Source organism: Sturnira hondurensis, unplaced genomic scaffold, assembly GCF_014824575.4.
Source record: "Sturnira hondurensis isolate 20B ecotype Veracruz unplaced genomic scaffold, ASM1482457v3 Scaffold0022910, whole genome shotgun sequence".
In the NCBI taxonomy this organism is placed as follows: domain Eukaryota; kingdom Metazoa; phylum Chordata; class Mammalia; order Chiroptera; family Phyllostomidae; genus Sturnira; species Sturnira hondurensis.
Genome location: NW_028095541.1, coordinates 9150179 through 9222267, shown reverse-complemented (window position 1 = coordinate 9222267; position 72089 = coordinate 9150179). Strand labels below are relative to the sequence as shown.

The following is a 72089-nucleotide window of genomic DNA, read 5'->3' as shown; positions in this document are numbered from 1 at the left end:
CTTGCCTCCATTTTGTTTAGTTCTTTTTCTATTCTTTTCTGTTCTTTCATTTGGGTCATGTTTCTTTGTCTCCTGATTTTGGCAGCCTTTCTGTGTTTGTTTCTATGTATTAGGCGAGCTGATATGTCTCCCAGGCTTGGTAGAGTGGCCTTATATAGTAGGTATCCTGTAGGGTCTAGTGGCATAGCCTCCCTTTTCACATGAGCTGGGCGCTCCAGGTGCACCTCCCCCAATGTGGGCTGTGTACATCCTCCTGTTGTAGTTGAGCCATGATTATTGTTGGTACATTATTGGGAGGGACTTACTCCCAGGCCTATCTGCTGCAAGCACTGGCTGTGACCACTGTGGAAGATCAGCTGTACAAGGGCCCATCCCACAAAACAGGACTTACTTCAGCGGTGCTCTGGTGCCCACTGAGTCTGCCCCTTAAGTGTGTCACTTGTGGAGGCGGTTGAGTGGTGCTTTGAGATGGTCTGAAGCTGTGCACTGAATGTACTAGCTCTGGGGTTCCTAGGAGGTTCAAGCCAAGGTCAGCCTCTGCCTATTTTCTGCCCGAGGTTACCAGGCATGAACTACAGAGTGATCTTCAGATGACTTCTATTTGAGCTGGGTTTGGAGATGCCAAGGCAAGGCCAAGTTGTGAACCATGGCCATTTGCTTCTAGTGCCTGGCTAGGGGCCACTAAGCAAGAAGTATGAGGCATGCTGAGGCCGGATACTACCTGTCTGAGAGATTTTAGGAAAGTCTAAAGCATAAAGAAAGACAGGCCATTTGTATGGGGAAGTCACTGGAAAAGCTTGGTTAGGCCCTAAAGTTGGTGGTGTAGGTCTTAGGAAATCACCAGAGTAGGGTGAACAGTAACAGTCAGGTTGAAGAAGACTCAAATATCATGCCTGTCTGCTGGCTCTGTATAGGGAGGGCCCAGAAAAAAAAATGCCCTCTGCCAGCTCTTTTTTCTGGCAGCAAGTTGTCCTTTCAGCCTTCATCCTAAAACCAGACAGATCAATTCCTCCTAATAAGACCCTGATGCCTTTTGAGCTGCTGCCCCAGCACTGGAACTCAGATAGAGTGAGTATGAGTAAGTCCATGCAGGCCCTCTAAGAGGAACTTCCAAGAACTTCAGCAGCCTTTGTCTCACTCAGCCATAATTCTCAGTGGTTTTTATAGGCAGAATTTATGGGGACTTCTCTTCATGGGATTGGAGCCATGGGCTGGGTGGGGATGGGTCTAGTGTGGGGCTGGGATGCGTAATCCTCAAGGGGGACCTCCATAGCTAACATATTCCTCCCAATTATTATCCACCACACATGGGTGTGGGACCAGCCCATTCTGTGTCCCTCCTACCAGTCTCGACATAGCTTCTTCTTTGAATCTCTAGTTGTTGGGTTTCCATTCAGCTAGATTTCAAGTGGTTCTGAGTATTGTTTGTTCTGTAGTTTAGTATTGTTAGTATTGTTAGTTGCAAATTTAGTGTGTTTGTGGGAGGATGCAAGTACATTTACCTAGGTTTCCCTTTTGATCAGAAGCTTCTACAGTTGTTTTATGTCTCTCACTTAAAAATACCACTCTTATAGCAATAATTAAAGATGAAGTGATCTCCTGATAGATATAAGTTGCCCTTTCTAAGAGCACTGTATTTTGCAAATGCTATGTTTTTTATCCATTGTTTGTGTGAATTGCAAGAGTTTTGCAAAGAGTAATACATGAAGAATTTACTTGTAGACATAGAGCATGAAATACAATAAGCCAATGTGGGCCATCTTACTCCAACCTACGTGTAATCCACCTGGACTTTAGAAGAGGCATAACCGCTTCTCTCCTATGGTAGACAGCTCCAAGCAAAAATGTCCACATAATGGCCCTGGCTGGTGTAGCTCAGTGGAATTAGGATGGGCCTGTGGACCACACAATCGAGGCTCAATTTCCAGTCAGGGCACATGCCTGGGTTGCAGGCCAGTTCCCAGAAGAGGACTCACAAGAGGCAACCATACATTATTTCTCTCCTTCTCTCCTTCCCTTCTCCTCTAAAGATAAATAAATAAAATTTGTAAAAAAATGTCAACATATGAAACTGAAGCACTGGTATATGATACAGGAGAAAAGAGAAGTGAGTATAGAACTTCTATATGCACCTAACCCACACTGATGTCATATCCAATGTGTAAACCCACATTGGACCTTCCCTTCTGACATGGATTATAACTGAAGTACCCATGTGCTCACCAGTTCCACATTCAGTGATTTAGGTATATGTAGCCCAGTTATGAAAACAACATTTCCATCTCTGAAAAATGTTAATTAAACTTAGATAACAATTTTGAGGCATATGGCATTTTCTAAAAATTAAAAATTATCCTAAGCATTGGGAGAATCAAAATTAATATTTCCTTCAATAGGTGGGCACAGAAAAAAGAAAATGATTTATAATTATAATAAAATGCCACAAATACTACAATAGAGTCATGTGCAAGATGCTTTGGGAATATAAAAGAAAGGTCTTGGAGGAGACCAGAAAAGTTTTCATAGAAATGACTTCTGAGCTGAATAATAAAAAAGCATGAAGTGAAAAAGGAAGACATTGCATTTCACATAGAGAGACCAGCACAAGCTAAGTCTGTACATCTTATTACCATAGATGTCAGGGCTGCCAGGAATGTTTTCAAGACAATAGTCATTACAAATGGCAGAGGAAAACTGCCATTGGCTATGCTTGATCTGAATGACTTTGTTCGTTTTTAGTACTATATAATATACCATTGATGAAGATACCACAATTTCTACCCATTTGATTTTTCAAGGACATCTTTATTGTTTACACCTTGGGGCTATTATGAGTAATGTGCCTGTGCATATTCTTGTCTAAGTCACTTGGTGCACATGTGCAAGATATTTCTATGGGCATATCCTAGAATAAAAACTGCTGACTCAGGAGGCTTGCACCTTCATATTTGAGGGATAAAGATCAACCATTTCCAAAAGCAATCCCTCCAATGAACACTCCCACCATAGCTTCACATTTTCACCATAGAGTGTAGGATTGGTTGGTTTTAAATTATAGCCATACTGGTAATCTGTAGTGATAGTTCATTGTAGGTTTAATTAAAGTTCCCTGATTACTAATTAAAATGAATACTTTTCAGATATTATTTGTCCATTTCAATATCTTCTTTTGTTTAGTTTCTAATCAAGTCTCTTGCCCATTTTTTCCGTATACTGTTCTTTTCTTCCTTATTAATTTGTAGGATATATGAGGTATTCCCATTTAATACAAATAATAGAGGCATTTATTGAAGAAGATACAAAAATACAAGAAACATTTTTCATAAGACAATGACACCTCAATCCCCTTCAAAGTAGGCACCTTGGGACCTTTCACTTCTCCCCAAACCATTAGCTACCCTGTCATATTTTCCTGAATTTCATCAACAGTTTGAAATCTCTTCCCTTTCTACATTGATTTTAGTTCTGGGGAAAGCAAGAAGTCACAGGGCACCAAATCTGAGCTGTAGGAGGGCTGAGTCATCTGGATGATTTGATGCTTCACCAAAAAACTCTGCACAGGAAGTGATGCATAAGAGGGCACGTTGTCATGATGAAGCTGCCAATCACCAGTTGCCTGTAGCTGTAGCCTTCTGAATCATCTGAATACTTTCCTTGGAGGAGTGTTCAAGCAAATACAAAATTTGGTGTAGATCCATTGCTCAACTCACTCAGTCATTGTACTCAGTGAGTACACATGTTTACTTGATGGTGTCTCCCTCCAACCCCCCAAGCCAGAAGTCATCATTGTTCATGCATGCGCATTCCAGTGTACTCTCTTTAGCTACCAGGTTATATTAATGTTGTACAAACTGTTTTCGTTATATTAACAATGGCTGGACTTTTTCTGGACAGACTTATATATCAAAGTACTGACATTTTTGCATGTGTCATTTATTCTGAAAATTGCCTTTATATTTTCTTGATGGAGACTTTTTCTTCTTTTAAACACAAGTTCTTCATTTTAACAGTCTAATTTAGCTCTTTTCTGTGTGATTGATGCTTTTCGTTTTTGGACATTGTATTCTCCTTAAAGTCTCTATCCCATAGTCATAAAGATTTTCTTCTGTATTATTTTTCAGAAACTCTCCTGTTTTATCTGTCATATTTGGATCTATAATCCAATGGAATTGGCTATCCCTCGCCACTGCCACTTGGTCAGAAATCAGATGTTTGTATGTGTGTCTGCCTTTTTCTGAACTTTCTATTCTGTTCCCTTAGTCTTTTTTTCTTATCTTCACACCAACATACTGCCTGAATTATTGTTCCTTAAATAATAAATCTTGATACACAAATAGTTTCTTCCACATTGTTCTCATCTTCAAGACTGACCTGGCTCTTCTATGATCTGTCTTTTAGAAGCAATTTATCCATTTCTATACACACATGCATGCATAGCCCTAGATTTTTACTGTGCTTGCTTTCAACCTAGAAGTCATTTTGGAGGGAGAATTAACATCTTCAAAACATTGGCTCCATTTAATTAGGTCTTTAATGTCCCTTTAATAATTTTATATACCTTGCATAAATGTCTCACAGACTTTTACTAGATTTATTCCTAAATATATGACTCTATAGAAAAGTAATGTTTTAAGTTGATTGCAGAAAAAATTAGCTAAACTTACTAATATTAACAAGTTGTTATTTTGAATTTTATGTTAACAATCATATCATTCATAAACAATGGCAGTTTTATTTCTTCTCTTTCAATATTTATGCCATTAACTGACTTGCCTTGCCTTACAGCATTTCTAAGACCTCCAAGTAGAACGTTGAACAGATATGGTAGTGGTGGTATTGCTGTCCCATTCCCAGTCTCAAAGGGAAAAGCTTAAAAAATTCACCATGTAGTGCATTATATGGTGTGGGGTTTTATAGATATCCTTCATTACGTCAAGTAAATTACCTTCTATTTTTAGTTTGCATAGTTATATTAAAGGCAGGGTCTGGTAGTTCCATCTCTGGTGCCACTGTCATAAGCAAAGTTAAAGACAAGAGACAAAGTGGGAGAAAATATTGGTCAGTTACAGAATGGAGGACTAACTGCCATAGGAATGCAGGTATCACTGCCAGCTCCAATTTTCTCATGGACATTTCCAAACACTGTGTCCTAGGCTACTGCTATCAGGAGTGGAAGTTTCACCAGTCCAGGAGCATAAATGAGTGAGTTCTTCATAAAGTTAACTGTATTCCTTTCAGAGGTTTGTCCTTTCTTCTGTGGATATGCTCTCTCTAATTTTTAACAAGTAAATGCTATTTTTATAATAAGTCCTTATTATAACACATGATATTTTAAGATTTTTTATGTTGTTATTTGGCAATCTAAAAATATTAGTAATTTTTTATAGGTCCCTCTAAATCCTTTTATTGATTTGATTGGTTTAAGAAACCTCTGATCTAGGCCCTGGCTGGCTTAGCACAGTGGATTGAATGCGGGCCTGCAAACCACACAATTGCGGTTCGATTCCCAGTCAGGGCACATGCCTGGGTTGCAGGCCAGTTCCCAGCAGGGGACTCACAAGAGGCAATCATACATTGATATTTCTCTCCCTCTCTCCTTCCCTTCCCTTCTAAAGATAAAATAAATAAAATTAAAAAAAGAAACCTCTGATCTAATGTACATGGGTGATGACAAAGAAGAAGGAGTCAGTGCATTATGGAAATAAGGAGGAGGGGAACCTTTCAAAAATATGGAGAAAAGGAAGTAAACCAGAGCAGTGAGATATTATAAAGCCAAGGAAAACAGGAGATTTTGACCTGGTGACTGGGTGTGTCAAGAACTAAGAACTAAGAGCCACTCTACAATCTGAGCTTGACACAAGCAAAAGGAAGGATGTTTTAAGAGTCCATGTGAAAAGTTTTAAGGCCCCAGACTAAAATTCAAAAATGTTTAGGAGATGCAAGAAAGTGTTTTAAGATGGCGGCGAAGTAGGACAAAGGATTTCGCTCCCCCCCACCACACACATGCTGGAGAAAAACTAGGCTGATCTGCAGAGGAGCACAGTGGATAACCAACAGGGACCCGGCATATAGGAAGGTAGGACTCCAAAAAGTGTATCAGACACTGAATGACCAGAGGTTGAGGAGAGGAGACAACTGCAAGTCAACAAGGTACGAGGGAACAGCACAGAGGCTGCAGGCCCTCAGTTGGGCCGTGCCAGGGCCCTGGTCGGTCGCCTTGGTCTCTGGGAGCTGAGGGTGGGCAACAACGACCCTGGGAGAGAACCAGTCATCAGCACCCTCCCTACCCACCCGGGCGCAGATTGAAAAACACCAGAAGAGATCAGTTTGCCTGTAGTGGCAGAGAGAGGAGTGGGCATTAGGAAGCAAACCAGAGAGTTCTGATTACCCATGGAGTCAGGCTGTGGTTGCTGGCTTAGGAGAACTGAGAGTTGCCCTGTGCATTCTGCCATAGCACTGGGAAAAGTCCTTGCCCAAGCTGCGAGACCAGGAAAGCCTGGCTAGGAGTGCGCGCCCACATGCCAGGCCAGGACTGTGAATCCTGGGGAAAAAATCTGCTCTCAGTGGGGTGCTGGAGAGTGACACCAGTCTGGATCTTGGGAGGGCACTCGTGAGACCCAGTGATTTGACCGAGGAGTGAGGAAGGCCACAATAATAGCCCCTCAGGCTGCTGCAGCTAGTGAGATCAGAAGAAAAGGTTTGACTAGCTGGAAACCAACAAGAAGTGGTTTTTTTTTGTTTGTTTGTTTTGTTTTTTGTTTTTATTTTGTTTTGGGGGGTTTGTTTTTAAATAATCTTTTATTTCTTTAACTTTATTATTCTTTTATCTTTCAATACTTTTACCCTCTCTCTTCTGCTTTCTTGTTTTATTTCTCCTTCCTTTCTTTCCAAACCTATGGTTTTTTCCTCCCATCTGCTGCCCTTTTTTTCTCTTTTTCTTTCTTTTTGCCCCTCTCCCCCACAACTGAGACAAAAGACTTGGAAAGGTGAAAAGACCAGAGTTGGACTCAAAGAGGGGGCATCCCAACAGTAGAAACAGAAAGACAAAAGTTACTTTGCTATAACAGAAAAGCTACAAGTTACTGCATATTTGTATTTTTTCATTATTTTGTCATTATTCTTACATCTTTTATTTTGATGGCATCTCTGTATTCCCCTTCTTTCTGTATAGTCTTCTTTTCCTTGGCTGGATATATTGCATCTGTGACAGGTTTCCCTGTCCCCTTAATCATACTGTATTGCTAATTTACTGTCCTTCAATTCCCCTTGCCCAGCTAGCACACTATTGAAGGTCCAATACTCCCTAATCTTGGTATACCATAGATTCTGTCACATGATTGTTGCTCTAATATTATTGTAAATAATAGCTATTGCATACTATTGTAAACACTATACAACACCCCCCCCCATTCTTAGCCCACTACATTATTGCCTGAACTATAATTCTGTAGTGATTAACTCTATTCTCTCTCACACTACACCTATTTCCTATCCTTTATTCTCACCTTACCTCTGAATCTGACCTCCCTCAACCACACTCCTTTCTAGATCCAAATCACAAACCTTCCCTCCCCAACAAGAGCCTTATCTTCCTTCCATTTTTTCTAAAAAGGAGCTAGTGGGGTTGAAGATTATGGTTATCTCTGTACATAGCCAGGAGATCACCTATCACTTCTCTACCCAGCTGTTGCTACGAATATCACAGAATACTCTCCTGCTGTCATAAACCACCTTGCCTCCCCCTCCAACTGATCACACATAAAAAAGGAGTAGGTGGAAGCAGGGCACACTAGGATAACTGAAGGAGTTGGCAGCACTGAATTTCACAGGCATTCCACCACATACATTCATACCATAAACCCAAGGAGTCAGAACAGATCAATTTAAGAAGCTGAGGCTAACAAGAAGAGGCTCACAAACAATGGGAATACAAAAAAGCAACCCCCAAAATGAAAAGGAAAGGAGGAAGCTACAAAAATGTTAGATGAAACAGAGGTAAGTCAACTATCAGATACTGAATTCAAAGCACTGGTTATCAGGAAATTCAAAGAGCCTACAACAAGCTACCAGAAACTCCAGGGGAGCTACAATGAACTCACTGCAAACTACATCAACATGAAAAGGAAATAGAAACCATCAGCAAAGGCCAAGAGGAAATGAAGAATACAATTTCTGAACTGAAGAAAACAGTGGAAGGAATCAAAAGCAGCATTGATGAAGCAGAAGGTCACATCAGTGAATTAGAGGACAGAGTACAAAGAATCTCCCAGACAGAGCAAAAAAAGCAAAACAGGGTAAGGAAGAATGAGGAGGGATTAAGAGAAATGCAAGATAATATGAAATGTAATGATATCCGAATAATAGGAATACCAGAAAAAGAAGAGGAAGAACAAGGGATAGAAAACCTATTTAAAAATAATAAAGAAAAATTTCCCTAATTTGATGAAAGAAAAAGTCACACAAATCCAGGAATCACAGAGAGTCTCAATCAAGAGGAATCCAAAGATGCCCACTTCAAGACACATCATCAATAAAATGGCAAAATACCAAGATAAAGAGAGAATCTTAAAGGCAGCAAGGGAGAAAAAGGAAGTAACATACAAGGGAGCCCCAATAAGGTTAGCTACTGACTTCTCGATGGAAAAACTCCAAGCAAGAAGAGAATGACAAGAAATGTTCCAAGTAATGAGAAACAGAGACCTGCAACCAAGGCTACTTTACCCACCAAGTCTCTCAATCAAGATAGAAGGCCAAATAAAGAGGTTCCAAGACAAAAGAAGTCTAAAAGAATACACCTCCACCAAGCCAGCTCTGCAAGAGATGCTAAAAGAACTGCTCTAAGGAAAGGAAGAAAAACAGAGAGACAGAGGGGAACACAGGTACAAAAATGACAATGAATAAATACCTATCAATAATAACATTAAAAGTAAATGGATTAAATGCTCCAATCAAAAGATATAGAATAGCTGAATGGATAAGAAAGAAAGACCCACACATATGCTGTCTACAAGAAACCCACCTCAGGTCAAAAGACCTACAAAGACAAAAAGTGAAGGGCTGGAAACCAATTTTCCAAGCAAACGGACAAGAAAAAAAAAAGCCAGGGTAGCAATAATCACATCACACAAAATAGACTTCAAAAAAAAAGGGCCATAAAGAGAGACCCAGAAGGTCACTTCATAATACTCAAGGGAAGAATCCACCAAGAAGACATTAACATCATAAATATATATGCACCCAACATAGGTGCACCTAAATATATAAAGAAAATCCTAGAGGACCTCAAGAAAGATATTGACAGCAACACAATTATAGTAGGGGATTTTAATACCCCACTCTCAAAAATGGACAGATCTTCCAAACAAAATATCAACAAAGATATTGTGGCATTGAACAATGCCCTAGATGAAATGGACTTAACTGATATATATAGGGCCCTTCATCCCATAGACGCTAAAAACACATTCTTTTCAAATGCACACGGAATATTTTCAAAGAGAGACTACATGCTAGGGCACAAAACGAGCCTCAACAAATTCAAAAAAATTAAAATCATACCAAGTATTTTATCTGACCACAAAGGACTGAAACTGGAAATCAACCCCAAATGAAAAAAAAAACCCAAACACTCAAAATCATGGAGATTGAATGGCCTGCTATTAAACAATGACTGGGTCAAGAATGAAACTAGGAAAGAAATAAAAAAGTTTCTGGAAACAAATGAAATGAACTCACAACAACCCAACACTTATGGGACACAGAGAAGGCAGTCCTGAGAGGGAAGTTCATAGCAATACAGGCCTATCTAAAGTAGATAGAAACATTTCAAACAAACAAACTAACCCTACATCTGCAAGAACTCAAAAAACAACAACAAAGACAGCCCAGAGCAAGTAGAAGGAAGGCAATAACCAAGATCAGAGTAGAATTAAATGACATAGAGACTAAAAACACAATTCAAAGGATCAATGAATCCAGGAGTTGGTTTTTTGAAAAAATAAACAAAATAGACAAACCTTTAAGTAGGCTCATTGAGAAAAGAAGAGAGGACCCAAATAAACACAATCAGAAATGAAAGAGGAGAGATTATAATTGATAACACAGAAACAGAAGGCACTGTAAGAAATTACTATGCAGAACTGTATGCCAAGAAATTTGAAAACCTAGGTGAAATGGACAAATTTCTAGAAAAATGTAATCTCTGAAAACTCAATGAAGAAGAAGTAGAAAGCCTGAACAGACCAATAACAGCAGATGAACTTGAAGCAGTAATAAAAAATATCCCATCACACAAAAGCCCTGGATGAGATGGTTTCACAAGAGAATTCTACAAAACATTTAAGGAAGAGCTAACCCCTATTCTTCACAGACTATTTCAAAAAATCCAAAATGATGGAAAACTCCCGAACTCTTTTTACGAAGCCAGCATCATCCTAATTCCAAAACCAGATAGAGACACAACAAAGAAAGAAAACTTTAGGCCAATATCGCTGATGAACATAGATGCTAAAATCCTCAATAAAATATTGGCAAATCGCATCCAACAACACATTATAAAGATCATACACCACGACCAAGTGGGATTCATCCCAGGGATGCAAGGATGATTCAATATTCATAAATCAGGAAATGTAATACATTGAATAAACAAAACCAAAGACAAAAATCACATCATCATATCAATAGATGCAGAAAAAGCTTTTAATAAGGTGCAACACCCATTTATGATAAAAATACTCAGCAAAGTGGGAAAAGAGGGAGTATTCCTCAATATAATAAAGGCCATATATGAAAGACCTACAGCCAATATCATACTCAAAGGGGAAAAACTAAAAGCTTTTCCACTAAGATCAGGAACAAGACAAGGTTGTCCACTTTCACCACTTCTATTCAATATAGTATCGGAAGTTTTAGCTACAGCAATCAGACAAGAAAAGGAAATAAAAAGCATCCAAGTTGGAAAGGAGGAAACAAAACTGGCATTGTTTGCAGATGACATGAGAGTGTATATGAAAAATCCTGTAGACTCCACCCAAAAACTACTTGACCTAATAAATGAATTTCACAAAACAGCCAGATACAAAGTCAATATTCATAAATCAAAAGCATTTTTACATACTATCAATGAATCAGCAGAAGCAGAAATCGAGAAAAGAATCCATTTGATATAGCAAAAACAAAAATAAAATATCTGGGAATAAACCTAACCAAGGAAGTAAAAGACCTGTATGCTGAAAACTACACAACTCTGAAGAAAGAAATCAAAGAGGACACAAACAAATGGAAACAAATACCGTGTTCATGGATTGGCAGAATTAATATCATAAAAAATGTCCATACTACCCAAAGCAATTTACAGATTCAATGCAATACCTATTAAAGTACCGATGGCATATTTCATAAACATGGAACAAACACTCCAAAAATTTATATGGAACCATAAACAACTCCGAATAGCAGCCGCAATTTTGAGAAAGAAGGACAAAGTAGGAGGGATCACAATACCTGATATCAAACTGTATTACAAGGTCACTGTAATCAAAACATCCTGGTACTGGCATAAAAAGAGGCACATAGACCAATGGAACAGAACAGAAAGCCCAGAATTAATCCCAACACTCTGGAGTCAACTAATATTCGGCAAAGGGGGCAATGACATAAAATGGAGTAAAAATAGCCTTTTCAACAAATGGTGCTGGATGAACTGGACAGCTACATGCAAAAAAATGAAACTTGAGCACCAACTTGCACTGTACACCAAAATAAATTCAAGGTGGATAAAAGACTTTAATTTAAGCGGTGAAACCATTAAAGTCCTAGAGGAGAACATTGGCAGGAAAATCTCAGATATTTCATGCAGCAACATTTTTATTGATATGTCCCCCCTAGAGCAAGGAATATAAAGGAAAGAATAAACAAATGGGATCTCATCAAAATAAAATGCTTCTGCACAGCTAAAGAAAATAGCATTAAGATAAAAAGAGAACCAACTGTATGGGAAAACATATTTGCCAATGATACCTCAGACAAAGGTTTAATCTCCAAAATATACAAAGAACTTTCTCGACTCCACTCTAAGAAGACAAGACACCCAATTAAAAAATGGGCAAAGGACTTCTGGCTGGTGTAGCTCAGTGGATTGAGTGCGGGCCTGCAAACTACACGATCGCTGTTCGATTCCCAGTCAGGGCACGTGCCTGGGTTGCAGGCCAGTTCCCAGCAGGGTACTAATGAGAGTCAACCATGCATCAATATTTCTCCCCTTCTCTCCTTCCCTTCCCTCTAAGGATAAATAAATAAATAAAAGAAATAAAATAATAAAAATGGGCAAAGGACTTGAACAGACACTTCTCCAAGGAGGACATACAGAGGATCAAGAGACACATGAGGAGATGCTCAATATCGCTAGCTATCAGAGAGATGCAAACTCAAACCACAATGAGATACCATCTTACACCAGTCAGAATGGCCACCATAAACAAAGCAACAAACAACAAATCTTGGAGGGGTTGTGGGGAAAAGGGGACTCTAGTTTACTGTTGATGGGATTGCAGACTGGTACAACCACTATGGAAAACAGTATGGAATTTTCTAAGAAAATGAAAAATGGACCTGCCTCTAGACCCAGCAATCCCACTGCTGGGATTATATCCTAAGAAACCTGAAACACCAATCCAAAAGAACCTATGCACCCCAATGTTCATAGCAGCACATTTACAATAGCCAAGAGTTTGAAGCAATCTAGATGCCCATCAGTAAATGAATGGATAAAAAAACTATGGTACATATACACAATGGAATTCTATGCAGCAGAAAGAAAGAAGGAGCTTCTACCCTTTGCAACAGCATGGATGGAACTGGAAAGCATTATGCTGAGTGAAATAAGCCAGGCAGTGAAAGACAAATACCATATGATCTCACCTTTAATAGGAACTTAAACAACAAAACAAACAAGCAAGCAAAATATGACCAAAGACACTGAAATTCAGAACAGGCTGACAGGGACCAAAGGGGAGAGGGGAGAGAATTTCAGGGGAAAAAAGGGAGGGATTCACAGAAACTACTATATAGGACACATGGAGAACAACTAAGGGGGCTGGAAATGGGAGGGAGGTGGGGAGCATGGGGGGGTGGGCTGGGATGGGAGTGGGGGATGGAAAACTGTACTTGAACAAAAATTAAATTAAAAAGAAAACTAAGAACTAAGTAAAATGGAGACTACAAAATATGTATTGTGTTTAGTAACAAAGGGGATGTTAGTTACTCTGGTTGAAGTAAATTCAAGCTAAATACTATGAACTGAAGAAAGAAAGAGTGGTGAGAAAATGGAGACATTGACTTGTACAATTTTTTTCTGAGAAATTTATTAACGAAGGAAAAAATGTGTTTCAATTCTGGTGTGTATATAGGATTTGGGTTGACTGGTTGCTTGCTTGCTTGGTTTGTTTGTTTTGAAGATGAAAGATGATTGAATAAAATTAATGGTAATAGAAAACCCAGGGGGAAGACAGGGGTTTTGGAAATATAGGTGATAGAGGAAATGATTAATGAGAGGGGATCCCAAGAAGATGAAATTAAATAGAATTCTATAGGCTACAGATAGAAGGTTTTGCTGCATGCAGCAAGGGTTACCTTCATTCTCTGTGCATCATGAAATGAGGTCCAGGGCCTAGGCCTGGGACTGCACAGCTGCCACACAGCTCAGCATCAGTAGTCTCTGTGAGTGGTGCCCAGATTAATGAGAGGTAGATCCTTCCCATTCACTTTTATGCAAGTCATTTTGGAAGTCATTGGAACTAGAATTTGGAAAAACTGCCATCAGGTGGAAGAATAGCCAATGAAAGTCCCTTGAGACAGAGCAGTTAATTTCAGATTAGAATTAGGAGAGAGAGAATGGAAAAGAGAAATAGGAACCACCTTCTGTCCTTTCCCATGCAGGTTCCATCAGGCTTCACCTGTGTTATTCAGTGGTCACCATTCCCAAGTTCTTTATCCTTCATCCTAAGAGCATTCATTCTGTGAGCTCATTGTGCTCAGGCAGGTTTTAGGAGGAAGGGAGTATCTTAAACTCATGCAGAACAAGATAGTTATTTAAACATTAAACAACAAGATTTTAACCTTAAAGAGTGCATCTCTAAGGGTAAATTTAAGCAGTTTACTGGTAACAAAAGATATCTTCTTGAAAGAGAAGACTTTCTTGTGCCTATATATATACTTTAGAACCCATTAAACACAGTGACATTTAGTATGTGACCTAAGCAACAGCATCAAGCTGAGAAGGACATGGAGCTAAGTTCTATCCCTGGTGAGGGTGATATTAACAATTTGAAATTTTTTCCCCCAATTTAAATCAACATGTGTTGAGCCTATACCTTGTTCCAAAAAATTAGGCATTATTTTCCAAAATCTGTCTGTTCCAACATCAGGTGGTCATCTGAGGAGGAAGACGGGGCTCTAGTTTCTGCAGTAAATCCATGAGTAGAACTCCAAGAGACATTAATCAGCCTGAAGTAGTTGGTTTATTTTAGAAGAGCATGACAGAAAATGTTCTTAGAGAAATATGGTTGAAAAAGGAATCCTTGACCTTAGAAGGAGGTGGGGGAAATGTATGCATGAAACTGAATCTCAGTCCTGCAATCCTGTCAAGGGCAGGGAGAACCAAACATAAAAGCAGAAAAATATAAGATTTCTAAGTATTTAAAAAAACAGAGAAGCTAATTTCTCTCCATTCACCTTAATATAAAAGCTTTTAAGCTTTTGAGGAACACTTTACTAATTTACTTCAAACAAATAATAAATCATCTACCCCACAAAGGAGGACTTTCAGTGAAGCTCAGACTCTTCCCAGAAGTAGGAGAGCTTTGAGCAGGTGGACTTGGCAAATGAGCTGGATTCACCTTGGTATCATGTCCAAGGTACTGCTGCTCCTCTCAGAGATCCGAGCCAACGAGTTCCAGGTGGGAATGGACATGGTCTGCCCTGTTGGCATAGAACAGAGAAGGCACTCAGGTAATATTATCTGGATGTCAAATGAATATTTCTTTTGGTGCTGCAGTGGGTGGCTCTTCAGAGTAAAAGGCAGAGGCTCTATCTGTTTCCAGACTGGGTTGAACTCCATGGAGAGTCAAGCAATCTGGGATGAGGCCTCACTGACCAGAATCCTCTGTGCCCCTGCCACTGCCCAGGACCGTGGTGCTGTCATCTGTGGTATGACTGTGAAAGGAGTCTCAGCCAGAACACCAGGCTCAGGGCATGAAGGCTTTCTTTAGCTTCATGCAGCACTAGCACTGGCAGAGAATCAGAGAAAGCAAAGAGATTTGCATGGCTCCAGGGATTCTCAAATTCTGACCTAAAAGATAGTCCCCACATATTTCTCAATAACACAAGGAAGGTGCTGGTGAGCAGCAAGAAGTGTTCCTAGCAGTAGTCCAGTTGACTTCAAAAAGCTATCAGGGAGTCATTTAAAAATCCCTTCACACAGACATATCCAGAATATTGACCAGAAGAGAGAAGAAAGACTATTGCTAAGCAATTTTCTTTAACACGTTCCCACCTCCCCTCAGCTGTGTGTTTGGCAGGGATCTCTCAGAAATTCCTGCAAAAGCTATCAACCTAGCTTTTAATCCTCAAATTTCCATAAAACTCTCTTTCCATGTTCACAGATGGCAGGAAGCATGGACATCAAGATACGCTTTCTATAGGTGACTATTGATTCATTTTCAGTAAGGGCTAAATACATCAGGGGTTCTTAACTAACTTTTAAATTGAATAATGACAGAACAGAATTAACAGTGGAGTACACAGAAGACCAGACTATGCTTTGTTATCAGAATAAATACATAAACCTGAAACTTTGGGAAGTTTACCTCTTGTAAGGGGCTCTTTCTTTAATTCTTCTTTTATTCCTAATTAACAGATTAAGTTATACATTCATTGAAATCATTATAGACTACCAAGTAAGTACCAGACACTAAGATGAACAATAGGGATTTGGGATACAGAGGACAGGGAGTAAGGGATAGATAACATTTCTTTATTTTCCTATTACATAAAATTTATACCTTGAGAGGTCTTCAGTAAGACATTCTCAGGTGAGAGATGGGGAAGTGGGAGAAATACAATCCACCACTTCCATTTGCACATGTCAGTCCTTTGTGTCCCCTTACCTGATATATACTAGCTACATGTAACGCAATATTTTCCAGGGAGAAGAAAATAATCTCAATCCCTCCTGTTTGTGAGAGCCAATTGCTTGTCTCCTTCTAAGGGAGTGTGCATCTGTGAAGTAGGTACTGAGTTGGGCCAAGTCCTCAAAGAACTCGAGGTTATCTTCATGATAACCCCATAAGGGAACACAATCTATGGCCTTCAAAATATCTCACCCAGCCTCAGCTTTCTACTTCAAAACTGTCTTTAATTGAATATTTAATCACCTCTTCTAGATTATTCAGAAAATATTATTAATATTTTATAGGTTGTGAAGACATTTTCTTTGCTTATCTATCATTTACAACTCCCCAACTAGCTTTCAAAAAAGATTCGAGGTTGCTTAAGATATGAACCACATGTGTCATTTGCCTTTTAAAATAAAAAAATACAGACAAGTAGAGGAAGTTTTATGAGAGTTCCTATTTTTTCTTTTATAGTAGTCACATAAAGAATCATGCAGTGCTATGGCACAGTGAGCTTGTATTTGACACTAGAGCTTCCTTCCTAAAGTCCTGAGTGCTTACCCTGGGCCAAGCACCATCTAGTACTTTGCAGGCATCAGCTTGTCTCACTCTTGAAATACATCCATCATGGGGGGATATTATCATCAACTTTATTTTAAATCTCAAAAAAGCTCAAGTTTAAAGAGGCTAAGTAGCTTCTCAAAAGTCACACAGCTAGTGAGTGGCTGAGAGAATGCCCATCTAGCAGGTCAGATGGTCTCCAGAGCACTTTATTGCTGATGAGTATTGTTTTTTATTTTTTTTTAATTTTATTATTGTTCAAGTACAGTTTTCTGCTGTACCTTTCTCTGTACTTCCTCATACCTCCCCTGCCCACTCCAGCCATTCCTACCTCCATACCCTGATTCCCGCCCCCCCATGTTGGATTTGTCCATGTGTTTTTATAGTTGTTCCTGAAAATCCTTCACTTTTCCCCACCCCTCATTATCCCCTCCCATCTCTCCTCAGGTTACTCTCCTTTTGTTCTCAATTTCAATGTCTCTGGTTATATTTTGCTTGCTCGTTTGCTTTGTTGATTGAGTTCCACTTAAAGGTGAGATAACGTGGTATTTGTCTTTCACTGCCTGGCTTATTTCACTTAGGTAAATGCTCTGCAGTTCCACCCATGCTGTCACAAAGGGTAGGAGCTCCTGCTTTCGTTATGCTGCATAGAATTCCATTGTATAAATGTACCATAGTTTTTTCATCCATTCATTTACTGATGTGCACTTAGGGTGCTTCCAGCACTTACTTGGCTATTGTAAATTGTGCTGCTATGAACATTGGGGTACATAGGTTCTTTTGGATTGGTGTTTCAGGATTCTTAGGGTATAATCCCAGTAGTGGAATTGCCAGGTGAAAAGGCAGATCCAGTTTTAGATTTCTGAGGAAATTCCACACTGTTTTCCACAGTGCTTGTACCAGTCTGCAATCCCACCAACAGTGCACTAGGGTTCCCTTTTCTCACAACCTCCCCAGCACTTGTTGTTTGTTGCTGTGTTTATGATGGCCATTCTGACTTGTGTGAAGGGGTATCTCATTGCGGTTTTAATTTGCATCTCTCTGATGGCTATGAATACTGAGCATCTTTTCATATGTCTCTAGTCCCTCTGTCTGTCCTCCTTGGGGAAGTATCTGTTCAAGTACTTTCCCATTTTTTATTTGGGTTGTTTGTATTCCTGGAATGGAGTCGTGTGAGTTCTTTATATATTTTGGAGATTAAACCCTTGTCTGAGGTATCATTGACAAATATATTTTCCCACATAGTTTGTTCTATTTTCATTTTAATGCTGTTTTCTTTAACCATGCAGAAGATTTTTATTTTGATGAGATCTCATTTGTTTACTCTTTCCTTTATGTCCCTTGCTCTAGGGAACATATGAGTGAAAATGTTGCTGTGTGGAATATCTGAGATTTCCATGCTTATGCTCTGAAAAACTTTTATGGCGTCATAACTTATATTTAAGTCTTCTATCCACCTTAAGTTTATTTTTGTGTATGGGGTAAGTTGAAAATCAAGTATCATTATTTTTCTTATAACTATCCAGCTCTCACAACACCATTTGTTAAAGAAGTTATTTTTATGCCATTTTATGCTTCTGTACCCTTTCTCAAGTATTAATTTAACATAGGGACTTGGGTTTATTTCTGGGCTCTCTATTCTGTTCCATTGGTCCGTGTGTCTGTTCTTATGCCAGTAGCAGACTGTTTTGATTATGGTGGCCTTGTAATACAGTTTGATATCAGGTATTGTGATCCCCCTACTTTGTTCTTTTTTTTTCAAAATTACTACAGCTATTGGGGATCATTTGTGGTTCCATATAAATTTTTGAAGTGTTTGTTCAGGGTCATTTATGGTTCTATGTAAACTTTTGAAACGTTTGTTCTATATCTGTGAAATATGCCCTTGGTGCTTTAATAGGTATTGCACTGAATCTACAAATTGTTTTGGGTAGTATGGACATTTTGATGATGTTAATTCTTCCAATCCATGAACATGGTATATGCTTCCATTTGTTTGTGTCTTCCTTGATTTCTTTCTTCAGCATTGTGTAGTTTTCTGAGTACAGGTCTTTTACCTCTTTGGTTAAATTTATCCCTAGGTACTTTTTATTTCTTGTTGTTATATCAGGATTTTTTCCCCTGATTTCTGTTTCTGATATTTCATTGTTGGTATACAAAACAAACAATGGTTCTGAATATTGATTTCTGAATATTGACTTTGCATCCCACAGTTTTGCCAAATTCATTTGTTAGGCCAAGCAATTTCTTGGTGGAGTCTCTAGGATTTTCTATGTACACTATCATGTCATCTGCAAAAAATGGCAGTTTTGTTTCCTATTTTGCAATTTGGATGTCTTTTATTTCCTTTTCTGGTCTAATTACTGTGGTTATTCAATACTATGTTGAATACAAGTGGTAAAAGTGGACAACCTTGTCCTGTTCCTGATGTTAGTAGAAAAGATTTTAGTTTTTGCCCATTGAGTATGATGTTGGTTCACATACAGCCTTTATTAGGATGAGGAATGCTCCCTCTACTCCCACTATGCTGAGTGTTTTTAACATAAATAAGTGCGTTACCTTATCAAATGTTTTTCTTGCTTTGATTAATATAATTATGCTATTTTTGTCTTTGCTTTTGTTTATGTGATGTATTACATTTATTGATTTATGAATATTGAACCATCCTTGCATCCCTCCCTGAGATGAATCTCACTTGGCCATGGTGTATGATCTCTTTCATGTATTGCTGGATACAGTTTGCCAGTATTTTGTTGAGGATTTTAGTGTCTGTGTTCATCAGCAATGTTGGCTTAAAGTTTTCTTTCTTTGTTGTGTCTCTATCTGGTTTTGGAATTAGGATGATGCTGGCTTCATAAAAAGAGTTTGAGGGTCTTTCATTATCTTGGATGTTTTGGAGTAGTCTGTGAAGGATAGGGGTTAGCTCTTCCTTAAATGATTTCTGAAATTCTCCTGTGAAACCATCTGGTTCAGGGCTTCTGTGTGATGGGAGTTTTTTATTTTTTATTTTTTTGAAAATATTTATTTATTTATCTTTAGAGAGGAAGAGAAGGAGAGAGGGAGAGAAATATCAATGTATGGTTGCATCTCGTGCATCCCTTGCTGGGAACTGGCCTGCAACCCAGTCATGTGCCCTGACTGGGAATCGAACCGGGATCATGCGGTTCGCAGGCCCACGCTCAATCCACTGAGCTACACCAGCCAGGGCTTTTCTGTTTCTTCTTCATTAAGTTTGGAAGATCTATTTTTCTAGAAATTTGTCCATTTCACCTAGGTTTTCAAATTTCTTGGCATTTGGTTCTTCATAGTAATTTTTTACAATTCTTTGGATTTCTTTGGTGTCAGTTGTAATCTCTCCTCTTTCATTTCTGATTGTGTTTATTTGGGTCCTCTTTCTTCTTTTCTCAAGCCTGCTTAAAGGCTTGTCAATTTTGTTTAACTCTTCAGAGAACCAGCTCCTGGATTTATTGATCTTTAGAATTGTGTGTTTTGTCTCTATGTCATTTAATTCTGCTCTGATCTTGGTTATTTTCTCTTTTCTATTTGTTCTGGGCAGTTGTTGTTCCTCCAGTTCTTGTAGGTGTAGGGTTAGATTGTTTATTTGATATGTTTCTATCTTTTTTAGGTAGACCTGTATCACTGTGAAATTTCCTCTCAGGACTGCCATTGTTGTGTCCCATAATTGTTTGATTGTTGTGAGTTTCTTTTCATTTGTTTCTAGAAACTTTTTTTTCTTCCTTGACCTCATCCTTGATCCATTCATTAACAGCATGCTATTCAATATCCATGAGTTTGAGTCCTTTGAGTTTTTTCCTTGAGGTTGGTTTCTAGTTTTAGTCTCCTGTAGTCAGTGAAAATGCTTGATATGATTTCAATTTTCTTGAATTTGTTGGGGCTCGTTTTGTGTCCTGTCATATGGTATATCTTTGAAAATGTTCCATGTGCATTTGGAAAGGATCTATATTTTGCTTTTTTAGGACAAAAGGCTCTATACATATCAGTTAAGTCCTTTTGATCTAGGACATTGTTCAGTGCTGCAATATCTTTTTTCATATTTTATTTGGAAGATCAGTCCATTTTTTAGAGTGGGGTGTTGAAATCTCCTACTGTAATTGCGTTACTGTCAAAAGTTTTTCTTGAAATGCTCCAAGATTTTAAAAATATATTTGGGTGCTCCTATGTTGGGTGCATATATATTTACAATGTTTGTGTCTTCTTGGTAGATTCTTCCCTTGAGCAATATGAAGTGACCTTCTGGGTCTCTCTTTATGGCCCTTTTTTTGAAGTCTATTTTGTCTGATATGAGTACTGCTACCCGGCTTTTTTTTCCCTCTCCATTTGCTTGGAATATTTGTTTCCAGCCCTTCACTTTCAGTCTGTGTACATACTTTGTTTTGAGGTGGTTCTCTTGTAGGCAGCGTATGTGTGGGTCATGATTTGTTATCCATTCAGCCACTGTATGTCTTTTGGTTGGAGTATTTAAACCTTTACATTTAAGTTTATTATTGATATCTACTTATTCATTACCATTTTTTAATACCTGTACTCCTCTCTCACTCTTTTTTTTTTCTTCCTTTTCTTAAAGCAGGCCCTTTAGCATCTCTTGCAGAACTGGTTTGGAGGTATATTCTTTGAGGCTTCTTTTGTCTGGGAAACTCCTTATTTCACCTTCCATTTTAATTGAGAGCCTTGCTGGATAGTGTAGTCTTGGTTGCAGGCCTTTTCTTTTCACTACTTGTAATATTTCTTACCATTCCTTTCTGGCTTGTAGTGCTTCCATTGAGAAGTCAGCTGCTAGCCTTATCAGGGCTCCCTTGTATGCTACTTCCTGTTTCTCCCTTGCTGCCTTTAAGATTCTCTCTTTTCTTAGAGTTTTGCCATCTTAATTGTGATGTGTCTTGCAGTGGGCCTCTTTGGGTTCCTTTTGATTGGGACTCTCTGTGTTTCCTGGATTTGTGTGACTTTTTCTCTCATCAAATTAGGGAGGTTTTCCATCATTACTCTTTCAAACATGTTTTCTATCCCTTGCTCTTCTTCTTCTCCTTCTGGTATATCTATTACAAGGATATCATTATGTTTCATGTTGTCCTGCAGTTCTCTTAACACTTCTTTGTTCTTTCTGAGTCTTTTTTTCTTTTCTTGCTCTTTCTGGGTGTTTTTTCTACCTTATCCTCCAGCTCTCTGATTCGATCCTCTGCTTCATCTAACCTGTTTGTAATTTCTTCTAGTGTGTTTATTTCCAATATTTTATTGTCCATTTCTTACTGGTTTTCGTTTCTAGTTTCTATTTCCTTTTTCATACTGTTGTAGTTGCCACTCAGTACCTTGTAATCATCTATGAGTTCTTTGAGCATCTTTATAACCATTACTTTGAATTCTTTGAAATTAAACTATATCTGATAGTTTGATTATCTCCATTTTATTTAACTCTTTTTGTGGGAGTCTTGCACTCTTTTTGATTGCAGGTTCTTTTCTGTCTCCCTATTTTTGGTGACTCTTTCTGTTTGATTCTGCTCTTCCTGATGTTTTGTTTTGCTAGCTGTCCTTGTAGGGTGAACTTCTATGGTAGGAATTCTATGGGATTCAGTGGTGCGGTCTCTTTGGTCTCCTTGTCTGGATGCTCTAGGTTTGCCCTTTATTCTGTTTGTGTCGACTCTCTTGTTGTACTCAGGTTTTTACTTTTTGGTGGTTCATTCGTTGGTGCATTCTCTCCTCTAGTGGGTATACTGATGTTCACAGCTCCCACCTATTCTTGTATGTGATCAGTGGCAGGGGGTAGGCAAAATGGATTAAGACAGTGGGAGGGTATTCTATCGATTTTAAAGTACTAGCAAGTAGAGAAGAAATAGGAGATTTATTGGATAAGTATGGTGTTAACTGTGACATTTCACCCAACAAGCCACTTTTTATAAAAGGTGAAAGAGAGATAAGACTCTTGTTAGAGTGGAGGAAGATTGTGAGCTGAATATGGAAAACAGAGTGCTCATGCAAGTTTAGATGATGAGATATAGTGAGAGTAAAGAATAGAAAGTAGGTATAGCATGTGAGAGAATAGAGAACGACAACAATACTAAAGCTCAGGAATAAAGTTAAGCGGGCTAAGATCAGGGAGGTTTACTGTGTAGTATTTACAATTGTAAGAAACAAAAATTATTTACAATAGTACTAGAACAATAACAATATGACAAGAAATGTATGATTTGGATAACCAAAATAGAAAGTACATAATCAAAAGTAGTGTGTTATTGGAACATTAGTGAAGTGAAAGAAGGAAAAATACAATAAAGACAGAACAAGAAAAAGCAGTCAAATAATGCAATTAAACAGAGAAATAAAATGAAGAAAACTAAACATAAAGGAAAAAAATAAAAAATCTAATAAAATAAAAGCTGAAAAAATAATAATTCAAATAAACAATAAAATGCCAGTTCTATGGGATAGCAAAGGGACATTTATCTCTTTCCCAGTTTTGGAGGTTTGCCTTGTGCTCCCCCTTTGGATCAGTTTCTGGATCTTCTATAACTCCAGGTCTTATTTTCTCACTTGGGGGAAGAAAAAAAGAAAAAGAGAGAGAAAGGAAAGACAAAGAAATAAGCCTCCTGCTGACTTTAAACCAGCTGAGTGATTTCTGCTGGTCTTCCTAGATACCACAGGAAGAGAAGGGCTGGGCTTCACTTTTCTGCCTTCCTATGGTTTTGGGAGGATGGGGACCAGGTCTGGGCCACAATATTCACAGTTGCCCAGCCTCTAGCCCAGGTCCTCTGTGAGCTGTCAAGCCCCCACTATCCATCTGTGCCAGGCCTATGCCTTTAATTCACCAGTTGCACTGAGTTCCTTGTGGTGCTCCTTCTCCTTGCTCTTTTTGAGCCTGCTCTGGCCAAGTACACTGCAGGTCAAGCAGTACCAGTCAGCCTCTGGGCCCACCACACCACTCAGCCTCCAAGCAAGCAGCATGGGTCAAACTCAGGTGCACTGGTCAAATCAACTTCAGATGCAGGGAGCAATCAGAATCAGCTGCCTGGGAAGCTGCCTGAGCCAACCATGAGTGCACAGCTCAAATCACCCTCAGGGTGAGCCAGCCACTGCACAAGAGTTACTTATAAAGCAGCTGCCTGCCATTCTTAACAAGTGCACTACTTTTCACATAGCCCAACTTTCTAACCAGCCTGGAGACTATCCGGGTCAGAGTCCAACATGGCCCAACTCTTCTCCTTTCTTCAGCTGTCACCTGGCTCCCCAATTTCTCTGGTAATAACCTAGCCAGTGTCCACAGTCCCAGCGGGTGTATACAGCCTCTGTATCTCCCACTTCGTCTCTATTCCCCCTAGCAACTTCAAGCATCCAGGTCCCTCCTGGTACCAGGCTGCTGTCCCTGCTCTGGTTGGGGAGGGAGCTAGTAATTTAATTCTCCTCCCCATACTCTGATGCAGGTGCTGGGCCAGGGGCCACATCAGCCTAGGTCCCTGCGCAGATCCCAGGGACCTTAGCATCCCAGGGCCATTGCCTCACCATCTGTTTTGTCAATGTCCTCTACAATTGTTGGCCTCCAAACTTCATATAAGCTGGGATTCCATTGGCTGTTCACTCCATTCCTCAGAAGGGCAGCGAGGTGTTCTAGCTGGACACAGGGAGAAGTGGGTTCTGCTCCCACCTACCTTGCCACCATCTTTTCCAAATATCTATTTATTTTTATTTTTTAATTCTATTAAATTTGTTAGGGTAACATTGGTTAATAAGAATATATGTTTCAAATATATAATTCTATAATATATAGTATGTATATTGCATTGTATGTTCACTTTCCAAACTTTAGTCTCCTTTCATCACCATGTATTTGGTCCTGTTTCCACTCTCCTCCCTATCCCCAGCCTCCTTTCCTCTGGTAACCCCATACTACTGTCTATGTCTATGAGCTTGCTTGTTTTGTTTATTGCTTACTGCTTTATATCCTATGTATAAGTAAAATCATAAATATTGGGTGACACCTCCTTAGTGAATGGATCATGGGCTCAACTTAGTAGCTTGTGATCCCTTATCAAATGGATAAGATAGAATAGCAATGACCAAAGAACATCCCTCATAGTAAAAGCAAGTATCACTTCAAGAAATTTTGTTTTCAGTTTCCATGTGTGTTTGTATGGTGAACTGTGATACAAAACGTATTTCTAACTGTGAAGTACTATTTTGAAAAATGCCAAAGAACATATACCACTGCAGCAATAGCAGAAACAATATAGTTTGCTTTTGTAAGAGCAAAAGTCCAGAGGGTAGAAAAGCATCTGAGGGCCATCTTCCCCACCTGGAGAAGGGCCACAGCTTCCGGGGAAAGCGTGTATGGTTACATCTGGCCATTCAAAAGAGAGGGCCATTCCCCAAGAGAGGGCCCTCATGATTAAAGGACTAAGTAAATCTCAAGTAATCAAATATTCCACTCATCTTTTAACAATTTTTCTAAAAGCTTAACATGAACTTGTAACTCACATATAGCTTTACTGACAAAACTCAAACTCCTGCCCTAAAAAAAAAATTCCTTAAACAATGAGGGCAGCAGACCCCACCTACTTTGGGAGCACTTGGCAATCAGCCAGGTGCAAGACCCCTCCCAACAAGGCAGCATGTGCTTAGAGAGCCCAGCTCTCACAAGGGCATTTTCCTGAATCCAGAGTTGAAGTGCTCTCACATTTTCAGTCTCTGTTTCCTCATCTTTACATGGAGATCACAACACCAACCACACCAAGTTGCTATTAAGTGAAATAATCAGGAGGCATGCAGCACAAATTAGATGGTGCTCCACAAAGGTTTGTTCTCTGTCCTGCCACATTAAAAAACATTGTAGCACCAACCCAAGAAAATTTCTGGCCATGATGCCATCTTTTGGCAGCACAATTAGGGATATTACCACATCTATCACTCTTTTTGATCATACTGAACTGTAGCCATGCCTGAGTGTATTTCTACCTAGAGTGTGTACAAAGAACACATCTCTATTTCCTGGAGAGTACTCTTTCAAAATTGCAAGAGTGTCTCTGACATTTAAGTTTCTGAAATTCCTCGGTCATCTTATCCCCAGATACAGTAATTCTGCAAATGTTAATTATCTTTGCTTTCTGCATGCCCTCATCTAATGCAACAGTTGTTTAATTTGTCCCCATAGGGACCTTCGGAGTCAGAGGGATGACTCAAATCTGCCCTTCATGACTTTCCAGGGGCTGTATTTACCTCTTAAACATAAAAGATAATATCACCCATACATAGATTTGTCTCAAAATTAACTGAAACAAACCACTGTGACAACTGCTTGGCACACAGTAAGCTCAATAAGACATTGTTACTTACTATTATCTTCTTTTTCAAATGTGGAAATGTGGATTTCAAATTGATTTCTCTGTAATTTACACTTACACTGCCATATATATATAATATATTATGTATGTATATATGTCATATATTATGTATATAATATATATATATTATAAGTATCCTCAAATCCTTCTAGTAAAAGATCAATAAGTAAATATATTCATCATCTGATCCATGAGCTCATGGCTTTGCCTTTCTGTTTCTAGGAGTGGACAAGGCTTTGATATTCTACATGAGTAGGACAATTGCTTTGGTATTATTTACTATAGACCTCCAGAAGTGAGTTCAAAATGAGCCTTACTTCCATTCTTGGTATAGCTGGTGTTAGGTATGATCATAATTCTTTAGAATGTTCTAGTGAAGACTATTATGCATATAAATTGTGTGTTAAGAATAACACCAGACAAACTCAATTTATAAGGTTCTTGTGAAAATTAAATGGGATAACATGAAAAGAGTTTGGCCATATTACACTTTCTTGCTATTATGTAAGATTTTTATTTCCTCTTTCACACAGATTTTGCACTGACTAAAGGCACTATAATTACTCCTTTGTGCCAAAAGGGATATTTTCCCTGTGGGAATCTGACCAAGTGCTTGCCACGTGCTTTTCACTGTGATGGCGTGAATGACTGTGGGAATGGTGCTGATGAGGAGAACTGTGGTAAGGACTCCTGCTTAGCTCCATATTTGTACCCCATCTTATGAGCCCCCAAGCTGTGGGTGAATCAGATAATAATTGTAATGAACTGAAAGAGATAACTTGATATTCTATAGGGAATCACCTGGTGTTACAAATACTGCTCCCCAATTTACTTTTGACAATTAACTAAACTTTCATATATAGAGGTTGCTTAAAATTAAAACACAGTATTATGAAGTGTTATATTTGATAAAAATTAAAATTACATTTTAAATTCAACTTGGATACCCATATTTCAACTTTAAATGGCTTCCTATGACTACCTCGTTATGGTTTGGTAATTGGTTCAGTGCAAATGGGCCTGCCTAGAGAATTAATTTGTTTAACAGACCCATGTTGAGTACCCGCTAGGTGCCAAGTGCTCTCAAAGTCAGTGGGACCAAGCAGGCTTAAGGGAGATGAGAGTCTTGCCTTCATGAAGTTCACATGGACCACATGAACAAGGAGGACAATGAACTCATACAGGAGTGAATTAAGTAATTTCAGAGTGGTAGAGCTGTGAAGTACATAATGGGGTGGAAAGTGATTTGGAGGAAGGACTACTTTAAAGACATAACCAGAGAAAAACCTCTCTGAGATGATAATGTTTGAAATGAGAATAAAATGAAAAGAAGAAAGAACCCATGAAATATTCTGAAGGAACAAAGTTTTAGGCAAAGGAACAAGCAACTGAAAAAGCCCCGAGGCTGCATAAAATAAGACAATGTGTTTGTGTGACAAAAAAAAAAAAACAAAAAAAAAAAACGTGACTTGAGCAGAATGAACAAGAATCTAGAGGGTAAAGAGCTAAGCAGAGGCGAGGTCACGAAGGGTGTTATTGGGCCATTTTAGATCTGTGTATTGAAGCTATGTATATTGTTTAATACACCCTGTGCATTTTCTACTCAAAGAGACCACTGCCAAGGGAGGTTGACGTGTCTAGTTAGTCACATAGTACACACTAGGATCTAGATATTTGAATGTGAAAGAATCCCATATGTTTTCCACCACACACAACTGCCACTCATTGGTGCTGCTAAGCTGGCAGTCAAAGTCACACAGCCGAGTCCAGGGACACAGAGCACCTGCCTCGGGAATCTGCTCTCTTGCCCTGGTACTCAGGCAGATCTCACACTGATGGAAAGTTCCACCCTCACCTCCCATGGATCACTCCCACTCATATCTTAGAGTGCAGTTAGAGACACCTGAGCAGAATGACCTCTCCAGCCATGCTTCCCCACCCTGAGGCTCTAACAAGTCTAGGAGAAGCACTCTTTCTCTTCACCATAGCACTCTGGGGTACTCTTCAAGAAGAGTTCTTGTTTTTGTCTTACTTGGGTGTCACAAGGCCCTAGAACAGTCAAATACATAGTAGGCACTTGGTCTGCACTCAGCAAGGTTGCAGTTCTCCAGATGCCAGTGGCAAGCCACTCCGATTCTTGGTCTTTCCTCTTCACTGCATGGGAATCAGAGTCTACATGTTTGTCTATCTCATGAATGTGCTCTGAATGCAAAATTAATAATCCATGTAAAGGCTTCAAGTAGAATCATTGTAAGAACCACTGAGGATATTAATAAGAAATAGGGCTAAATTAAAGGTTGCAGGGATCAAGGGACTTTCAGGCCACTATTTAAATTTACTTTTTTATTTGTATGAACTTTGGTGCCATACATTTAATGCATATCTTATCATGAGAGTAACATATCATAATGTAACAACACTTTAAAACCAGGCCTCCTTTTTTAAAATACAATTTTACTGCAAAAAAAGAAAGAAACTTGGCAAATAAGCAGGTCATATCTTCTGAAAAATTGAGAAAATATTATATTTTCTGGAGGATTAGATAGTTTTATTAAAGGGGACTTTGCTTTATTAAAAAACATCAGGTTACATAAATATTGTCAGAACTCATCACACCTGTCAAGTACATATCTACATATCCATATGCAGTAGTATGCATATTACAAAAATTTAAATTTTATCTTTTTCTTGGGATCTCAAAATTAAGATCAAACTAAAAAATGTCAGCATTGAAAATAGGTGATATTTTTCAAGATGTACATATAATTATTACATATTTCTATTATATATTTTCGGATCCATGTATTTGAAATATAATTTTAAAAAAGAAAAAACTCCAGATGTCTGCCTAGTTTTTTCTCCCTTACCTTCAGTGTTATTATTCTATTCCTTAAACCAATTCTTAACTGATTTCATATCAAATTCTTAGACTTTTGTTTTGTACTTTGATGTTTGATTTATAGCATAACTGACATATTTATCACCATTTCGCAGGGGACACTAGTGGATGGGCGACTATATTTGGCACAGTGCATGGAAATGCTGATAAAGTGGCATTCACACAGGAATGCTGTAAGTGGCATTGGTTCAATGGCTCTGGATGGTTTGAAGTGCATAGATTTATATGGGGAAGGGGATCAATTCCATTCAGATTTCCATTTCAGTTCAATGTATTTCAGGTCACCTGATCTACTGTATGTATGTCCGGGGACTGAAAAGATAAAGAGAAAAATGCAACATGCTCCACTAACTTTCATTTTATGTATTAGTCTCATTGTAAGAATACACAAGTATGGAATAATTATGACAAACAATAAAGATCTTATTCCCTTTAATTACTTTCTTCATACCAACTACTTTTCAGCCCCTATGTCAGGCACTGAGATAATAAGATGTGGCTCCAGCCTACACATACCTTGTACAAAAAAAGACAGATCCATACAGAAGCAGGAATGGTGCAGTATTAGTGCAAAACTGGAGGAATGGTGTTTGCATAAGGGAACATGGAAATCCCTTGGGAGAAATAATGGTTCTGCCATGCATGGGGAAAGACCCAGAGAGAAGATGACATTGAGATGAACTTTAAAGTCCTTGGATAGAGGAAAGGGTGAGAGGTAACCGAGTGAGTAGGGAGCAGGATCAGCAAAACCCTAAGGTGGGAAGGTGCAGAGCATCCTTCTCAATGCCTTTCACATGGTGCTGAGTGTGTGGTGGAAGAAGAGAAGGAGCTGAACCGGGGAGGGGAGGGGCTGCCCATTAAGCATTTGGGCTGCCCATTTTGGAGTTTGGTTTCTATCGTTCAGGTAGAATTATGTCTATGTATATACATGTGTTACTTATATGTGTGTAAAAGTATGTATTACATACAATATACATATATAGGTATGTGCATAGACATAATTATGTAGGTATATGTGTAATTAAATACCTACACTAGTATGTATATATAATTAAACACTACACTAACACCATATTATGCACTCTATAATACCAGGTTATAATCACCACTTATCATATACTTTATTACACACAAATATATCATATATAAAAGTTAGGAATTAAAAGATTAGAAATAAATATAACTGAAAGTTTTGGTATTTTCTTCCTGAACCACAATGGATCATCTTGAAAACACCCTTTTGTGGAGATCACTGCTGACACATGGGCAACCACCAAAGCTGTGAGTGCACTTTCCTTTAGAGAAGGGGAAGATGCACCCAACAAGAATTATATGTAACAATGATGCTCCCATCAGGATTTTAGAGACTGAATTAGAACAGTGATTCTCAACTTGGGACATCTCTTAGCCCTAATTCCCCACACCCCACCCCTAGAGAACATATGACATTGTCTGAAGACACTTCTGGTTGTCACAGCTGGAGAGAGGTACCATCTAGTGAATAGAGGCCACAGAGCTACTGTGTGCAGGACAGCCCCCAACAACAGACAGGGATCTGGTCCAAATGTCAATCTTGCCAGTGCTGAGGAGAAAGAATGGTGACAGAGAGAGTGGTTATTATGTCTTTTGCACTGCTCCAGACTAAGAATACTAAGAATACTAAGAATAATAATACTAAGAATCTGAGCTGAGAATATCATTAGGAAGAGTGAGGTAGAGAGATGCAAGAGGCATTTCAGAAAACTCCAAAAAGCTTGAGTGAGACTGGCTTGCAGATGAGGAAGTTCTGCTCACAGTTCCAGTTTAGGCAATAGGCCTAGCTGGGACTATACTGAATTCTCTTATTGGTAACTAAGATTGTCCAACCACAGGTTTTCAATCTAAATAACACTATTCTCAATCTCAATAAACATTGAAGAAAACATTCTGAAGTTGTATTTAGGAAGTTGAGCTAATTAGCATAAACTTATACATAAAATAGAATATTTTCCAAAACTTTATGCACTAGAAGGCATCTTGTGAATTAAGCAAGTACTTAACATGAGTTTTCTGAATTGATGAAAACTCAGTGAAGTTGATATTTCAAATAGACAAAAGTAATCTAAAAGAAGCAGAGCAATTAGAAAGAACTTATAGTCAGGTTTAAATGGATAATAATAAAGCTAAAATTTTTTAATTAACTCTCATTTTCCTAGCTCCATAAAAAATATCCATGGGATCAGGTTTCACCACAGATTTCTTACTCCTTTATGTCATTATCTTAATAATTATGACGATGCCTTCAGAGTAAATTCTGAAGCCTGCTTTTCTATATGAGTGGCCCTTTGGTTTTCTCAGCTTTGTAGTTGCTTTACAACTTTTACCGTCCATACTTCATAACAATGAAAAGCAAAAACCCAAGTGAGCACTCATGTGACTTGGTTGATTTTGATAAGAAACAATGGTGGCTACAGCAGAACCTGCATCTAACTCTTCTCCAAGGGAAGTTTAGAAGGGGAAATAATTAAATTTAATTTTAATCAACAAGCATTTATTAAGCAGCCACTTGATTATATTGAATTGCTTCAATTATACTCACTGAAGATTTACTCAAACATACTGATATTCCTCACCAAGAAGAAGGTAGTTTTGTTTCACTATAAGCTTTCTGCTATTTAAACATTTCTTTGGTTTCTTTCTAATCACTTGTTAAATTCCTCTGAAGAGACCCCTGGGAGCTCAAACCAAGACCAACATCCCATTAGTCAGTATTTGACTACAAGAGACTAATTCTTATTTTCTTTTATTATGGGCCTGAATTAGTTCATTATTATCATGCAAACGTTATACATTCAAAGAAAAGAGAACCATGTCAGTTACTAGAGATAAAGTCATCATTAAAGTATTTTTTGCCTAATGAAATCTTGCTCTTTTGGCCCCCTAGTTCTAAACCAGTACCCACAATACTGTGACTGCAGATGGACAGAACTGGAGTGTGTAAACACTGGCTTAAAGTCTGTGCCTTTCATTTCCAGCAATGTGACGCTACTGTGAGTAGAATTCACATCTTGGTGATCTTTGCACCTAAGGTCACAGGAAAAGTGTGTAACATGATCTAATCTCTCTTCATTCTATTTATGCTACTTATATATTAAAAAATAATAGAAATTCCCTTTAAAACCACCATCCATCAGAGAATTCTGCATGTTTCTACTCCAGGAAAATGATGTCTTAAATATTGTTACATTAGCCAGGTTATCCATTAGCTCAAAAATATCTGTGACCTGAAATTCATATGTTCACTTACTTCATGATTTATGTACTGTTGCTAATATGCCAGTACTATATATACAATTAATCAAAATTAAGAAAAGGGGAACACTCAGTTATTATACCTTCTTTTTAAAAGAACTTATTTGTTCAAGAAGAGGAAGGTATAAGAGATCCAGGAACATAGTTGTGTCATAATCATGCATGTGTTTGTGTACTTTTCATAATGTTTTGAGAATCTTCAGAATTGGCTTTCATATCACAATTTGGGAATGCATGAGCTGGTTGGAATTTTTGTTGTTATTCCGTCTTTTTTGTTGTGTTTTGTTAAATTATGCAATGAGTAAGAGACAAAATGAGATCACTGTAGAAGTCTCAGTCTACAACTGGCCAAACCAGTCAAATGCTTGCAAACTTTTAAAATTTTTTCACTACAGACATTTTTTTTTATCGTGTGAGAAAATCTTCAGTTACCACAGTCCTTTTCAAATGTGTGAAGTGGAACGGATGATCATCAAGAAAGTCTCTTCTCAAGCACACAGCTTCCAGAGAAGAGTTTGGTTTGTCATAAAATCCTTAACAAAATCTGCTTTACATGTTACCTTAGGTCTCTTAAAAGAAACAAAATTCACAGTCTTCCTGAAAAAGTTTTCATCAAATACACAGAACTTAAAAAGATGTAAGTAGCTATTAAGAGTGTTTCGATGGGAAAATCCTTGGGTTTTGTTTGAGATGTTTTTGATCTAAAAGTAAAATGAAATATGAAGTTGATTAACTTTTCATTAAACTTCTTTCTTATCTAAATATAATTAATATTCTATAATAAAGCATTAAAACTCCTATTTCATAATTTAAAGGGAACTGATTTTCTTTAAACATCTTTGGAGTTAAACTGGAGTTCAGATGAAGGAAGTTAATCAAAAATACATGGTTCTCTGCTTTAGTCCAATCATTTGGAAAATGACACTCAGAACAGAGACACCAAATGCACCTTCTAACTTGAAAGAAGAGTGTTAGCACAAAAACACTGACAAGAAGGATTAGATCACTCAAAACACAGGGGGATAGGATACAAACTGTCTCCCAGGATGGCAGGAGCAAATGTGATCTTAGTGAAAGCAGGGATATTAACTTATCCAAGGAAAGAAAATGTGAATAAATGGGGCACAGTCAACAGTAGAGAAATGCTAGTCAGTGACAAGAAAAGTGCCAAGATGCTTCCAGCATTGTTCAAGAAAGAAAATCAGGGTCTGGGAGATGTGATCCCTGAGATCATCTGTATTGAAAGAGGGTTAGATTATCCATCTCCTCCTCAACTTGTGTGAACTATCTTGTGATGCCATCTATAGCAGAATGGAAATGGCTTTTGCTTTGATTCCATGCTCACCAAATAACCTTAGATGACTGACTACATTAGCTTCCCAAGTTATTCATTCTAAAATATTTGGTAAGTTACCTTGAATAGAGACTAAGAACACTCCTATTAGTGAAATGGTTGCCATCCATTTAAATAAAAAATTTAGAATATTCATCCTCTTGTAACCTGATTCCTAAAAGAAATTAGGCTATTTCTAAATTAACTGTGTAGTAAATTCTATAATAATAATGATAAACATGGTTTGTTATGAACTGAAGTGTAGCCCCTACCCCTTCCCAAATTCCTGTGTTGAAGTCCTAATCATTAGCAGCTCAACACTTAACTGTGTTTGGAGATAAGGCACTTAAAGAGGTGATCAAGTTAAAATGAAGTTTTTAGTGTGGACCCTAATTCCATATGACTGGTATCCTTACAAGAAGAGGATATTAGGCCCCAGACACGCACCGGTACAGAAGCAAGATCTTGTGAGGACACAGAGAGAAGGTGACCATCTGCCAGCCAAGGTGGTCACAAGTCTGCCTGAGGCTGTTCCTATACGTGTTAGGAACATGTTGCTTGGCTCACCTGGAATCCAGGTCAGTGTGCCTTTCCCAGCGTGTTTCTCCCCAGTTCCTTCCTCCCACATCCTCATCCCCAGAGACTGGAGCCCAGGTGGGCCACTTCTGTCTTGAGAGGCTCTGAGACCGATTCTGTTTCTGGGAAGGAGATGAGTTACAAAGGGGTTTGGAGTGAACCTTCTGTCCCAGGGTGTGCAGAACTTATGGTTGTTCCCACTGTAGCCTCTAGAAAACAGATGCAAACTGTCAAGTTGCCTGTTCACCCCCACAATTTGCAGTCAGGTTTCTTCTCGGCAGCTTCTACAGTTTGCTTATACTCTCCTGAGTATAGGCCTGGAAATGAGAAATGGGGACCAAGAACAGGTGTGATCAGAGTTCAGGCAGTAAGTTCCAGAGTCTTCCTTAAAGGAAGTCCCAGCGTCATCCATGGCTTTTGCAGGTCATGGTGTGAGCAAACCATTCTAAAATTCGGGCCTTGTGTACCAGCATCAGAAGTCAAGCTCTAAACAGCGAACAGTGTGACAAGCAGGAGAGCTGATGACTGGAGGTAGAGGGTCTCCAGAACAGCACTTTTTTTTGATTGACAGGTTGTGTGACTGCACGCATTTTCTTGATTAAAAGAAAATCAAGTTGGTCTGCCTGTCCTATCTCTTATGAACCACCCTATTTCCTTTCTCTCTGAGGCACTTACAAAGCAGCATTGTGACAACGTATTCTTCCATCTCACCCAGAAACAATTTTAAATCCATCCAACTGTAACTTATAAAATCTTCTTCTTCCCTTTCTGGAAAATCAAAACTGCATTTACCGCTTTAATTTTCCAACTGCTCTTCCTTTGTACAGGTTCCTCAGTACAAAGGACTGAGTGTTCATGATCTTGACTTGAGTGATCATGACTTGGTGTTCTCATTTCAGTGTTTTCCAATTTCTAGGAGAAATCTATCAAACCCGAGGAATTGAACTCACCTGAGAACATTTATTATTTCACTGCTTTTAGAGAGAGGAAAGGAGAGAGAGAAACATCTACATGAGAGAGAAGCATCAATTGGTTGCCTCCCGTATGTGCCCAGACCAGAGATCATATGGGTTCAAACCCCAGGTAGAATGTGACTGGCCCAAACTGGGGATCAAATCTGCAACCTATGTGCCCTGACTGGGAATCTAACCTGCAGCCTTCTAGCTACTGGACAATGCTCCAACCAACTGAGCCACACCAGCCAGGGCGACTTGAACTGATTTTGAATACCATATTTTACCATCTTGGGCTTTCATGTCTCCTGTCCTATAACCTTTCTCTTTCCTTTAGTCTAAGATCATCTTTGTTGATTAAGAAGACAGGAACTATGTAGGAGTTGAGAATTTATACTTTTATATTATTTCATAATAGTATAAAACAGATCGTATATAACAGGCTTAGGCATATTCTCACTTATAAAATACAACTAGAAATACATATACATTGCCCACAGTGTTCTTCACTGAGTTTTGAATGAGACTTAAATCATTTTTCAACTTTGATTCTATTTCTGTGGACTCTTCACATTCATCCTTGAATTTTAAAGAAAACCCCTTACTGACCAGCATACCCTCCTCTAAGTTGGATGGTCCTGCTTCTTCACCACTACCCCTCATTGTTGTGCATGTTGAAACACACATGAAGGTCAGTGAATATTTATTGGAGGAATGAAGTATAAGACTAACATGCAGACATAAAGAGAATGTGAGGAGCATCTTTAGCAAGGAGAACAAAATATCATAAACAAAGGATATTAGGAAGAGTGAGGAGGGCAATTTGTTTAAAGAAAGAGAGTGTCCACAGGAAATGAGGTGCACATGCTGGAGAAGTCATTGAATCATGACTGTAGGGCCTTTGAATGGCAAGCTAAAGAATCTCAGTTTTATTCTGTCTGACCAGGGAAAAGGCATGCATAAATTTATATTTTAGATGGTCTTGAGGTAATAAAGTAATACACGTTCTTAAATTGTTTTAGAATATATCCTAAAATATACCAAATTTAACATGGAGTCTCTCTGATCTGAAATGCTCTGAATATTATTTAGACATTCAGAAGGATAAATTCCTAGCTCAAAACAAATTTTAACTGCCAGATAGATACATGTTGCTCAGCTTATCTGAATGTTTTTATTGATTAATCATTTTAATAATCTTTAAAAATATCAAGTCTTTCTAACTTCTGGGGGAAGCAATTTAAGATGACCTTTCAGAAAAATAAGGTATAACTTTAAGAGACTGACTATAATATTTTCTCACTGCTACCATAGAAACTACCAGCCATTCTCCTCCTCATTGTAACATAAACCTCATACAATTTAGGAATTCCTTCTTAAACTGGGTTCTTGTTGAAGGCAATCATTGGCCACAAAATGTAATTCAATGAGTTGCCTGGCTTATGAGTACATCATGTTGCATTTAAGAAATAGCCTATAAATATACATGTCATTAAAGCATATATTTGCTTCAGTTTCAGGTACATGAATTCCTGGTGTTTCTGCTTTGAAACTCCTGACAGCTGAAACAGCAGGAATTTATGAACCAGCAAGTTATTCTTAGAAAAGCTATTAAATATAAAGTATATCAAATGAACTCCCACCTTCACTCTGAATAAAAAGAGAACACCACTTGCCAATTTGTCGTGTTTCCAAATTTCCCTTCAGATGCACCAGGTGGGTATTCTGCAAAGAGGAAAGTACATACTAAAGAATCAAGTTAAAATTCAGCACCTGGGTCTAAAACAGGGGACTGGGAGCTCCAACTTTCTCTGGAGTGCCAGAAACCTGACCAAATACACTAGAAGATCTTTATTATTTAAGGATCTGGAGTCCTAACTTGTGGTAGGGAAGCCAATTAGGCTCTACACATCAGGTGAGTCATGTTGCTCAGAAGCACAAGGTTGAATTCACAGTTCATTAGTACACCCATCTCTTTAAGACCATTGACATGTGGGTGGAATGTGCATTGTCCTCTTGAGTTAATTATCTTGAATAAAATGTAAATAGCACTAATTAGGCAGTAAATTTTATATTTAGGAGGAACTTCAACATACCCATACTATAGTATTATAATTTTTTCTAGTTTTGTTTGCTATTGTAACATAATTCATTGTATTAACTTTCATTACATCACTTCAAGGGCTCAAAAGATGCCAAAACAAATATTGATCTTTATGGCCTCATTCTATTCACAGATGAATATCAAACCAAAAGCAGAATTTATGTTGCAATGTGAAGCATCTCCTTACAGACCTGGTGCAGGCAGAGGGTGGGGAGGTGGAATGACACTGGTCCTACTGGGTTTCAAGTTTACTTCATAGGATTAAAATTGATGCTTTAAACATCCATGGTATCACCATGGATGTAAAGCACATTCTCTGTAGTGCCAACTTTTTCCACATAGTGGTATGCAGAGAAAGTGACATTATTTGTTCAACATTTAGGGTAAAAATTGGGTTTTACTGATAACTGGAAGCTGATCTTGACTTTACCTAGCTACCCAGAGGGCTGAGGGCATCAATATCCTAGTGCAACTGTAGCACATTCCTACTTCATGGACTTTGCTAGGTAATAATTGTACTATAAGTGATTTCAGAGTATAGCCAGGTGCCCAACAAGTGTGTTCTACCAATAGTTTTGCAGTGAAGCATCATAACAATTAAGAAAGTATTATATAATATTTTAAGAACCAAATCAAATCTAAGTGAGAGTTAGGTAAGCCATGTAATAGACTCTGTAGTCATTAGGTACTTTTTTGTGTGTGGACAATTCTTGCCTTTGATGGCCTTCAGTAAGTATGAATTCAGGGCTAACCTCTCATTGTATAATGAGCACAGGAAGTGGAAATTATTTACTTAGATACTCTTGACAATGCTTTTATTGAATCAATACTAGATTGTTAAATTGCTTTAGAGGCTGAGTAAATCATGACCCATGAGCTGAAGTTGGTGAACTAGACCCAATTTAATCACTGGTGTCTTTTAGAACCTTAAGCACCTAGCACAGCTTGCCCTGTGCTTCTCTAACTGTGCATATCAACATAGAAAAGAATGAAACTTTCCCGCTGCTTTCTGATGGAAATAGAACAAGGAGAAATGAGTAGCCTGAGATGAACTTGGCCATGAGAGATTGGCTGGTCTCCCATGGTGAGCACTCCTCCAAGTCAGAGTAGAAAAGCTGCCATGGTGCCAGTGTGTAGAAACAGAACTAGGTCCCTCTGCCTCTCAGAGTCCAGTGGTACCACCCAGACATGCCCCAGACTCATTGACAGGTGCTACAGGGACAGCAGGCATTGTCTAGTCCACAGCCATATGTCCTTGGCAACATCTTCACTTCCCCATATGAGAGTGGGACTTGGGACTTCACAAGCCAAGTTCACGAGTGTATTTAGGGAAAGAAAGTAGATCAAACATTCAACAATCTGATAAAGCACATAAGCCATAATCATGTGATTCTTGATCTTGGTCCCACCAGATTTCTTCAGCATAACTGCATTAGACACATATCCAGGAAAGCATTTTTTGGATTACATAATCTGCAAATATTGTGAGTAACTTCTTTATAATTATATTATGAGTATAATTTTAAGTAAGGATTAAAAGGCATGATAGTACTTTTGAAAGGTTTGGCTTGACTTAGTTGTAGAGATATGAGAGGACTAAGTTATTACAAAGTGCTTAGTGACTATACTGAGGGAATTATTCAAAGATTTTAGCTTTACCAGAAGACAGATATAGAGGCTCTCCTTAGCCTTGTCTACTCAAGTTTGGGTCATTTCCATGATCTTTTATCATTTTATTTTTTCTAACCCTTGTCAACCTACCTATATTCTGCCTAAAAATGCTAGTCTACTAAGGATGTGACCAAAAAGAACAAAAACAAAGATCACCCCTCGTATTTATTCTACTCTATTTCTGTAACATAATATCCCAGCACACTATATTGAGCCATTCTCCTGGTTCTGGCCACAGCTTTGCACTTGTGTCTCCTGTTGTCACTTGGCCCCACTCTGCTCAGCATCCTCCCTCAGTAAAATGCTTTTAGAAACAGGTGCCCCCACTCCATGGTCATCATCAGTCTTGAGTTTGCCTAATTCACTCACTCATGCTCTTTGTAGATATCTCAGCCACAACTGCATTACAGCCCTCAGACCTGGAGTATTCAAGGACCTGCATCAGCTAACTTGGCTGTAAGTATTCCATCTTTTCCTGCCTCAGAAAGGACCCCAGTCTTAATGATACACACCAGTATTCACAGTATCCATCTATTGGTGTGTCTTGTTTACTATTCTTATTTTTCTGGTTATCATGTAATCTGGAATGCTTTACTTAAGCAATTCAGATAATGATACAAGTGACAACTGTATGAAAGAAAACTGGTGTCGTGCTCTTCCAGATGGCCTTCTGAGCCCAGAGCTGGGCTTGCCAAGCCTTCTGTCCACCTAGTGTTTACCTGTGGCCACATCTCTCACCTCAGCTTTATTGACATTTGGCCTCATAGAATTCTTTGATTGGAGGAAGGGGGTGTTTTCTGTATTATGGGATGTTTAGCAGCCTCTGTGTCCTCTGCCTCAATGGATGCCAATAGTACTCACCTCCAGAGTGTGACAACCAAAGACGTGTTCAGACACTCCCAAATGTCTCCTGAAGAAGTCACTCTCTGCAGAAAACCACTGATCTAGAAAGTAAGCAAGTTAAGGACTTTTTGGATTTCCAGAGTATTCATAGAGAAATCTGAATATATGGCCAGTGGTGTGTCACCATGTTCAAGACTAAGCCATCAGCCTGATCTCAAGAGATCTCACATCAGATGTTCGTGTTTTCACCAAAAAGAAAAAAGAAAAAATGAACAAAGGGCAGTTAGAAGGTGCTCTCTGTCCATTTGCCCATTTTCCATAGGTTGACCTGGTCTAACGGAAAAGGTCAGGGCCTCTGCCAGACCCTTGTGTATGCTGCTGTGCCAGGCTTAATGTTGCAGGTGATTTTCTTAATCTTCTTAGGTCTCTTTTCCTCATTTTTAAACTGATATAATAATCCCTTTCTAAGAGTAATGTTGTGAGGACTGGCTCACAGATACATGTAAAGCACCGCATGAATCGCACCCAGCATATAGTAGGCCCTTGATGTTGCTTTCTTCTCCAGATCCTCAAGGACCACTGAAAATGAGAGGAGGTAGTACTTGGCTTCAAATATAATAAGAGAAAAGAAGGCATATTAGTATAAATTTTTCTAGGAAATGTCATATATACTTAAAAGCAGTGATTTGAATATATAAATATTTTCACTGTTTCACTCTCTCAGCTCCTAATGAGTTTGTTTGTATAAACATTACTAAATATATCATTTAAACACTGTGAAACTGCAGAACCATTTGTAATATCCTAAGAATTTTTTTAAAATTCATTCTTCAGTCAGTCAAGTAGTGGGTCAAAGCATTTAGGAATTCCAAGTTTAGCCATTAAGTAAGTGTAGCTTACATGAGACCGACATGACCAAAGGTGAAGGGTAAAACTTGGATCCATAAGTCCATCAGGATGGACTTGCTAGGTGCAGGCTTGGACATTTGGGGGGAAAGCTGCTCTGCCCATAGGATGAAGGGAAGGCTCTCAGGAAGAGAGTGAGCCCCAATGTGAAGGAACAGGAAGGGGGACAGCAGGTGTTGGGCAAGATGCAGGATTGTCACAAGACTTTTAGGTTTTTCTGATTTTATTTCAAAAATGTCTCTGACATTGGAAATGTTTGTGATCTGTTTTGTCAGAATTCTAGATGACAATCCAATAACCAGAATTTCACAGCAGCTATTCACTGGATTAAATTCCTTGTTTTTCCTGTAAGTATTTATCTTCCTTTCCATTCACCTGTCTACACATTGCAATGACATCTAACACCAGCTTACAAAAAGAACTTTAGAAAATTCAAACCCACTACAATTTTTATTAGTTGAAACCTGTCCTGTATTTCCAGTCACAATTACTGTTGCCACTTCCTGGCCAGGGCTCAGGCTATATTTTAGTCCACCAATTGATTGCTTTTGGATCTCCTTTTATTTCCTTTAGTCCTAAGGCATGTTTATATTTGCAGTGGTTGGCCAAAGATAGTATTCATTTTTATCTCCTAACTTAATTTAAACTGGGTAGAATCTCCCAGGACTTTAGCCTCCAACTACATTTTTAACAGAGGAAAATGTGCCTTTGGCCAGCAACAGTCACTGAAAATGCCAAAATCTTTGTCTTACCAACAGGGCAATTCTCATAATTACACTGTCACTGTTTGTTAATAAACTAGAATGATCTATCAGCAGGAGCCTTTTATGTCCCTTTGCAGTTAATCATATTGCATCATTATTTTTCCATTTGTCAGAAGTGACTACAATATCACAAATTAATTGTGCAGCTTAATGTGCTCATGAGTTGTTTCCTTGGCCTAAATGTCCCCCTATATCACTTAGATTTAATGCCACTTCCAATGTGCTCCTTTAAATTGTAAATGATTAATATTTCCCTTAAGAAGAAACTGCAGATGTATAATACTAGAAATGATTGCAAATTTGGAGTTTACAAGAACAGGTATCATGAACTTCAAAAGTAACACCTTATATATATCTTGTTTCATCTTATAAAATTAAACTGTATGCTATTTATTCCTGGGTTATATGTTGTACTGATGCATTCATAGTTTCTTTGACATCTGTTGCTTTATTGTGCCACAAAAATATCTAGACACCATTTTGAAGAGGAAGTTATGTTTATAGCCTTTATCCTAATATATCAATTTTAGCATGCAAGTTTCCACATTGTAGAAATAAGTAAAAACTGTTCATAATGTGCCACACTATTTTGTTTCATTTTTAAACTTTTATTTTAAGTAAGGTTAGTGTACAATCCTATATTGTTTATACTAGCTCCAGGTATATAATATTAATTAATATCTTCTTTGTATACAGGTCTATGGTCAATAACTATTTAGAAGCCCTTCCCAAGCAGATGTGTGCCCAAATGCCTCAACTCAACTGGGTGTGAGTATGCATTTAGACACTAATTTGTTATTTGCACAGATTAAGAAAACTATCTCAGAAGCTAATTCACCATTATATAACAAGTCTATCTGTGCTCTTCTTCCCAAAACTAAAATCTGATTCTGTTACTTCTGGTTTAAAAATCTTGAGAATCCCGAAGGGTGTGAGGGTAAAGTTCAAACTTCCTCTTGAGCTTTGGGACCCATCCTTTTCCATCCTTCACTCCATCTGGTCTCTTTCTTTGCCTTTTCCTGCACATGCTTTCCTTCCAGATGTGCCAACAGTCCCTGCCTACAGCACATACTGCTTCTTTAACTCGAAAAGTCTTGCTCCTTTATTCTTTTGCCTAACTTCCTTGAAAAGTTCTCTTAATCATCACCTTCAGGAAGCCAACTCTGACACACCAACCAATTTCAGTGGCTGCCTCTGTGCTCCCTTACACTAAGAACAGATTTCCACTGTGCCACCAGTTTCTACCCTGCACATCTACCCCCCAGTACTATTGTCATTGGGCCACTGGATTACTGCATGTCTCCTATGCTTTCAGAACTTCCATGGGGGCAGAAACCCACCTATGATCTTTTATCCCAACAATAGTACTATGACTGGCACATAAGAGATGCTCACCACACCATAGTAAAAGTGCCACATCATTTTCATTCTTTGTTAGCTTTCAACCAATGCTTGATTAAACATTCATTAAAATTTCTCATGGCTTCACCACCTCTTCACACCATTCTCTGTCATATTTATCCTCATGGTCTCCTGAGACAGGCAATGTGGTCACAGGCAGCCTTTTCTGCACTGAGAAAGTCCCCCAGATCTCCTCTCATGTGAAATCAGGGGACTCAATGCCCATAAGATAATACAGTTTAGTACCTAAGCTATTGATTCTCCCTGAACTGGCCTGCTATCAAAAGGCTTTTATGACATAGATGGCTCTCTAAGGAATGGTAGAAAGAGTGGTGATTCTCCATCCAGCAGATCAGGACATATGTCCTGAGTCTGGCATTCAGGATTTGGAAGATAACTTTGGCCTGAGTTTCTCCTTCAGCAAAATAATGACAATATTGGCAGGTGTAAGATGTAACAACCTATTACACCATGGTTAAGTGTCTAGGCTTTACAGTCAGACAGACCTGGCATAGAAGGGCACTTCTACCATCTAGCAGCTGTGTGAGCAAAAGGAAAGTGAATTTCCAAGAACCTCACATTCCTCACATATAAAATTGGGGTGGGGGGGATTGGCAGTGATAGTACTAACTTAAGTCTTTGGAGTAGTACCTGGCAGTGTAAAAGCCCAGTAAATGGTAGTTACTGCTATTACATGGGCAATATTAGGATAATCAATAGCATGGTATCCAGCATAGACAGATACTCACTGAAATGTTGGGCTGCTCTTTTCCTTGACTTCATTAAGTTCTAATATCAGTTAAAAGGAGAAAATAAGCATAATATGAATTATACTAACCCTGCAATAATTAAGAGGAAGCATAAAAATTGGAATGAAGTAAAAAAAATTCAGGACAGTTATATCAACAAAAAGTACCTCTAGGCATATGATTTATGTAAAAATATTAAAATATTTTTCCTCCCTACCTTTTAGGGATTTGGAAGGCAACGGGATAAAGTATCTTATGAATTCCACCTTTCTGTCATGCGATGCACTTACCGTGCTGTAAGTAAGCAATGGACTTCTGTAAATGAGGCAATACCCAATAGATTTAGAAATCAAAAGAAAATATTGATGAGGAATTTAAAGTAGTGTCTTATTTACAGCCTTGGTCTGAAACTGCTGTACTTGAAAATGCACATGTGGCTTGATTGATTTTCACAGGAGTCTAAGACTTTACATTTAGCTGCCACCATGTAGGTCTTCGGGTGTTCTCCTTATTTCTGAGGATAGTCACTGTTTCTCTATTCTTTCTTCTAAACTGGTACTTAAACCCATGGTCTTGAAAATGAGATAATGTATGTGAAAGTGGTTAGCTACCTAGTGATTTGTTACTGCCAATGACACTTATTGCACGATGTCTCTCTCTAAATTCTTTTTTAATTCTAAGGGAAAAAAACATTTAAAGTGTTCTGATGAACCAAATATTTTGATTGGTGATTCTAATAGTTGACTATGCTTTTCATGGGTGCAAGAAGGAAGATGGGTTGGTTAATTGGCACATTTATACTGGAAAGCTTAAAGTCACATGCACTTTGCTTTTGTTTTAATCATAGTTAGCTATATAAAGTATATAATGTTTACTTAATATACTCTATAATGTTGGTTTGTTGATTGGTTGGTAAGATGGGTGGGTGTTTGGAGAAGAAAAGTTGGAATCTATTCATTTGTAGTAGTCTAACCACTGTTCTCCAACAAACCAAGAGCTAAGACTGTTTGCCAGGTTGCACACTTATCAATCAGATTGCAGGTAAGCATGTTTAATGAAAAAAGAGGCTATCCCCCTTGGGAGATGCAAATAATTTATTCCTTTTCTCATGGATGATGAGAGAGTACACTGGAAAACTACATAAACTACATCAACACCTTTTCTTTTATATGTGCATGCAGCTTTGACATTACTTTCATACTCATTATCTTTCCTTCAGCACCTCTGTAAGGCAAGTGGTGGCTGATCTTCACTTTCTGCCATTTCTCTTAGGGGATTAAGCTTATAGGCAAGGAGAATGTAAAGCCACTGTGATCTTACCAAATTTAAAATTTGTTTGTGACCCCAGAAACTGCTATGAGGTTGGTTCAAGTCTTGCTCTTTCTGGCCTTCTTCTAAGGAACATGCCTTAAACAAAAGTCCTCTAAAGGTCTTCTGGAGAATTGTTAACAGGGTCAAAATCTGGCATTACTTGTGTGTATTTGGGGGTAAAAACACTTTCTAAAATAATGAGATCCAAACAAAGTGCAGTCGTATAGGCCAGACTCAGCACCTCAAACAATTTGTGACAGCATTCCCTAGAGAGGGCTTGTGGACATCTCAGTGCAAAACTGCAGCCTTATTTCCAGAGCCCACCTCACTTTGAGACTTCAAAGGAGGATGAGGGAAGCCCACCCAGATCAATGGCCTGTCCTCATGAGAACTGGTTACTGCAGCAGACACCAACCAGCAGTGCTGACTCTCACCATGTCTTACAGGTTTCTGCCTAGAAATCAAATTGATTTTGTTCCAGAGAAGACATTTTCTTCATTAAAAAATTTAGGAGAACTGTAAGTAGCATGGTCTACTAGGAAAATATGATTGCTTCTTCTGAGATGATAATTTAACTGACTACTGAGACTGCTTCTCCACTCATAGCAATCAAAATCCTGTAGACTGCTGGATATTCAAAAATCCATTAAAAAAAACAAACATTATCTTAAAGTCAAGAGCAAATTAAAATTAGATGGTGAACTTAATATGGATTTAGCCTACTTCTAATTTCCCTGCCTGTTTTCTTTGGGTTATTTTGTGTATGTGTGTGCTTGAGAATGAGTGAATTTTCATAGGTTCTTGAAGCTGGGGATCCTTATCTCTAATGGCTGAAGTATAGTTAATCTCAATACATGCTTGCTGAGTGAATTAACTAACTAACTAAAGTGGTATTAATGAATTATAACTAAACAAAGGAACCAAGATGTGTGTTATTTCTTGAGAAATTATGACTTCTACAGCAGATGAAGCAAATACTAAAGAACGAGGCTTAAGCTCATTGAAAAAAATTCAGAGATTTCATGGAACTTGTTCTGTTCAAACATGTGTTCTGTAGACCTAAGCCTTTGAAGAAGCATCTTTTTGCTATTAATTCATTATCACCCACATAATTGTGTATTGTTGGAAGTTAAAATTGTGTTATAAATAGTGACAATTAGGGTAGAGAGCTCCTCCCTCTGATGTGAGGTCTAAAAACAGAAATTAATTTCTTAATTAACATTTCCTTCATTCATTATACCTTCTTATGATATCCAAAAAAGAGTGGGAAAAATAGTAAGAGTGATTTGAAAAATCATGAATAATTTAGATATTTCAATCTAATTCATGAGTATCAAATCCATAAATATTTATTAAGGGCTCAGTGTGTGCAAGGCACTGCATTAGAATTAAAAACATCATTTTATTACAAAAAAATAAAGGCAGTTTATTCAAAAGAGCTCATTCATTTCTCACAAGTATTCCTGGTCAGAACTTGGGGGGTAGATATGGGGTCCAGGGGAGAGGAAGAGCAGCTAAGGGTGAACAGGAGTGGGTTTATGTACAAACTTCAGAAAACAGTGATATGAAAATCCACAATTTGAACAATTTCCTAATCTCCCTTATTCTATACTTTGGCAGAGCTACCTGGCACCCCATCAAGTGAAAGAGCCCAATTAAGAGACACTAGCTTGCTTCTTTAAAACCATCAACAATCATGCTTTAATACACATAGCATGAGTAAGACAAAAGAAATTCAGAAGTTAATGGAACTAACTTGAAAAAGGCATTTATATTTCCTGAGTTTATAAAAATGTTAAACAATTTTACTGTGCCTTCAGGACACCAACCCCCTCCTGGGGAATAATAAATTCACTTCCTTGAGGCCACTGAAGTCTTTTCCCCCCATAAGACTGTTCTGCCTTTTTCAGTGTAACTTTGAAAAACACCTTCTAGGTATACAAGATCATTGTCACCTTGCTTTGTTGTCAGGCTCTCTCATCTGTGCTCACCAGAGGCTTTCCTTCTGTGCCATGACCCAGGTATGCTCCTCTGATTTTGGAGCACCAGATCAGATTTCCCAGCTGGCAGGACATCTACACTTGGACATCATAATGGCCCCAAAAGAGCAATCTATTAAAATCAAATGTACACCCCTGACCAGATCACTTAATTGCTTGAAGTATCATCCTACACACCAAAATGTTGCTTGTTTGATTCCTGGTCAGGTACATACAGGAGACAACTGATTGATGTTTTCATTTCATATCAATGTTTCTTTCTCTCTGTCTGTGTGTGTGTCTCTCTCAGATCAATAAAAAACATAGCCTCAAGTGAGGATTAAAAAACAATTTACAAGCCCTGGCTGGTGTCACTCAGTGGATTGAGCACAGGCCTGCAAACCAGAGTATCTCAGTTCGATTCCCAGTCAGGGCACATGCCTGGGTTGTAGGCCGGTTCCCTGCAGGCCAGTTCCCAGCAGGGGATGCACAAAAGGCAACCCTACATTGATGTTTCTCTCCCTCTCTCCTTCCCCTCTAAAGATAACTAATAAATGAAATCTTAAAAAAACCAATTTACAAACAACCCTTACCCCCCTGCCAGCTTGTTCCCCTAGACTCTCCATCTTACTGGTGTCATCACCCTTTATCACAGCTGGTCTCCAAGACAGGTCTCTTTTCTTCTCTCTTTATACTTCCTGTCCTACCAGACCATAAGCCCTGTCAGTGCCTTACCTTGAACCCTCATGAGCTATTCCAGGATTAAAGCATCCTGCCAGTACCCTCCTCTGACTTTAGCTCCTCAGCCTATCTTTCATGATTCTAACTGATTTACATCATCCCATAACCCACAGCATATTGTGCCACTCTCCTGCTTAATACTCCCCTGTTGCATGCTTTTTAGCAAAGTCCTTCACATAGTTCTCAAATGTTAATGTCAGAAAAATCGCAGCTTTGACTTTAAATGCATGGCTCCCTTACCCCAACCCCCCACCACAAACTTCCAATGTGATAGTTCCAGACCAACACCAGGAATATGCTCTTTTTATGAGCATCCTCCTTGATTTTGATGCCTGGGCTCTACTCTTCAACATACCACCTCAGAAAGTACTAATGGCCCTCCCATTTTGTCTCCATGTACTCTTCCAGGCCCCGTCATCTCCATCCCATACTTTCTATCCTCCACTCACATTAGACCACTTGCTGACTCCAGGTGAGTTGACTCCTGAGCATCTGTTTTTCTGATCCTGTTTAATGGAACCCTGCACTGAAAAGCTGCTCTCCTTTTGCCCTACCTATGAAAATCCTCCAGCTTTGTTCACACACTTCCCAATTGCCCAGGCCAAGTTTGAGGACTCTTTCCTCTGCTTCATACCTGTACTTCTGTAATACCACTTGTTTCATTCTTACCTTGTTTTATAATCAAGCTGTTTGCTCTAATTTTAAGTTTCTTTAAATTATTTACTGATTGATTTTTAGAGAGAGGGGGAGGGAGAAAGAAAGAGAGAGGGAGGGAAAAAAGCCAATTTGTTGTTCTACTTATTTATGTATCCATTGGCTGATTCTTCTATGTGCCCTGGCCCAGGATCCAACCTGTGACATCGGTGTATTGAGACAATACTCTAACCAGCTGAGCTACCCAGCCAGGGAAAGTTATAAGATTTTTAGAGAAAAAGCTAAATCTTAGATATTTATAGCTCCCACACATCCATCAGCAGCTCCAAAGCATAAATGAGATCTTTTGTTTGATTCTTAGGCATTTTCACATCCGGCTCAGAAGGGTATTTTGGATTCTTAAAGATTCTTGATTCCTGCTGATCCTAACAAATCTCTTTTCCTCACTCTGCAGAAACACTTCCCTGTGATCTTTCTGACTCAGATAGCCCTGTTACATTAAGCTCTGAATTCTCAATTTCTTATTTTAAAAAAGTAGCATATAAAATAGATGGAACATACATGAACTTACCTGTTCAAGATTATCTTGACAGAAATAGTGTACACAACAATGCTATCTTAGTTGGAATGTAAAATGACTAGAAGGCATAGGTGTGGTCAGAGAAATCTTATAATATAGTTAAATAAAAAAGATATCACATATATGAACCAATAGGATCACAAAACAGTGAAACGTCCAATTGTACAAAGGGTACCTAAAACAGAGGAAATTAATGAAAGTAGATATTGAAACCAAATTGGGAATGTGTTGGAAAGGGACTGAGAGGAAATTACAGACAGGAACTGCAAGAACAAAATGTCATATTTCTGAAAGTGATGGAAAACATATCCCTTTGGCCAACTCAACATGGCTTGGTTGTATAACAAGTTATCTGGTTGGTTAAGTTGAATCATATTTTCTACTATGTCAAATGGATAATAAAACTTGTGAGGAGTAATCACCATGTCATTTATTTCCCATGTAATTGCTTTGGCTTTTCACTGTTACCAACAGGGACCTATCTAGCAATCTGATAAGGGAGCTACCAGCCCACATTTTTAAAGACCTGAAACTTCTACAAAAACTGTAAGTTTTTTCTACCACTGTCATCATATTTAAATGCCAACATCTTCAGCTTCCAAAGAAATAACATCCTGATGCTTCTTTCCTTCTTCTTGCTAATGCTATGAAAGGAATCTGTCGTCCAACCCTCTCTTGTATCTCCACAAGAACCAGTTTGAAAGCCTTGAACAACTTCAGTCTCTGTAAGTGAAATATGACAAAATGTTGATTATTATTATGGTGGATGTAATTTACTTAGAAACACACCTGATTCATATGGGAAAATCTCATCTTACAGTTTTCACATAGAATTAAATTTGCAACTGTTTTGTTACTGAAACTTTGGTGAAGAACAAATAGTGGAAGACTTCCTGATTCTTCCCTTTCCTTTTCCTATGGTAATCAACTTGCTCAAAGTCTACAGAGCATGCTTGTTATTTTCCAATCAGTGTAGGAAAATATTATCCTACAAAGATGACTATTCAGACAATTAATTTTGTTTAGTAGTTTAAAATTTCAAATATATTAGGCTGCAATGCTGTCAACAGCTCTGCCAGTTATCCTTTGTTTTTACACAGAAGATATACTATATTACCCAGTATCAACCTAAAGCCTTTCTTTATTTAATTCCAAAGACTAAGACTTAATGTCACTTTTTATTCTTGCTACATAGCTTTCTATCGAAAATAAATGCAAGATGTAAGTTCTCTCTCAATAGCTGGTAGTTAGCATCCACTGTTGTAAAGGACTCAGTTGTTGTTTTCAAGAAACTAGAATATTAAAAACCAAAAAATATATAAATAATACATTGTTTTTAAACATATGAATAGATAAAATGTGGACAAAATTACTCTTTCCTTCACTCATCACATACTGAATTCTGAGAGGCAAAATATCAAGTTATCATGTCATACCTTCCTGAAAAGTCAAAGTCGTAGCTATTTACTTCAAACTTTTCTTTTTAAATTTTTCCCTCTGTTATCTCATGTATTTTTTTCTAAAGATTCATTTACATATTTATTTCACATTTATTGGCTACTGTCTTAGACACTCAGGATATAGTGTCCATGGAAACTTCCCACTCTTTTGGAAACTATAGGCTACTAGTCAAATAATCACACAATCCACAAAAAGCTAAATCTGTAAATAAATCCAGGAGAAAGCTAGAGAGTGAAAGAAAAACAAGGAGGGGAAATCCTTTTAAAAAAAACTCCTGCATTTCCTGCAGGAGGGTCCCTGTGAGGACTCAGTAGCAGCATCTCTCCTCTGAGATGAGATGTTTCTGACAACCAAAGAGCAAGGTGGTTTCTCTGTGAAGGACTCACCAGGCAAAGGAAAACTCAGGACCATGTCAAGAAATCCTTATTCAGGTTAGTCAAAAAGACATGGAATGAGAATCAAACACCTTTTCACAGTAAACCTTAAAAGTGAAAGCTTCTGTCATTTTAGATTGCCCTCTCTGCATCCATGGTTCCTGAGAACTGGCACACTCCATTAATTCATGCCATCCTAATGATGAATTAATGGGTTCTTTGGAGACCTCCTTAGGTCTCTGAAGGAGGTCTCCAAAGAACCCATATTTGAAGAAGCATGTAGGTAAGTGATGAATAGGTGGGTTACCATTGGAGCCCTCCAAGTATAGCTCCTGGCGCTGGGAGAATAAAAAGATGCTTTCCATGGTTGTCTTAGAATACAATTGTCCTGAATTGGGGCTCTTCTTCTTGCTTCCCTGGTTTTCCCCATAAAGACTCATAGGCCAGGGAAAATGATTGTATTAAAATTCAGATTCTTACAAACTCACTTAGTGATGCTCTCTGGTTAGCAGCTCCTGTCAGAAACCTTCTAACTCACATGCTATGGTTTCTAAAATCAGACTATCGAGCCCAGTTCATAATTGCACAAATCACCACTGCTATTTTAAACCAAAGAAACAAATGACAGTGCTATGTTAATAATACAATTCTGCATAGAAAGGGACAAAAGAGGTCCAATGTACAGGAGGCAGCAAGAGAAATGGCAATTTTCTAAGATAGCTTGCTGTAAAATTCTCATCCTACTTTAAATTGGTAACATAAGGTTTTGAAGGGTGATATTTACAAAGTGACAAAGAATTCAATTACTAAAAAGTAAAACCCTAAAAACATAAAACCTGTTGTTTCTGTTTTCTAGAGACCTGGAAAGGATAGAGATTCCAAATATAAACATACACATGTTTCAGCCCATGAGGAATCTTTCGCACATGTATGTATGTACAAAAGAACAGAGAAGACTGCATGATGGAATGTCACAGATATTCTAGTGCAGACTCTCATGTGTCACTGCAATGCGTTTTTGTGCAAGAAAACTCTTTTTATTGAGAACTTTTTAATTTTGTCACCTTTGGTCCCTGTTCAAATAGAATTCAATATTTGATGTGCCGACATGAATGACACGTCTGTCTGGAAATACGCTGTTTATCCAATTGAGGCCCAATAAGAGATCAGGGTACCAAAATGCCACACATTACACAAGATGAAGTCATTGGCTCAATGGTACTCAGGAGACCTGGGAACATTAATTCACCTCTCATGAATGAGCAGTTGGCTGCTCTAAGATTTGAGCCCTTAGGAAGAAAGGTGCTTATATAAATTCCAGGTGTTGTTACTGTTACTAAGTGCACTTCAAAATGGAGGTAATTAATCTTTATAGTAGTTTTTGATAAGTCACTTGAATATATTTGACTAAAGTGCACTGTATAAGTTGTGTTAATATATATGTTTATGACATGATTATTTCTTTATCAACTGTGTAATTTATGTATTCATGATTTCAAAAATTAACCATTGTTATCCACAACAATAGGGAGAATTCGAAGTAAGCTTACAAGCTGGGTGCAGCGAGTGGCTGAAATGGTTGGTGTGAAGGTGCTCTTTTGGGAAAACATTTTGTCTGTGTATGTGCCATAGGTGTAATTACTAAAGGACAAGTGTTCAATGCATGCTCATGTAGTTTTCACAATTTTTCTTTATGTGGCACCAGTAGATATATATTGAAGGAGGATCTCATTCCCTTGTTACGGGCAGAATGTGAGGTCTTAGAATAGAGAAATTCAGCTCCCTTAGAACTCAATAGAGAACATTAGTTTGAGGTCAGAAGGACCCAACAAACAGAAAATATGTTAACTTGAGTTCCTACAAAGTGGCCTAGTTCTTCTTTCATTTTCCCTATTCACACTTACTGAAACACTCTACCACCCCAACCTTTCCACCTGCCAACCAGTGCCACAGTAGGAGGAGCGGCCAAACCACTGAGAGACCCTAGCTGGCTCCACCTGAAGACAGTGGACATAATTCCTGAAAGAACCAAGAGGTCGAGTGCGTGCCTGGGACTCCAAGGAAGGAGGGGAAATCAAGAGAATTATATGTCAAGCTTCTTTAATTGGGTAGATGATAAAGGAAAACTAGACTGTAAGCTGCAAAGGGCAGGGATTGCCTCTAACTTTTCTACTTGACATCCCAGTACTAGATTATGCATCCTTCATTTGCTCATCTAAGAAGTGTTTGCTGAGTACTTCCCATGTGCTAGGCAGTGTTCCAAATCTGAGTACACAGGATGACCAGGAGAGAGAAGTGTCTGCCCCAGGGAGCTTCCATGGGACTTTTGGAACCAGAAAGCAAACATGTAAACAAGCAAATAGTTAATAAATGCTCTGAAAACAAGTACAGCCTGATGAAGGGATTAAGGGATGGTTCACAGAGAAGTCAGAATGATGTGACATTCTAGCAAACCTTAATGGAGAGAGAAAGAAGCCTTGAGTATCAGAGGGAAGAAGGAAGAATCTTCCAAGCAGAGGGAAAAGCAAAAGCACCATACTGAGGAAGGGGTGAACTGGCTAGTTATGAGGATTAGGAGAAGGCCAGTGTATCTGGGTGGAATGAGGCAGGAAGTGGAGGAAGTAAGCAGGATCTGAGGAGCCAGGGGTCCCATCTTCAGATGCCTTGAAAGTCAAGCTTTTTTTTTTTTAACTCACTGGTCTACCAACTGAAAGGGGAGGGAAACAAAAAGAATTAGAAGAAAAGAGATGAACTAAAAGAGGTGGTAAAAGTACAAAAACAGAAAGAATCTTATGGGAGAAAATTCTAAACATAAGGTCTGAGAAATGGCAATAAGCCAGACAACCTTCCCAGTTCAAATGCTTGACTATTCCATACGCCTGGGTCATAAATAGAAATAAAGTTTTTTCTGGTCTCTAGGAAGAAATTGTGTTTCAGGCAGCTGCTTTTCCTCCTAGCTTCAGTGAGACTGACTTATTCTAGTCTCAAAATGCTTTTTTCCTGCCAGGGATAATGAGGCAAGCTTAAGTAAGTATACTTAGAACTATGTACGAGACAGGAATGTTTTCACTGAGCCACCATAGGTCCTTTGCATCCCAAATTCAAGCTCCTGAATGTTTGCTCAAGATCAACTTAACAAAGACAATGTACTTTTTACAGCACCTTAGAGAACAATTCCACATGGCGGGGACTTCGCATTCTCCTGTCCTCCCCTGACTCACTTTAGACAAGCCACACATTTCTATGTTCTTCAGGTTTATTTTTAAAAGAAGCACCCTGCCTAGAGTAACATATTTCATGAAGAACTCTTAAGTTACACAATGTTTGTTATACAAAAACAAGCAGACCTAGTGGAGTTGCATGCCTCAGAGAGCTGCAGCCCTGATGGGACTGCAGCTGTGGTTTCTGTGTCATTGCTGTAAAGTGACTCTGTTTTTCCTTTTGACTTTAGTTATTTCAAAAACTTTCGATACTGCTCCTATGCTCCCCATGTCCGAATATGTATGCCCTTGACTGACGGCATTTCTTCATTTGAGGACCTCTTGGCTAACAATATCCTCAGAATATGTGTCTGGGTTATAGCTTTCATAACCTGCTTTGGAAATCTTTTTGTCATTGGCATGAGATCTTTCATTAAAGCTGAAAACATGACTCATGCTATGTCCATCAAATTCCTTTGTTGTAAGTATGTTTTCTATCTACACAGATCTAGGATATATTCTGTGAGCTATAAACTAGATATATGCTGGCCTCCAACAAATGGCATTTAATATAAATTATATGTCAAGCAACTTTTTAAAAAAGTATGATGGTGCTATTATCTATGATTGCTCTGTTGTAAGTTGTATGAGCTTTCAGGAATCTAGTACCCACCCCTGGGGATGTCTTGGAAATGGGGTAACAGGGAGCCAAAGAGTCAAGGGATGGATTCTGAAGTACAGGTTGTGAGTTATAAAACTAAATTTTGTTTAACCTTCAATTACAGTAACACCCATGCTACTCAAACCCAGAAAATTATTCTTTTCATTAAATATGTAAATAATACGTGTTTACTGTTTAAAATCAAGCTGCCTCTAATTACCCCCCAAACCTTTTTTCTTAAATTATAAAACTAAGATGCAGTGTAGTACTTAGAAATAGTTCATTCTTCAAGTCCCATGGCTTCTAAGTACCACTGTAGTACTGTGTTTATATTAGTTCACTTGATATAGGATAAGAAAGTAGGCCTAATCAGAAAACAAGAACAAATGCTGGGAACAACTAATATACCCTATATCCATTCCTTAACAGGTGCAGACTGTCTTATGGGTGTTTACTTGTTCTTCATTGGCTTTTTTGATATAAAATATCGTGGGCAGTACCAGAAGTATGCATTGCTATGGATGGAGAGTTTCCCGTGCCGCCTCATGGGGGTCCTGGCCATGCTGTCCACTGAAGTCTCTGTCCTGCTTCTGACCTACTTGACTTTGGAGAAGTTCCTGGTCATTGTCTTTCCCTTCAGTAACATTCGTCCTGGAAAACGACAGACCTCTGTCATCCTCATTGGCATCTGGATTGTGGGATTTGTAATAGCTGTGATTCCATTTTCAAACAAGGATTATTTTGGAAACTTTTATGGAAAAAATGGAGTATGTTTTCCACTTTATTATGACCAAAGAGAAGATATTGGAAGTGAAGGATATTCTCTTGGAATTTTCCTAGGTAAATTATATTTTTTATTTGCTGGACAAATGTAATTTTGATAGAAATATCATAAATTTTAGCAAAGGCATTTTTATTCATCTCAGAAAGTAAACAAATATAGATAAGTTTGTATCCCTTTTTTTAAAAAGTCTTTGCTGTGTATTTACAGAATTTTTATTAAACTTTTCATTATAGAGATTTAGCATAAAAAAGCATACTGTCAATATTTCATGATTTGCTATATGTCAGACCTTTGATTTCATATTCATACATAGTGACCATAAGCTAGAGGAATTCTAGATCACTTAGTTGTCCTCTCACACTACCAAGTTACTTGAATTTATTTTTTTACAGTCTAGATATGATTAAATAAATAATAATATAAAATTCTGAAGACTCACTTACAGGAGATTATCTGAGTGGAAATTCCAGGAAGGTTTGTTGTCTTTGGTAAATGCTGCTCCAAAGTTAACAATGTAAGAACACCATAAAACTCTTCAATCCCCGCTATTTTTTAAGAAAATAAGACCACATCCCCTTGTTACAAATGAAGGAGAAACTTAGCCCTTTAAGATTAAAAACGCTTTTCATCATCTAATAGGTATCTCACTTGTTTAAAATTAAGGGCATTCCCTATCCTCTCTTTCTGAAAGTATTATCATTCAATTCCCTCTTCTTATCTTTTTCTCCCATCTAACTGGTAAATAAGTCCTATTGTTCTTTTTCACAAATATTTTTTACCCAAATATGCCTCCCCTTTCTACTTCTTCTGGACTCTCAACCCACTGCTCACACCTTTCTTTAAAAACCTTACTAACTAAACCCTGAGTTACATTAGCCCTGACTGGTCTTTTGTCCTCTGGGCCCCTCTCTCCTATTCATGTTGTACCTACCACTGCTATAAACTCCCTGAGGACTGAAGGAACTATGCTTTCCTCTGCTCAGAGACCTTCATGACACCTTGGAACTACCAAGGTCAAGTTTAAATTAGTCACTGAAAGTCCGTCACAAAATGGCCCTAGCCATTGTCTCCAGCTCTTTTTCACCATTCCTTCTCTTCTTCTTCTGAAAAATAAAAACCCCATATGCCAAATTGTAATAATACTTTTCATATACTATCCTATTTTATAGCTATTTTTTATTAATATGTCCTTCCTAGGATATTGTAAGCTGTTCCTAGCACAGGTGCACTTATAGAGAGCTTTCCTCATGAGCACCACCAGACTATGTTATGTTACTTTATATTGCATTACATTACATTCATTAATTCAACATGAATTTATGAAGCACTTATCATAGGCCAAGCACTGTTGCAGGTACTGGAGATACAGCAGATTTTCTTCATAGACCTGCAGTCAGAAAGCAGGATGAGGAGAAGTAAACATATCCTTAAGTCGCAGGCTGACAAGTTCATGAGGAAGACACGTCCTTACGTCTACTCCTGAACAACATGTTCTAGGAGGCTTCCCAGTGAAATGAATCCAAACTGAGGCCCTCAGGAGAAGGAGGCATTAGCTAAGTGAAGCAGAGGTTGCATTCAGGAAAAGGCAGAGGACTTAGAGGCCCAAAGCCAGGGAGTAGGCCCAGATGAAGGGTGAAAGAAGTTACGGTGTGAGAAGAAGCTAAGGGGTGGGAGTCAGCTAAAAGGGTTTTTTTCAGCTCTGATTTTTTTCTTTTATCTATTCTGGATAGATAAAAAGATTCGCTCTCTTTCTCCTTTCTTTCAGAGAAGTCCTCTCCCTCTCTCCTTTTCTCTCTCTGAGGAGTCCAACTCTCTGCTTAAAGAATAACAATTTTTTAATTTTTTTACATTTTAGAATAAATCGAGTTTAGAAAACAGTTGCAAGGATAGCACAATTTCTCTATACCCATCACCCAGACCCCCTGCTGTTAATATCTCACATTCTTATGGTGCCTTCAGAAGATATACTTTGATCCTTTCTGTAAGTGTGTTTTCAGAATTTGTACCAGAGGATCATCTTAACAGTCATTTTATTTTATTCTCAACTTTTTGACAAGAAACCTAATATAAATCAATCTTTAACAAAATCATGTATGGCTTTATATTGAGATTCCATTAAAAAATGAAAAGTTTTGAGTAAAAACAACAGAATACCTCAAATTTGTAATATTTTCCCCTAGACTTCAGCAGTCTTACATACAGTCTAAGTCAAATGAACATTTTTAACAACTTTGGTATTATATGAACACTTTACTTCATCATAAGGTATAATATGGTCACTCTTGGGATTTTTGTTATAGCAAGAATATGGCAAAGCGAGTAAAAAGTCAGTGTTACAGGATGATGTTAAGTGAGAACCTTCTGACTATATTTAACTATAAGAGAGTAATTCATACAGTTAAATTTTAAATTTTTTCTTGCTTCTTTTTTCCTAAAACAATTCTACAAGATTTTGAATTTTAGTTTAAATGACTATAAGCAATCTAAAAAAGTAAAGAAAATATATTTTTGTTTTGTGTATTATTGATATTTAATTCCAAAAAATGAAGAATAGTGTTCCTGAAGTTGAAGCTATTATCATCTTGATATTCCAAGGTTATCTTATTTATTTTTATAATATAAAGGAATGAGGTCATACTTATTTTTTAAGATGTACATATGATTACCATAATCCCTTCAGGCTTTGAATTCACAGAGAGATAAAAACAAAAGTAGTTCTTTTTCATGCTTTAAAAAACTAAAATTTACCTCATGATACCCAAATACAAATTTCAGAAGTCTAGAGTTCTTTCTGCTCTGGCAAACCTTATTCCTTCAGTTTATTCACGCTTATTCCCTTGAACTCAGGATTTGGCTGGGTAGCACTGAGCTGATACAAAATACAAAACCTCCTTGGAGGTTCAGGGTAAGAGGCACCATGTTAGACATCTCAGTAACATAGTATTTTCACTGCTGATGTGTGCTCATGAGATGTTAAAACCTGTGCTTTTTCCAACAGGTGTGAACTTGCTGGCTTTCCTCATCATTGTCTTTTCCTATGGTATTATGTTCTGTTCCATTAAAAAAACAGCCTTGCAGACTACAAAAGTGAGGCATCGCGTTAGAAGAGAGGTGGCTGTTGCAAACCGTTTCTTTTTTATCGTGTTCTCTGATGCCATCTGCTGGATTCCTGTGTTTGTAATTAAAATTCTTTCCCTCTTCCAAGTGGAAATACCAGGTCTGTCCCTTCTCTTATTCCCAAGTACACAGTGCCTTCTCTTTTTGTATTCGTATTCTATTACAGTTATGCCAATGTTTCCTCCTTTGCCCTCCTCCGCCCAGCCAACCCCTTGCTCCCACCATCCATCCCCACACCATTGTCCATGTCCATGGGTCATTCATACATGTTCTTTGACATGTTCCCCTTCTTTTGACAATTATCTCCCTCCCCCTCCCCTCTGGCTTCTGTCAGTCTGTTCCCTGTTTCCATGCCTCTGGTTCTATTTGGCTCATTAGTTTATTTTGTTCGTTAGATTCTTCTTATAAGTGAGATCATATGGCATTTGTCTTTCACCGCCTGGCTTATTTCACTTAGCATAATGCTCTCCAGTTCCATCCATGCTGTTGCAAAGGGTAGGACCTCCTTCTTTCTTTCTGCTGCATAGTATTCCATTGCGTAAATGAACCACAGTTTTTTAATCCCATAGACATATGAAAATGTGTCTATGCCCTTTGTTTGAAGAGGTCAGAACACAGTGCCTTACAATTCCCCCAAAATGCCTACAACTTCAATATAAACAGTAATTAGTTTCCTCAGTGTTTTATACTCAGTATTCTAACACAGCAACTGGGCAGAGGTGTGATCTAAACAAGAATAATAAAAAAAAACAAGAGTAAGAGAAAAAGTCTTACTGTCTTGCCTCTACCTAAGCGAGATAAATGTTCTTAACCAAGAGTACACATGAAAAATCAAAATATTTATGCCCAGGTTCTACCTCAGGCCTCTGAATTTAATCCATGGAAGCTAAGGACTCTACAGGGGTGTTTTGGAAAAGGCTCCTGTTATTCCTAGGTACATGTACCTTACTAAGAACCATGGGTCTGTGTCATAGTCCTGGCCAAATGGTCCTCATACTAGGCTCTTCAGAGCATTAGGTGCTCCATGGAAGGTGCCTTATCCAAGAGGCCAGGGTTCCTGTTCACTCTCCTACTTGAATCAGAAAAAATAACCTGTCATTAGTTAGGATTGTACTTGAATCCTTTTCTGAGACCTAGAAGTCTTATCCATCTAGAGGCCACCCAGGGCTTTAGACGGACTCACTGAAACAGTTTTGAGATCATATTCAATTAATTGTTTCAGCCTTCTGCAGTCTACCAGGGAAATTTATCCAGGGAAGAAAGCATGGGAAGCCCTCATAAAACAGTGATAACTGTACAAGTAACACCTAAGTCCCTCTGGTTTGTGCACAGAGTTTTGAGGTGACCTTGCCTGCGATCCACAGAATCCCCTCAACCTATTAATTGAGTTAATCTAACAGCAAGGCATAGATGCCCCTCTGGCCAGGGGAGATGTAGACGTGAAGATAAGGGAAGAGGAATTGGTAGCTTTGCTGGTGGCAAGAGCAAAGCCGTAAGAATATGTGAGATCACTCAGGGAAAGTCAGTTGTTATGCAGAAAGCAGAGTTAACTACTGGTGACAGATGGGGGATGTTGGTGAACAGTCTCCAGTATACCACAACTTCCCAAATATTTCAATTCCTATGTCCTGACATTTCCAATTCAACGGTACTGAAGTGTCTTTTGGCTTCTGTTGCTCATGGAATAAAGTCCCAATGCTGGATGTAGCAGTAAGACCAAAAGCTTGACTTGGCGTGGTAAACACACAATGCAATATACAGATAATGTATTATACAATTGAACACCTAAGACCTATATAATTTTATTAACAAATGTCACCCAAAAAATTCAATTAAAAATGTGTTTTAATTCTGCTCCACCTTCATATATTCTGTGATCTGGGCCCACTAGAATTATTGGACTATTTTTTTCTGAACTTCTTTTAAGTCTTGCCTTTGCTGAAGCTGTTCCATCCATCTAGATTATACTTTCAACCTGTAAGCTTCTAGCCTATGAAACACCCTTTTGATCCCCCAAGGTTTAAGCCAAGCACTCCTTCTTCTATGGTACCATTCCATACCTCTCCCAACCCATTCCCATCCAACTCCACTGACGAAATATTCAGTTTTGTTTGTAGTTCACTTATTGGCCTCATATGAACTGTCTCATGTCAGCATTAGTTTTTAATGTATTCATGAGTACAGACTATGCATTATTATCTTTCTACAGTATTTTTAACACAGTATTATTACATAAATGCTTTTTCTTAAAAAATTTTTTATTCATTGACTTGAGAGAAGAGAGAGGAAGAGAGAGAGGGAAGTGAGGAGGAACATCAATTTGTTGTTCCACTTATTTACACACTCACTGGCTGTTTCTTGTATGTGCCCTGACTGAGGATCGAACCCCAAAACTTGGGGTACCAGAATGATGCCCTAACCAACTAAGCTAACCAGCCAGGGCAAATAAATGTTTTTTCAACTAAAGATGCTCAGCTAATCCAAAGTTTCTCCTCAAAAAGAACCCTTTGTGGCATCTTTTCCTAGTATATTCTACTAGAATTTGTAAATCTTCACACAGAAGGAATGCATTAAATTTGGAAATATGCTGGCTTTTGTTCTCCAAATTGTCAGAATCTCTTCTGAATAGGACAGCTAAAACATGAAGGCAATAAGCTCTCCAGTACTTAAGACCAAAAGACCAAAATCCATCTGACCCTGGACCAGAAGTTTCCTGAATGCTGTTCTACTGATTAAGCATTTATTTCTTCATGTTCTTGTTTTTCTATAAAGAAAGGTGAGAAAAACACATTATACATCCACTTATAATTTATGAAGTGTTTTTACATATTTCTTCTTCTCATTTAGCTTCACAACAGCCTACAAAGTAGTTATTAAAATTCAGAAAAGTTAAATGATAGAACCTCACATTTATGGTTCCTACACTCTTCCAGCAAAGAGATCTTCAGTACAGTGAGAGAAAACATAAGTGAATGAGGCAGCCCGCTCAAAAATAGCATGCACTATAAAATGTTATGAAAATATTATGAAACATGTCTGTTTTTCACACTTTGTTTCTTTTCCCAGACACAATCACTTCCTGGGTAGTCATTTTTTTCCTGCCAGTGAACAGCGCCTTGAACCCAATCCTCTTCACACTCACAACCAGCGTCTTCAAGGACAAGTTGAAACAGCTGCTACACAGGCATCAGAGAAAATCAATTTTCCAAATGAAAAAAAAAAGTTTATCTACATCCATTGTGTGGGCCAATGACTACTCTTCTGTTAAACTTGGGGTTTTGAACAAAATAACATTTGGGAACAGTATAACAAAACCAATGTCCTAGTAATGGTTGGGTATCACTGAAAATGGATGGGGATCACTGGACTTCCAATGAACTACCTGTTACAAAGTGCTGCACTTGGAAGATGCAATGCTTTTCATCTTCACCAGTGGTAGACCTTCCTGCATGGAGAACACAGCAGAATGGTTTCTGGTGCTGCAGTCCAATGCCAGCCATGCTATTTACCAGCTGTGGTGAGAACTGAATCTAAGGTTTCCTCTCACCCTTACATTCCTGAAGTGAGAAATGAATCTATGCACAAAAGGTCAATGTAGAGCTGGTCTCCACCTGGTCAACACTACAAAGCTACCAGTGAATGCCCACATGTTGGTACTGCATGGTTTGCTTTTAAACTGAGTCACACTGTCCATAAAATAAAAATATTGATGGCATCTAATTCCAATGTGGCGCAAGTAACATAAGCCTAACATCTCTTTTCTTGCTTTTTCAATGAAATCATCAGCATACTATTGAATGACAGCAAAAGATTTCTGAGAGGTTCATCCACCTCAAGTCCTGCCCTGTGGAGGCTGGTAGAGTAGCAACTTTGAAAAAAATCTTCATGTAAGTTTACCACATAGAATGTGTGACCAGAGAGGCACATTGACAAAGCCTAGTACCATTTACTTTCTTGGCTTTTATTTAATGTCACAATTGCTGAGATCTCAAATAAGATATATCTCCAAAGTTTGTCCAGGCCAAAGAAGGAAATTGGTCACTTCAACCACCCAAAACTACATTTTTAAAAAATATTTTATTTACTTATTTTTAGAGAGAGGGGACAGGAAGGAGAAAGAGTGGAAGAGAAACATCAATGTGTGTTTGCCTCTCATGTGTCCCCTACTGGGGACCTGGCCTGCAACCCAGGTATGTGCCATGATTGGGAATCAAACCGGCGACCCTTTGCTTCACAGGCCTGTGCTCAATCCATTGAGCTACACCAGCCAGGGCTCAAAATTACATTTTAATATTATTTAAATATAATTTCTTTGTAGTAGCATCTCTATTGCTGGCAAGTTCTGCCTTCATAGAAGACATAAGATATATTAGAGGAGATTTAAGAATTGTGGTTTGATAGGACCATTTGCTCACCCAGATAAATTTCCATCATTTTAAACAAAAAGGCCAATAAGTTTGGATTTGTTTTTGAAACTGAAAAGTACTTTTGAAGGCCTGAACATGTTTTTATGAAAGCTTATATGTGAAAAAAGTCAGATAAATAAAATTATATTTCACATTAGTCCATATATTATTTTAAATTTAACAAAGGCCACAGAGAGTAGCCTTTGTTAACTATTACTCATGTTTCTCTTGTATATAATAATTAGGAAGCGCCCTCAGAACTTACACTTTTGACATTTTTCTTTCTCTTTCTCCTTTTCCAAAGCTTCAGTTCACTGTTTACTTCATGATGAGTTTTTTTAATCAGATGAAATGAAAATAGCTGACTGAGAACACTAGTATTTCACATTGCATGGGATGTTTCTCATTCAGTCACATCCAGGAAAGGAAAAATCCCAGAGTTTATGTGCCACAACTGTTTTGGCAATTCACCTGTTACTGCCTAATATTGACTAAAACTGTCATGTGAGTCTTTTTATTTGGATCAAGTGAGATATTCTTTACATCAGTGAAATCTTCCCCTTAGGATTTTACAAATAACATTCCTACCCACTGACTAGGTTGCCCTTGTCCCTGTGGTTTCAAACTTTTGTTCATCTCTTCTTTTCACTATGGTTAGTTACTCCCCAACATGTATTCTCTATTCCTGGACATTTTATTAAATGTCCTTTGTGAGTCTTTGATCATAAAATTTACTTCCTTATACATATCTCAGAAACAGGGGCCATGAATAACAAATAGAGCCCAGACATCGGGTATTTTAATCTTAGCACAAATGAGTGTCTCCATTCTTAAGGAGTACCAAGCATGGACCACACACTAAGCCTCTGGACATGAGGTCTGTGCTCTCTCTGTGGAGGAGAGAATATTGAGGAAGAATCCAAGGCCAGATGTGTCAGGAAAGTGGCAGCAAATGTGACAGAAAATGGAAACTATATACTGGTCAGTGCCATGCCAAGAAATGGTATGAGGTTAAATTCTAATAGCTTAGTGATTTTCATCTTATTCTGGTGTATACAAACAAAGCCATAAGAAATATGTTGGATTTTAGCAAATAATAGTCTTTTATCTGGATTAAGAATATTTGTGTTAGGTTAGAAGTGTTTTCTAAACCCAAGATTTCTGCGTGATGATGAAAATACCACCTCTGTTCATGAACCTCTGTTCATTTTCCACAACACCAGAAACATCAATTAAACATCACTTCGGAATTTAAGAAGGCACAGCTGGTGCCATCTCTGAGCATGACAGAGGAATGAGGGGGCAAATTACCTGGTCTGCACCCACCTGGCATCTGTGTATGATTGAGACCTTGTCTAGAAAAGAAAAAGAAAGGTATTCTAAAGAACAATATGGAGCTTTGAACAAAGGAACAAGAAGAGAATATGTGGTGTATCTGTTAGACATAGCTGAGCTTATTTACATCACTTTGTTTCATTCTTAAGGTTAATTTCTAATTAAAATTAAATTAGAAACTGCATTTATGACCATTGCAGTTGCAACCAGGGCCTTTAAATAAAATGACACATCTGAGCTTTTTTTATGCAGAGAGCATCTCATCTTCCCTCCCTGCCCTCTCGCACCTCAACTCTGCAGCTCTATCCACTTAGTGTCAATAGCATCAGGGAGCCACCACAGAAGCAGATATGTGTGGTGGAAGATAAAGTCAATATTGGTGTGTACTCATGCTGCATTTTCAGAAATTTCTTTCACACAGATGACTCTTTACTCTGGTTTTCCATTCTCAAATCCATAATCAACATACAGACCCAGAGAATGCATGTGATAGAGAGAAATGATAAAGTGTCACCAATCATATTCACCCCCTTTTATATAGGCCCCAAGGGGGTCTGAAGGAAGCATATCTTCCAAAATTAATTTTAAAAATATATGTGAGATAGATTTTTCAGTTCCTATAGCACAGCTTAAATGGCAAACGAGGTCTGTCCAGAAAGTATCCATCCACATGCTATGAAAATTAGAGACATTTATTGAAGAAAATACAAGAGACATTGTACATAGGACAATAACACCTCAGTCCCCTTCAAAGTAGGGGACTTTTGGACCTCACACAGTTCTCCCAGTCACCATCAGATGCCCCGCCATATTTCCTGAATCTCACCAATAGTCCGAAATCTCTCTCTTTCAAAGTGATTTTAGTTTGGAGAAAAGCCAGAAGTCACAGGGCACCGAATCTGGGCTGTAGCAGGGCTGAGTCACCTGGGTGATTTGATGTTTCACCAAAAAACTCAGCATGAGATGTGATTCATGAACAGGCATGTGGTTATGATGAAGCTGCCAGTCATCAGTTGCCCATAACTGTGGCCTTCTGAATCATCTGAATACTTTCCATGGAGAAATGTTCAAGCTTAAGCAAAATTTGGTATAGATTCATTCCTCTACTTGCTCAGTCATTTTTAATGCAATAGCCACACAGAATGAATGCTCACTCGATGGCATCTACTGACCCCTTCATTGACTAGTACAGTGAAGTCATCATTGTTCATACATGTGCATTCCTGTTTACTCTCCTTGGCTTCCCGGTTACATCAATTTTATGCAAACCATTCTCATTATATAAAAAATGGCTGGACTTTTTCCAGACAAACCTTGTATGGTTGTATTTAGTAAACAGCCTTAGGCAACTTTACTCAAGAAACAAAGTATTAAAAATAAGTATTTGTGGGGTCTTTTTAAATTTTATTTATTTACTTTTAGAGAGGGGAAGGGAGGGAGAAAGAAGGAGAGAAACAGTGTGTGGTTGCCTCTTGCGTGCCCCCTGCTGGGGACCTAGCCTGCAACCCAGGCATGTGCCCTGGGTGGGAGTCAAACCAGTGACCCTTTGGTTCACAAGCCAGTGCTCAATCTGCTGAGCCACACCAGCCAGGGCATATTTGTGTTTTTATTGTCTCTCCCTGGTGAATAAGAAAGAGTGATTACAGAGATCATTCTTTGTATTTGTTTATACATTAATGCATTGATATGTCAGTTGACTGATAATTCTGTTTATAGAAGATGGAAGATGCATATTTAATAATGATAATGTTTGTTTCTGTGCTAGGAAAATGAAATGAAATTAGACTACTCTTCTTTTAAATTGTTTTTCGGTACGAGATCTCAAAACCCGTGAGAAATACTTCCTAAAGCCCTGGAAGCTGATTGAAACCTATCATTCAAAAGTATTTCATTATCATAGTCTCCAAGTAATTTTCTGGGTGATGTCATGGGAGAAGTAAATTATAAATGAAGAAAAACAAAGCAACAAGAACAAGTGACAGAACTGCAGATATATCCAGGAATGGAGACCTCCTGCTGTGTGAAGAGTCTGGTCATGTCCAATTTTGAGTTATAAATTTATAACTATGGTCATTCATTCAGTCAATCAGTGAATAAATAGGCTCATGCAGCTACCTGGAGCTAGTAGACACAGTGTTGTGGAACAAGGTCATCTCCAAGGACAAGCAATTCACACTCAGTGAAACAGACTTGGCAAGCCAATTACAAGACTTCTTTTTAGAGTTACCTTCAGAGATCAAGTCCCACATGTACACCAGTCTTATCACTTTCATTCACAGAACCCTGCTCTTTATTTTAGTATTTTCCCCTCTACTTTTCTTCCTTCTTCTAAACTTTTTGCTGATATTTCCTACCCTTTTTCTCTTGCTCTGTCCCTCTACACACATGCATACACACACACAGACACACACACACACACACTTCTCTTTGTCCCTCTCATTTGCTTCTTGGCCTCCCCCTTTCTGTCCTATCTCTATCTTTCTGTTGTGTTTTCTTTCTGTCTTTCTGTCTTTCTGTCTATTTGTCTCTCTGTCTTTCTCTCCATCTCTGTCTCTCCTTGAATAGGTACTGTTTGAGAAGCAGATATAAGGTCAGAATGAGGCCAAATTAAGATGCATCCTTCTGCTCAGTACATCAGGAAACAGTCTGGTTGATTAAGTTTATTTTTATGCTCTCAGCTGGCCATGAGTACTCCGAATCAATAAGAGTCTAACTGACCACCACCATATAGCAACAGAATAAAAAAAACATCTTACATTTGGACAGTGCTTTTCAGACTTCCAAAGGCTTTCATAAAGCCTTTATTTTGCTGAAGGTCAAGCATATTTATTAATAAGTGCCTGCTTTAGCAGACATGTATATAAATACCTAAACCTCACACTGTTTGAATTAATATACTTGGCAGCCTCACTTATGTGGGATATTACTAACTTAAAAAACATTTCTTAAAGGCCTTGAAGGAACCAAGGACAAAACAGTTGTCATTGATTCATAAATTAAAGCTCAGAAGTGGAACGAGAGAGCATCTTGTGTCAGTCATTCATTTGTTCAAATATTTATTGAATGCCCATTATGTCAGGCAATACTTTAGGTAATAGAAATTAGCATTAAACACATGGGCCAGAAAACAGTACATGTCTTAATGGAACTTACTTATATTCTTGAGGAGTTGGGGGATGGGGTGCAGAGGAGAAAAAGTAATAAAGGAAATGAGCAAAACCTGTACTGTACTAGAGTATGAGAAGTTGTACAGAAAAAAAATTAATTAGGAAGTGGGAGAGCTATTGCCAGAGAAAAAGCAGTGGCAATGAAAGTCCTCAGTAAAAGGTGACATTTGAGTAAATTAGCCTGATACACCATTTCTCCTTTATTTACTTGTCTTTAAGATGGAAAACATAATAATAACCTTCTGATAAAATTACTAAAAGCTTTAAGTAAACAAATATATATTTCAGCATACAGAGTGAATTTCATTAATTATCAAGAAATAATATATACATATATATGTATATATATATATATATCTTAATTTCATAAATTTCACTCATCATAGAAACCCTTATATATTCAGAACCCACTTCTCCTGTAATTCATATGTCATTTCAGCAAGATTTATTTTCTGATTTCTAAATCCAGAGAATATGGTAAGAAAATATGTGTGCATGTATATAAATATGTATATGTGAGCATATATGAATGTGTGTGTGTCTTTGACATCCATGCAGGTCTCCATTACTGATCAGACTTCCTACGATCAATAAACCCCAAACCCCCAAAATTTACCTAAAAATTAATCCTAGGACTATGATAACCCTGAGATAATTGTAAGAACCAAAGGTCAACTTCTCTAGAACCGATGTTCCCTACTCAGTCCTCATAAACATCTCTAGAATGCTATATTCTTTTTTAAAAGATTTTATTTATTTATTTTCAGAGAGAGGGAAAGGGAGGAGAAAGAGGGGAAGAAACATTAATGTGAGAGGGAAATATCAGTTGACTGCCTCTGTATACCTCCAACCAGGGACCTGGCCAGCAATACAAGCATGCACCCTGACTGGAAATTGAACCAGCAACCTTTAAGTTCACAGGCAAGCACTCAGTTCACTGAGCCACACCTGCCAGGACCAGAATGTTATATTTTTATGTCTCATTTGGAACTTATAATCCAAATTAATGACCCATAAAGAAGTTAAACTCATCATAAGTGGAAGTCAACAAACACACAAAAAGGGAATCAAAACTAAACAACAACAACAAAACTTTAGGTAATAGATATGATAAAATCTATAAAATACATTTTTAAAAATATTCAAGAAATAATAAAGAAATTGAAAGCATAAAACATAAGACTTTATAAACAGGGTCTTTAAAAACAACTTTGTGATTGAAAAATCCACTTATTAAAATTAAAAATTCAATGTATAGTTTAAAGATCACATTATAGGCAACTGAATGAAAAATTATTGAATGAGAAATTAGACATGAGGAAATCATAGAGAATGGAGACAGAGAGATTTTTAAAAACATAAAATATGATAGTAATTTAGGAGTCACAGGGGGTTGTACCAAGAAGGGCAAATATACTATTCATCTGGGTTGTTTGGTTTTTTTTTTTGAAAAAAAAAGTGAGAGATGATCTCCACAAGTGAGAGATGAGAAATGAGACAAGGGATTCACATGCACTTTTTCTTCTCCGGTGGACTGTTCCATCTATAGACATCCCACATGACCATGTGGGTCCACCTGCCTGGCCATCAGCTGTACCTCTTCTTGGCTTGTTACTAAGCAGTGACATTTACACAATTGTAGAATTTGCTTCTCATCCTTCCCTGCCTTGTTCCCTGCTTCCTCATAAAAAATACAACGTAAGCCTTACTTCAGGCTCAGATTTGTTTAGGGGATCCAGTATAAGATATTCTATAAGAAAGCAATTCAATTGTAGAGGTTATCCTAGAAAAATCCACACACACATGCCCAGAGAGATGAACACAAAGATGCTCAATGCTATGCTGTTTGTAATAGCCCAAAAGTGGGGACAACCTAACTCTCCTGCAACAGAAAAATGGATAACTATGGTTTATTCATGCTATCAACTGTCATAAAACAGTTAAAATGACTTTGTGTATTAAAATAGAGAAATGTCAAAGGTAATATAGGCTGAAATAATTAAATTATGATAGATAATATACAGTATATTATTAGTACAAACTTTTAAACCATACCAAACAATATATCCCATATACATCCAACATATAAAAATAATATCTTCTAATTTTAAGAAAGAATTTACTACTGGGAAACAGGAGAGAAAAGTTTTTTATGTCTTTAACAATTGTTCTAAAAAAATAAATACAAAGCCAGTATAATTAATTTGGTTATTTGCTTGATTTTGCCAGTATGTACATTGTTATAATTGTTCATATATTTTTCCATGGTCCATCAATTTTTTAGAACTAAAATGTAAATGGTTCAGCCCTCATACTGCACATGATAGCATAGAATATCCAGAAGTCGCTTCAAAGGTGTCTTTGAATTTTTAGGGGATTTACAATTGGCTAAGTCAGCTTCTATTCTGTGAGCATCTTTCCCTGTCTGATTCCCAGGTCTGGGCCTCCTCCAGCCTTGACTGCCTGTAGAAAGAGACCCACAAGCCTCTATGCTTCCTCACTGTGGTGCAGCCACCAACATACCCTATGGCAGATGCTAGCGAGAGGGCTGCCTTTTCCCTCAGCTCTGTAGATCATGGCTAACACAGAGCTACTATATATAGACTTATATTCAGAGATAATAAAAGTAGATTAAAGCTCAGGTTCAGAAGTTCATTCAGCTCTTTCCACCTTCACTTTTAGTCCTACATTGTTTAATCTCACTCTGGCTCTCTCTCTTTCTCCCCACCCCCACTCTGACTGCCAGCCCAAGCCCAAGCTAAGATGCAGAGAATCAAGCCATTCTCTGCTTTTCCAAAATATGAATCTTCATTGCTAAACAAGGGCCTTCTGTTCAGGGACTCCACTATTTAGCAGCACAAAACAGAAGGAATAACCTTGAAATTATAGGTTTCCTTCTAGCATGATTGAATTTTAGGTAAGATAGTTTCTCCCTACAAGTTTTTAGTAAAACAAATGAAAAACAGTATGAAAATTTACCTTACCTCTGTCCAGTATAAATCAGTGAGAATTGTGAATATCCCCAGTCCTTCTGAAATTTACCTAACCATGCCCCCTACATAAACATGCAGATGCTAAAAGACCTGAAATACAGGTCCACTTATTTTGGAGCAAATAGTTTCATATACCTTACCCGATACTGCAGAAATGTCTATATTATGATTCAGTAGTAAAGTAAATGTACATAAATGTATAGGCTTCTAGTTTACAAGGAACTTTTACATTTGAATAATTTGTCAACAAATACATAACATTGTGCAAATAATTATTAGCAGAATTCAAACAAAAGTCTAGTCTTTTATTATTAATTTATTTAATTGTTCTTCAAGTACAGTTTTCTGTCTTTTACTCCCATCCCAGCCCACCCCTTGCAGTGCTCCCCACCTCCCTCTCATTTCCACCCCCGTAGTTTTTGTCCATTTGCCCTTTATACTTGTTCATGTGAACTCTACCCCTTTTCCCCACCCTCCCCTCTGGTCCCTATCAGCCTGTTTTCTATTTCATTGTTTTTGGTTATATTTTGCTTGCTTGTTTCTTTTGTTGTTTAGGTTCCTGTTAAGGGTGACATTATATGGTATTTGTCTTTCAACACCTGGCTTATTTCACTCAGCATAATGCTTTCCAGTCCCATCCATGCTGTTGCAAAAGATAGGAGCTCCTTCTTTGTTTCTGCTGTATAGAATTCCATTGTGTAAATGTACCATAGTTTTTTGATCCATTTATTTATTGATCGGTGCCTAAATGGCTTCCAACTCTTGGCTATTGTAAATTGTGCTGCTATGAACATTGGGGTGCATAGGTTCTTTGGGTTGGTGATTCAGGGTTCTTAGGATATAATCCTAGCAGTGGAATTGCTGGGTCAAAAGGCATATCCATTTTTAGTTTTCTTAGAAAATTCCATACTGTTTTCCATAGTGGTTTTACCAGTCTTCAAGCCCATCAACAGTGAAGTAGGGTCCCCTTTTCTCCACAACATCTCCAACACTTGTTGTCTGTTGCTTTGTTGATGATGGCCATTCTGACTGGTGTAAAGTGGTATCTCATTGCAGTTTTAATTTGCATTTCTCTGATAGCTAGTGATATTGAGCATCTTTGCACATGTCTCTGGATCCTCCGTATGTCCTCCTTGGAGAAGTGTCTGTTCAAGTTCTTTGTCCACTTTTTAACTGGGTTGCTTGTCTTCTTAGACTGGAGTCATGTAACTTCTTTATATATTTTGGAGATTTAACCCTTGTCTGAGGTATCATTAGCAAATACGTTTTTTCATACAGTTTAGTCTCTTTATTTTAATACTGTTTTCTTTAGGCATTCAGAAGCTTTTTATTCTGACAAGATCTCATTTGTTTATATTTTCTTTCATATCCCTTGCTCTAGGAGACATATCAGTAAAAATATTGCTGCGTGGAATATCTTAGATCTTCCTGCTAATGCTCTCCTCTAGGAATTCAATGGTGTAACAGCTAATATTCAAGTCTTTTATCCAGCTTGAATTTATTTTGGTGTATGCTGTAAGTTGGTGCTCGAGTTTCATTTTCTTGCATGTAGCTGTCCAGTTCTCCCAACACCATTTGTTGAAGAGGCTATTTTTACTCCATTTTATGTTTCTGCCCACTTTGTCAAATATTAATTGACCATAGAGAGTTGGGCTTATTTCTGGACTCTCTTTTCTGTCCCATTGGTTTATGTGCCTGTTTTTATGCCAGTACCAGGCCATTTCAATTACAGTGGCCTTGTAATACAGTTTGGTATCAG

The 72089-nt window shown here is 38.1% G+C and overlaps 1 protein-coding gene across 1 annotated transcript; it reads left to right on the top strand.

Moving 5' to 3' along the window:
- Positions 1-14906: 14906 nt before the first annotated feature.
- RXFP2 (relaxin family peptide receptor 2) lies at positions 14907-61755 on the top strand. The gene is made up of 17 exons (XM_037037066.1): positions 14907-15009; positions 26611-26757; positions 29072-29149; positions 31900-32005; positions 32833-32904; positions 38646-38717; positions 39289-39360; positions 40929-41000; positions 42114-42185; positions 43792-43863; positions 49307-49378; positions 49486-49557; positions 51524-51595; positions 54119-54348; positions 54958-55368; positions 58311-58529; positions 61496-61755. Exons 1-17 carry the CDS (start codon positions 14907-14909, stop codon positions 61753-61755), a joined length of 2202 nt encoding a protein of 733 aa, XP_036892961.1.
- The last annotated feature ends 10334 nt before the right edge of the window (positions 61756-72089 follow it).

Coding starts and splice junctions, on each gene's coding strand:
- RXFP2 (XM_037037066.1), top strand. CDS start 14,907: ATGTCCAAGGTACTGCTGCTCCTCTCAGAGATCCGAGCCAACGAGTTC. Junction 43,864..49,306: donor TGCGATGCACTTACCGTGCT/GTAAGTAAGCAA, acceptor TGTTACCAACAG/GGACCTATCTAGCAATCTGA. Junction 54,349..54,957: donor GTCCATCAAATTCCTTTGTT/GTAAGTATGTTT, acceptor ATTCCTTAACAG/GTGCAGACTGTCTTATGGGT.